Below are 62,993 nucleotides of genomic sequence, written 5' to 3'. Positions count from 1 at the left end.
GGATGAATTGTAGACTTCCGCATTTTGTTTTTTAGTTGTACATGCCAAGTGGCACTTATATACCATTTTCTTCTAGTTTTGCTAAGTTTAATTAAATATTTCCGTAAGTCACATAAATTTCCGCACTGTTAGGCTTACCTAGTTGTAGGAACTAGGTGCCATCACGACACGTTCATGGAGGGTGAACTGGGGTCGTGACAAGTTCGTATCAGAGCCCTAGGTTCATATGAGTCACGGAACACAGGCCGGTTTATTAGAGTCTCGCTGATCGGTACGGAGACGTCTGTACTTATCTACGAGAGGCTATGTAACTGTTTAGGAAAAAAATCTTCAATTCATTTGAATTCCTTGTCGTGCGATATTTTTGAACATCAAATTCTAAACTTCTGACTTCTATTCTCTCACAGATGGTGAGGACACGTGCTACTCGAGATGATCAGGGACCCGCGCCCCCTACTGCAGCCGTTAGAGGCCGAGGCCGGGGGAGAGGTCGAGGACGCGCACGTGGTGGAGCCAGAGCACCTGCGCGAGCTGCCGCCGAGGTACCACCAGCAGATCCAGCCGAAGCCCAGGCACCTAGCACACCTACTACTGCCACTACTACTCCAGCTCTCCAGGAGACTTTGGCTCAGTTCATGAGCATGTACGCCACCTTGGCTCAGGCAGGGTTGCTTCCCCTTACTGCAGCCACATCCCAGGCCGGGGGAGGAGCATAGACTCCCGCCGTCCGCACTTCTGAGCAGCGAGTGCAGGTTGAGCAGGCTCCCGAGATTATTCCCGCACCGCTTGCAGCGCTAGTTCAGCCCGAGGATGGGTCAGTTGCTTCAGAGGACGAGCAGCGGAGACTTGAGAGGTTCTAGAAGTATGATCCCCCAGTGTTCAGTGGATTAGCATCAGACGATGCCTTGGGATTTCTAGAGGAGTGTCACCGTATTCTTCGCACTATGGGCATAGTGGAGTCCAGCGGCGTTTCTTTCACTGCTTTTCAGTTTCGGGGAGCCGCCTATGATTGGTGGCGCACTTATGAGATAGACAATCCAGTCGAGGATGCTTCACTGACTTGGACCCAGTTCTCGGATATGTTCATGAGAGAGTTTGTCCCCAGAGTCTCAGGGATGCATGGCGCGCAGAGTTTGAGCATTTGCGCCAGGGTGCTATGACCGTTTCGAAGTATGCTATCCGCTACACCAGGTTGGCCAGGCATGCACGAGCCTTGGTTGCTACAGTTCGGGAGAGAGTTCGCAGGTTCATTGAGGGCCTTATCCCACCCATCAGGTCTAGCATGGCTCGAGAGTTGGAGGTGGACATTCCTTATCAGCAGGTAGTGAGCATTGCTAGGAGGATTGAGGGTATGCTCGCCAGGGAGCAGGGGAGAGGGAGGCCAAGAGGTCTCGAGAGTCGGGTCACTACTCTGGTGCCCGTACCCCATCATCAGGTCGTTATGGCAGAGGTTATGCGCGTCGCCCTGTACATTCTGCTCTTCCAGCAGCCGGCAGCGCTCCAGCCCCACCTACACCTCAGGAGCCTTTCTATGCACCCCCAGTTTCTAGCGCGCCTCCTGCGCGGGGTACTTTCAGAGGTCAGTCCGGCAGACCTGGGTCTAGCCAGTCACAGCCACCGCGTCCTCCCAGAGCTTGTTTCGAGTGTGGTGATACACGCCACATGGTTAGGGACTTCCCCAGACTTGGTAGGGGTGCATCTTCGCAGACTGCTCAGCCACAGCGTGCTCCTCAGAGTTCTCAGGCCATGGTCACAGCTCCAGCTGCTACCCCACCTGCCCAGCTGGCTAGGGGCGGAGGTCAGAGAGATAGAGGTCGCCCTCGAGAGAGGGGCCGGGCCAGATATTATGCTATTCTTGGTCGTACCGAGGTTGTTGCCTCCGACTCCGTCATTACAGGTATTATACTGGTTTGTCACAGAGAGGCATCGGTTCTATTCGATCCAGGCTCTACTTATTCTTATGTGTCTTCTTACTTTGCTCCGCATTTGGGTGTGCCTCGGGATTCTTTGAGTGCCCCCGTTTATGTTTCTACTCCCGTGGGGGATTCTCTTGTTGTGAACCGCGTTTATCGGTCATGTTTGGTTACTATTCGTGGTTTTGAGACCAGAGCGGACTTATTGTTACTCGATATGGTTGATTTTGACATTATCTTGGGCATGGACTGGTTGTCGCCCCATTTTGCTATTCTTGATTGTCACACTAAGACCGTGATGCTTGCTATGCCAGGTATTCCGAGTATTGAGTGGAGTGGTACTTTAGATCACACTCCCAGTAGAGTTATCTCTTTTCTTAAACCTGAGCGCATGGTCTAGAAGGGGTGTGCCGCATATTTGGCTTATGTGAGAGATGTCAGTGTTGACACCCCTTCTGTTGATTCAGTTCCAGTGGTACGGGATTATCCCGATGTGTTTCCAGCTGATCTTCTGGGCATGTCGCCCGATAGAGACATTGATTTTGGCATTGATCTTTTGCCGGGCACTCAGCCCATTTCCATTCCTCCGTATCGTATGGCTCCTCTTGAGTTGAAGGAGTTGAAGGATCAGTTACAGGAATTGCTTGGTAAGGGTTTTATCCGACCCAGTGTTTCACCGTGGGGTGCTCCTGTTTTGTTCGTGAAGAAGAAGGATGGTTCTATGCGTATGTGTATTGATTATCGCCAGCTGAACAAGGTTACAGTGAAGAACCGTTATCCTTTGCCTCGTATTGACGATCTGTTTGACCAGGTTCAGGGCGCACAGGTGTTTTCTAAGATTGACTTGCGCTTAGGGTACCATCAGTTGAAGATTCGGGAGCCAGATATCCCGAAGTCTGCCTTCAGGACTCGGTATGGTCATTACGAGTTCCTTGTTATGTCATTTGGGTTGACCAATGCCCCAGCAGCTTTCATGCATTTGATGCACAGTGTGTTCAGACCATATCTTGACTCGTTCGTTATTGTTTTTATTGATGATATTCTGGTGTATTCCCGGAGTCGGGAAGATCATGAGCAGCACCTGAGGACCGTGCTTCAGACCTTGAGGGAGAAGAAGTTATATGCAAAGTTCTCAAAATGTGAGTTCTGGCCGAGTTCTGTGGCATTCTTAGGCCACGTGTTTTCGAGTGAGTGTATTCGAGTGGATCCGAGGAAGATAGAGGCCGTACAGAGTTGGCCCAGGCCGTCCTAAGCTACAGAGATTCGCAGTTTCCTTGGTTTGGCGGGCTACTACCGTCGCTTCGTGGACGGATTTTCATCGATTGTGGCCCCTATGACTAGATTGACCCAGAAGGGTGCCCCTTTTCAGTGGACAGAGGAGTGTGAGGCGAGCTTTCAGAAGCTCAAGACAGCTTTGACTACAGCCCCAATCTTGATGTTGCCTACCGATTCGGGGTCTTATACTGTCTATTGTGACGCCTCGAGAGTTGGCCTTGGGCGGTGTTGATGCAGGACGGTAGGGTGATTGCCTACGCGTCCAGACAGTTCAAGATACATGAAAAGAATTACCCTGTCCACGACCTTGAGTTAGCTGCCATTGTTCATGCCTTGAAGATCTGGCGTCATTATTTGTACGGTGTGCCTTGTGAGATCTATACTGACCACCGGAGCTTGCAGCACTTACTCAAGAAAAAGGATCTAAATATGCGTCAGAGGAGGTGGTTAGAGTTGCTGAAGGATTATGATATCACTATCCTGTATCACCCGGGCAAGGCCAATGTGTTGGCGGATGCCTTGAGTCACCGGGCAGAGAGTTCGGGTAGTTTGGCATATTTACCAGCTTCAGAGAGGCCTATGGCAATGGATGTTCAGGCCTTAGCTAGCCAGTTTGTGAGATTGGATCTTTTAGAGCCCAGTTGGGTTCTAGCTGGTGTGGTCCCGGTCTTCCTTATTTGATCGTATCAGGGAGCAACAGTATAAAGACCCTCATTTGCTTGTCCTTAAGGACAAGGTTCAGCGTGGAGATGCCAGAGATGTGACCGTCAGAGATGACAGGGTATTGAGGATGCAGGGCCAGATTTGTGTGCCCAATGTTTATGGTCTTCGAGAGTTGATTTTAGCAGAGGCCCATAGTTCGTGGTATTCCATCCATCCAGGTGCCGTGAAGATGTATCAGGACTTGAGGCAGCACTATTGGTGGAGGCGGATGAAGAAAGATATAGTCGGTTATGTGTCTAGATGCCTCAACTGCCAGCAGGTGAAGTGTGAGCACCAGCGCCCGGGTGGGTTGCTTCAGCAGATAGAGATTCCGGAGTGGAAATGGGAGCGCATCACCATGGACTTTGTATCTAAACTCCCACGGACCTTGAAGAAGTTTGATGCCATTTGGGTCATTGTGGATCGACTGACCAAGTCCGCTCATTTCATTCCTCTGTGTACCACTTATTCATCGGAGCGGTTGGCGGAGATTTATATCTGGGAGATCATCTGTCTGCATGGTATTCCAGTTTCTATTATTTCGGACAGAGGTACTCAGTTTACATCGCGGTTCTGGAGAGTCGTGCAGCATGAGTTAGGTACTCGGTTGGAGTTGAGCACAACATTTCACCCCTAGATAGACAGACAGTCCGAGCGCACTATTCAGATTCTTGAGGATATGCTCCGTGCATGTGTGATTGATAAGTGTAGGAGGATGTGACGACCCGGCCGGTCGTCTTAAGAATTAACGCCCCGATCCCCTATTAACTTCTTTCCATAAGTTCATTTCTGCTATTTTGGTTTGCCGGGATGTTCGGTGTTGGGTTTCGGAGAGTTTTGGGACACTTAGTCCCTAAATGAGAGCTTAAGTGTTGAAAAGTGGTCCGTAGTTAGAACGGTACGAAGACGACCTCGGAATGGAAATCCGATGGTTCCGTTAGCTCCGTTAGATGATTTCGGGGTTGGGAGCGTGTTCGGAATGTATTTTGGAAGTCCGTAGCTCATTTAGGCTCGAAATGCCGAAGTTTGAATTTTTGAAGTCTCCGGTCCGATAGTGAGTTTTTGATCCGAGAGTCGGATTGGAATTCCGGAAGTTGCAGTAGCTCCGTCATGTCATTTGGGACGTGTGTGCAAAATTTCAGGTCATTCGGACGTGTTTTAGTTAGGTTTTTGATCGAAAGCGTGTTTTGATGGAATTTGAAGTTCTTAGGCTCAAATCATTAATTAATTCGAGTTTCCAGCGTTATTTTAGGTGGTTTAAGGATTGGTACAAGTTTGAATGATGATATGGGATATGTCCGTAGGTTTGGTTGAGGTCCCGGGGGCCTCGAGTGTGTTACGGATGCTCAACGGAGCATTTTGGAGTTTGAAAATGTTGCAGAAAATCCTTCAGCTGTGCAGGTCCCAAATCCTTCTTCGCGTTCGCGGTACCCTCCTCACGTTCGCGTAGCTTTGGTCTCCTTCCTCTTCGCGTTCGCGTCCTCCTCCATGCGTTCGCGTAGAGTAATTCTGGAGGAGGACAAGTTTTCTTCATTGCGTTCGCGATTAGTGCTCCGCGTTCGTGAAGCTTCACATATTCCTTAACCGCGTTCGCGTCAAGGCTGTCGCGTTCGCATAGCTTTATTGGACTCCGAGGGCTGGGCTTGATTTTATTCAACGCGTTCGCATGACCCCACTCGCGTTCGCGTAGTTCACTGAACCCAGGCCTTCGCGTTCGCGTCCCTTCCTTCGCGATCGCGAAGGGCATTTTTGGTCCCTTTATTTTTCCTTCTTTGCGAACGCGAGCTCCCTTCCGCGTTCGCGATGCTTGACGGACCTGAACAGTACTTAACATTCAAAAACGAGGGTTTTGCCATTTTTATCAAAATACAAGTTTGATAGCTCGGATTTGGGGGAAATTTCGAAGGTTTTTTGAAGGTAATCACTGGGTAACGATTTTCTACTCTCTTATGCTTAAAACCCACTAATCTAATCATGAATTCATCCTTAATTTCGGATTTTTGAATGAAAATTGGTAAAAACTTCATAGACCAAACTATTGGATTTTGAGTGGGTGTTTGACCTCCGATTTGGGAGATTTTTGTATGGTTAGACTCGTGAGAGTACGAGGGTTCTGAAAATGTGAAAATTATTCGATTCCGAGACGTTGGCCTGAAGGGCATTTTGGTCATTTTACCTAATTTCGCGCCTTAGCGTTGAATTAATTAGTAGAATCAGTTGCTTGCGATGTTATTTACAATGTGTAATTGAATTGAATAGATTTGGGCCATTTGGAGTCGAATACTCGTGGCAAAGGCGTGGTTTCTAGTTGATTTTGAGCCGGTTCAAGGCAAGTGGCTTGTCTAACCTTGTGTGGGGGACCTATCCCCTTAGGATATGATATTGGTAATTGAATGCCTTGTACGTAAGGTGACGAGCGCGTACTTGAGCTAATTGTTGAAGAATCCGGTTTTACTTTAAATATTTAGACTGAGTTTCTTTCTTACCTGCTTTATTCTACTTGCAATTATAGCCTGTGTTAGTTTAGAAAAGCATACTTAGCTGACCTAAATTGCCTATTTGCTTAAGTTGCCTTGATTGTACTACGTGAAGCATGTTAGGCTAGAACTACTTGTTGCCTTGTATTTTCTTGTACTCTAGTTCTGAATATCTTCTTGTTGTGGCTGCATATTTACATTGGGACTACGGATGTGGGATTCGGGTAGCTCCCCCCTTGTTTGTTTACTTTGGGACTGCGGGTTCGATTCCCGATAGATCCCCCTGCATATTTACTTTGGGACTGCGGGTTCGATTCCCGATAGATCCCCCTGCATATTTACTTTGGCACTGCGGGTTAGATTCCCGATAGATCCCCCCTGCACATTGATAGTTGGACTATGGGACGGTATCCCGGGAGATTCTTCGGATATATACATATGATGGACTACGGGACGGTATCCCGGGAGATCCACTGGACAGTTGAGAAAGGGACTACAAGACGGTATCCTGGGAGATCCTCATCGTTACCATTGGTATTGAGCTGTACATATTTTGTATTTACTCCGTTCCTTGTGTAATTGTTATTGCCTTGTTTAACCTGTCTTATCTCACTGCTGTACTCATTATTACTGTCAATTTTTCATACTGTTAATTTATTATTATATTTTATCTCAGTAGGGCCCTGACCTTCTTCGTCACTACCCAACCGAGGTTAGGCTTGGCACTTACTGAGTATCGCTGTGGTGTACTCATGCCCTTTCTGCGCATGTTTTTCATGTGCAGATCCAGGTACCTCCACTCAGGCGTACTATCCTCGAGGCGGAGAGATCTAGTGGAGACTTCGAGGTATATTTGCCACGTCCGCAGACCAGGAGTCTCTATTCTGTTCCAGCTTTAGTAGTATTCTATCTTTTCTTCAGTTGTTTAGATATTCTGGAGTTAGAGCAGCATATTACATTTCTATTAACCAGTGGTTCCCGTGAGTTTTCGGGTTTTGGGATGAAATTGTAGACTTCCGCGTTTTATTTTTGAGTTGTATATGCCAAGTGGCACTTATATACCATTTTCTTCTAGTTTTGCTAAGTTTAATTAAATATTTCCGTAAGTCATATAAATTTTCGCACTGTTAGGCTTACCTAGTTGTAGGAACTAGGTGCCATCACGACACGTTCATGGAGGGTGAACTGGGGTCGTGACATTTATATATTCCAATTTCTCAAGGTAATAATTAATTAAGATTAATTTAGTGTATACATTTTTTTTCTCTAGGAATTCGTATTTCCGATATTAGTATACTTTCCTCTTTCTCGTATTTCCTATATTCCTTATATTGTTGTTATTTGTTATTTTATGTTATTTCAGGTTATGTTGTCTATTTTATGTTATTTATTATGAGTCTATTGGGAATATACTGAGTTGTTGTTGTTGTTATTGTTGTGTGCCAAAGGTAAAATAGCCACTTATTGTAGACCAGAGGGATTAGTTAGTTACAAAAAAATAAAATTAAATAAATACCTCAAAAAATAATTGAGTTGAAATTTCCTAAATTCAATTGACCAGATCCCTGATGACAAAAAAATAAAAAAAAATAAATTGACCAGATCCCTCTCAAATCGAACCCACTCGAGAGCCCGACCCGAACTTTCAAAAATAGGGAAACTTACATAAATGTCCCAAATAAATCTCAACTTACCAACCTCTAGCCATTAGTCATAGACTTACCAAAACTAGCCAACAAAAATTGAAAAACCAAATAATAGGGTTCTTTCTCTCAAAGAATCACATGCAAAAATCACCTTCCATATTTTTAAGCGTGATTAGCAACATTAGATACAAGACGGAAAGGAAATTTCATGGACGGAGTAGCAAATAAGGTGATGAAATACAAAAATCTATACAATATTTCAAAAATCTAAACAAAAAGGAACTTTTTCAATGGGTATAGTTGAAATTCATTGAAAATATATAAATAAGTCAATATACAAAATTTGAGAAAGATTGGAGGTGATTTGGACTAATTTTGCATCAAAATTCGTAATTAAATCGAGTTCAAAAAAAGTCTTCTGCGACACATGTATCAAACATGAATCACGCATGTATCTCACACACAGGTATACATGGATATACATGTGATACACAATTGATACACAAATGATACACAGTGTGATACACATATCATTTTTTTTTATGTTCAGCTTTTATTTCGAATTTTCAATTCAAACCACCTCAAAACTTCACCAAATCATCCCAAAACTGAGATTCAAGCTCCTTAAGTTGTGCCCAATCTATTCTAATAACACCCACTCAAAACAAAGCAACAATTTGATATTTTTTGCTACAAATAGCTAATTGACTAATTTGGCTAATATTAATAATATTTATCAATTGACCAATTTTTATAGTGAACTACTTATAAATGGACATAGCTAGTAATTTCCCTAAAAAAATACACCATTAACACCTAAAACATCCAGATCAAGGTAGCTCCTCGATCCAATACTCCGCAATCTCCTCCGCTCCTCCGCCGTATACAACTCCTCTCCGCCATGGACACCGCCGGTTCACCCGACCCAAATCCACCACAACCCACCACCACCACCACCGTCGTCGACGATCCACTAAACAATCCGTACACCTCCCTAAACGCCCTCTGCCACGACCTCTCCGATCTCCAAGACCTAGCAACTCGTGGCGCGTGGAAATCAATCCTCGATAAAGTCGGCCACGCGCGGTCCCTGAACCTCCTCACTAAACCCCACGAGCACCTCACATACCTCACCTTCAACGCCTTAGCTCTCACCAAGCTCCGCCGCCCCGTTGATGCTAATCAAGAGCTCGAAACCCTCCTCGAAAATGGCCAAGAAGATTTCAACTCCCCACAATTCCATTACCATAATTACCCTTCTCACTACCCCAACATGAAGGGCAATTTCGTCCCTTTTGCCCTCCGTTGGCTCCACGCTTATCTCCCCCAGGCACTTGGCCAGCGCGTGAAGTCACTCGACCGGCTTTACACTCTCCTTGATTATATTAGATCGAGAAAGATTGACACTTTAACCAACCCCAGTAAGGAATCTTGGAAAAGGAGGGAAGTTTTGGTGTTGAACACGATAATTAGTCACCATTTGAGTCAAAAAGATTTTAAATTGTGCTTGGAATTGTTGAATATGTTGATTGAGTTATGTGGGAATGATGATCCGAACGTGTTGTCGAAATTAGGGTATGTAAAAATGCAGTATGGTGATGTGGAGGGCGCGAAAAAGGCGTTTAATTCGGTGGAGGGGATGGTAGGGAGTGAAAGTGAAGTGGGGTTGAGGAATTTGGTGAGTAGGAATAAGGCACTAATGTATATAGTGGAGAAAGATTATGTGTCTGCAGTTAGGGAGTATGAAGAGTGTATTGAGAGGGACGGAATGGATATGGTGGCTATGAATAATAAGGCTTTGTGTTTGATGTATTCTAGGGATTTATCCGATGCTATTAAGGTGTTGGAAAATGCTTTGGAGAGGGTTCCGACTGTGGCGTTGAACGAGACTCTTGTGGTGAATTTGTGTAGTATGTATGAATTGGCTTATGTTAATCATTCGGATATTAAGAGGACGCTTAACAATTGGATTGCTAGAGTTGCTCCTGATGATTTTGACTCGACTTGTACTCGAACATGAGGTATTGATTGTTCTTTGTAGATGTAATTGAAAATGAGAATTTGGATTACGTTTTGGGTAATCTCATTTCCTGTTTCTAATTTTGTGATTGTATTTTCTGATGCATTTTTTGTTGTCTTAGAATTGATAAACACTTGCCTTGGTGTTAGAAAGAGTTAACTACTTGTATTCTGTCCAAAAATGAAGAAATAATGAAGTTATTCTCAGTCACAATTTTTTGACTACGGAAGATGTTGATATGTTCAGAAAGCTGGTTTCTGCTCATGATGTTCTAGCATTAGCCAGATGATCATTCATCCCCATTAATCTAGAATGTTATCAAGATTCATCACTAAAATTAATAATGCGTGGAAGCAGTATATTGTAAATGAGACATCAAATTCTTGATATACCTTGTTTTTGGAGGACCATCTGAACCAGAGTGTTATGCTTCTGTAATTTCTAAAACTGAATGTTAGGTTTGTTCTCTGCTAATATCTGCATAGGGTATTTGTTGGCTCCAATATGGAACCCATTTAATGTCCCGGAGTATTTTGTGAAGTAAACTTTTCTGCTCTTAGAAAGAGCCTAAAGTACTAGTTTGCCGTTGCTTTTATTTGGTATAGTCGGTGAGCCAAAAGTCGCTCACGGGTTCGAGCTGTGGAAGCAGCCACTAATGCTTGCATTAGGGTAGGCTGTCTACATCATCCCTTGGGGTGCGGCCCCGGCCCTTCCCCTGGACACCAGGCTGCTCTTTAATGTCATTAGGAACGTGTTAAGTGATAAAAGTTGGACACTTAAAGAAGGAAGACGTTATACTAATTTGAATTGGTTCATGAGGAATTGACACCAAGATGCTCTATGAGATTAAGTTTAATTAATCTATCCAGACCAGCCACGAATATCCAGACCAACACCAGGATGGAATGTTGTTGTGATCTGCAAGTTGCATTGAAGCAAAGGATTTCTACATGCTATTAAGAGTAGTTCTGTAAGGGGATCAGACCATAGTCTTCTAGGATCATCTGAAAACAACTTCTTGCTAATTTGTAGGAAAAGATATGTTGCAGTTTGGTTGGATTTTGTACTTGGTGGCGAAAAACGATCTGAATTCTGCTTGATTCAACGTTTTGAATTCCAGGCCTCCTAAATAATGTGTATCCTTTGGGTGGCGATCCTTTCATTTTATCAGCTGATAATCGTTTATCTTATGTTCTGCTAATCGGTTCCTTTTTTTTTTTTGGATCATAAAGTAGCATTATATTGATATAAATTAACCATTCATTACAGAACTGAAGTTAATGTTACTTAGTGTCAGGTAAGACACAAAGGTTCCCAAAGCAAACTAAGCTATTACAAATACTATCCGAAATATCCTTGACAGAAGAGGCTCCTAAACTATCATTGGAAAGTGCAGTCGATACTGTCATAGGTGGAGCTACTAAGAACACTGGTCTGCCATTATTTCTAGTTGCTTGGGACCCTTCCTGCGCCAAAATGTGAGCCACCATGTTACCTTCGCGGTACTTATGCCGAGTATTGGGCTGCCCAACTTCTGCATTAGCAACCTGTAGTCATGAGCAAGAGACGCATGCATTAGTGAATCCTTCTCTAGTAAAGTCATGATTTCAATAGAGCCCGTCTCGCTCTCAAAAGGTAGTAGTTCTTGGTCAAGAGCAACCTGTTGTCCCAAAGCCAACTTGTACTACTAATTGATTTCGATCTTGTTAGGTAGCTTACTATTTTCTGGAATAAATTTATTCGGAAAAGCAATAACCCTCTTGTAGATTGTTAGCACTTCCCAGACCCCACTTGTGGGATTACACTGGGTTTGTTGTTATTAGATTGTTAGCGCTTAGCACTATAGCATAATGCATGTAACTTTTGTTATAGCTCTGGATAGGAAAATTACAGAGTAATCTCTTAGTTATAAGCCAGCAAAAGAGAGGAAAATAAAACACAATTGATATCCATATATAGGGTTCTTACTTTTGCATCAAACACTCTTCAACAAAGATCAGTGCTAATATGAAATCAATGGCCAGTATCAATATTGTTTCTTTATAGAAAAATGAACCAGAAGTTTGCTGATGATCATCTTTTTTTTTTGCCTCTCCCATTCTCAATCTCCTTAGTCAACGAGCCTTTGAACTCTCCTCCTCCTCCTCCTCTTCACTTCATTGTTATGATCTTTGCCTTCTTGAGATCATATTTCAAACCAAAACACATTTTTGCCTAGTAAGTTGTACTACTAAATGCAAAGAGGCCATTTTTCTTTACAACTTTGTGACTTTAAAAGTATTTTTGGTGACCAGTGGACTTAAAGTAGAGAGAGAACAAGAACAAGCTTAACTGTGTTACTTGTTGCTACGCGCTCAATCAATAATTCGGCTATGAAACTATAAAAAGAAAAAGGGCAGTTTGGCATACAAAACATCTACTTTGGCCCAATTTTTCATTTTGGCACTTTAACTCAGTTTTGTTCCATTTTGGCCGTTCCACTTTGACACAATTTTTTTTCTCCCAGGTAAAAATGCAGCGCGTGCAAATACCCAGCTGCTACCCCCACCGCCACCCCACTGCCCCCTCCCCCACCCCGCTAATCTTTTTTTAATTTTTTTTTTGTAATTTCAAATTATTATTTTTTTCGTTTTTTTTTCCCACATCCGGGGGGAAAAATTATTATTTTTTATATATTTTCAGTAATAACTACGGGTTCAACTGAACCCATAACTTTCGACGTGGAGTAAAAATTTGTATGTAAGAATTCATTAAAATTGTAAAAAAATATATATAAACCCATAACATTAAAAAATATAATGGGTTCTTTTGTTCCACTTTGACACAAAAACTTTTATCCCAGGTAAAAATGCACCGCGGACAAATACTCAGCTGCTACCCCACCCCCACTCCATTGGCCCTACCCCCCGCAATTTTTTCTTTTTGTAATTTCAAATTATTATTATTTTCGTTTTTTCTACCCCCCTCCCGTGGAAAAAATATTTTTATATATATATTTTCAGTAATAACTACGGGTTCAACTGAATTCATAACTTTCAACACGGAGTAAAAATTTGTATGTAAAAATTCATTAAAATTGTAAAAAAGTAGATATAAACCCATAACTTTAAAAATATAATGGGTTCAATGTTAAAAACATTAAAATTGAATCCATAGGAGTTAAATTCCGTATCCGCCTCTACATTGGCAGTATGAAATTTGGCTTAAAAAATGGCTCTCACGCGCCTACAAGGGTGAGGCAAATCACATATGGAATCTAGTCAGCTTTTGTGTCAAAGTGGAACAAAAGAAATGGGGTTGGAGGGCCAAAATGGAACAAAGCTGAGTCTAAAGCGCTAAAATGAAAAATTGGGCCAAGTTTAATGGGTTGTCTATGTATTTGGCCAAAATTGAATATATTAAGTTTGAATCTTGGATCTGTGTATGATAATAGCATATATAGAAGCATACATCATGTAATTAACTTTTGTTACAGCTCTAAATAGGTAGCACTCTCATGGTAATAAGGCAACAACAGAGAGGAATTAGGACATAATTAATATACACAAATAGGCTTCTTACTTTTGTATCAAATACTATCAACAAAGAGAAGTACCAAAAGGAATTCAATAAAAAAATTATTGGTTCTTGGCAGATGATGAATCCAAGGGCTGCAGATTATCATGATCAGCTCCTTCATTTATCATATCCTTTTGTTGCTTCTCCCATATCTCAATCTCCTTAGCCAATAAGCCTTTGGAATCTTCTTCTTTTTCATGATTTCCTTTCTTTGTTATGATCTTTGCTTTCTTCAGAGTATGTCTCAAATCAAAACACATCTTTGCTCAGTGGTAACTTCTTACAAGAGCCTGTTCTTCTTTATAAAGTAATTATTGGAGATGATATCAATAACTATATGTATCATTATCAAAACCATTTTCTTTCTTTTTGTTTTTTAATTCACTAGGAAACAATTTAACTATCAACTGGCTTGGAATATAACTATGCTAAATTCCTATCAAGATTCAATGGGCTGGACTTAGAAATGGGCTAATTTTTGCTGATGAGAAATGTATATTTTTTGCCACTCCCAAAAATAATAGCCGACAAAATGTATTTTTTTTTTATATATGTGTATCACATACATATATACATATTATATACATATTTTATACACTTTGGCTAGCGAATACAATTAAATTTGACTGACCAGCCAATTTTGCATTTTGCCTTAAATCATTAATTAGTGTCCCCTTGTTTGACTGTGAACTTTTGGTTCATTTATATAACTGCAAGAAACTGAACTAGAGAGAGGTTTGGTTGCCCTAATCGAATTGGTTTACTAAGTTGAACGTCAAGATGTGAAATAATAAGAGCACATTCAATCTACTGTCCAATTATTAGACAATAAACCCTTAGTACTAAAAGTACCATACAATATATATTGGAAGTTAAACTTAACATGTTTCTCACAAAACATGAAGTTTATTGTACATAAAAAAAAATAAAAAAAAAAAAAATAAAAAAAAAAGAGGATAGCAAGGTTAATTCAACATGAAATTCACAATTTGGAACCAATCAAGTCCTTCTACCCATGTGTAGCTTGAAACAAAAAACATAAAAAAAAGATGAATGATGACAAATATAAATGTATTTCGGTACGATGTATTTTTAACATGTTACAAGAATTAACACTTACCATAAAAATTTATCTGCAATTATCTTATACGTGGCTTGATTATATAGAAATTTTTTAGGAATATATTTGAGTTAAATACACTTATAGTCTAATGATATTTTTAATAACCATCGATGTAACTTAACATGTTATAACATGTTACTTATCATTTATTCTAAATTATCGATCAAACATGGTTTAATATACTTTTTTTAAGTAACTCGATTGGATAAATATATTTTTTGCCATTAGTACATAAAACTTAAAAGTTTACGTACTTTATAGTCCATCTTCTCAATGCATAAAACTTAGGGCCTTACATTATAACATGTAGTGCAAGCTAGTGACCTTGCAATTAAAAAAAGAATAATGAGCTAACAAATAACAATCATATCTTGACCACAAGCATAAATTAAACGAAGATAGTACTACAAATTAACAACTAAGTTTCTAGCTGAAAATACTTTTCTTTTTCTCCATTCTATTACAAGATCGTCTTCTCAACCCGTCAAGCTGTCTTTCCCACACCTCCTTAGTGAAAACTATCTTCCTATTTTCCTTAGATTTTCTCCACATCAATTCACTTTCAAAAGAATCCATTAAACTCATCTCAGAATCATAAATTTGACGTGAAATTGGATCAGAAAGAGTTTCATATGCTTTTCTCAGCTCAATAAATCGTCTTGTGGATTCTTCTTTATTTGAATGATGACAAATATCAGGATGGTATTGAAGAGCCATGCATCTATAAGCTTTCTTTATCTCTTCAAACCCTACATTTGTTGAACGCAGAGAAAGCACTTCATAGAAATTACTATTGGATTTCTTCGTCTGTATATTTGCCCTAATTTTCAGTTGGTTGCCACCCTTCATGTGTTTGTTCTTTCCACCTTTTTCATGAATAAATATAGGAAATATCTCCACCTTATAGTTATTCGTCTTCAATGATATCTCCATTGGTAGTTTGATACGTAGTACGCCTGGAACGACAAACAAGGACTATTAGAACAGGATTTTAGAGGTCAGATCGAGTTGATTGATAAAGTTAGTGTTTCAGGTCAATAAAGACTACAAGAATATAAGAACAGGATTTCAGAGATCAGATCGGGTTGATTGATAAAGTTCGTGTTTTAGGACAATAAAGACTACAAACTAGTACTGCTGAGTAGACCTAGTCAAGATTTTATCAAGGAGGGTTTGTGAATGTGAAAGAGTGGTGTATGAGTTTTTGTATGTGTGTTATATATAGAAGATGTTTTAAGTTTGATTAATTGGTACAGATAAGATTTGTTCAATAAGTAGATTCTACGAATGCGTACATAGGTTTTTAAGAATAATAATTAGTAGTTTTGTTTGGTAAGGGCGGTCTACTTTGATGGACAAAGTTGAATAATAATTTGGCTTGAAGTTAACGTCTTTTTTATGTTTTTGTTTTTCTTGATCTATAATTTATAATCTTTTAATTAATGTTTATTTAGGTGACCAACCTTGTATGAGTTACATATCTTCATTTGCATGGCAGTACTGTTATCTTTTGTATGTTCAAAGAACTTGGCTATCCAACATAATTTTTCAACAAAAAAAAAACATAGATTTTTTAAAGAAGAAATTGAAAGGAAAATTGAGTTTTTAAGATGTCTTTTCTCTTGTTTGGTTTGTTTAAAAACGAGGAAAGAAGAGATCAGAGGTAATTCAAAATTTCACCTTGAGTCAACGTATTCTATGTATTTGTTTATTTGTTTGTTGGACATAAGTACTCGTCCTATATATACCCCCCTCCATCTCATTTATTTTTATTTTATTTTATGACAGTGAATTAAATATGGTTTCCGGATCAATTGCTCTTATACATATTTTGGCAATTTCACTCGAGTATTTATTATTTTCCATGTGTATAAATATTTTCCATCTGTATATTCACAATAATTTAATAGATGAGAAGATACCCCTGACATTGATGTATTCATTGGGATTTGAACCTTGATGTTTTAACTTCAATACCACACGGGAGGGGAGGGGGTGAGGACCTGATGTTTCTAAGTGTTCCTTAACCTACTATTGCTGAAATAGTAAATGTGGAACGTAAAGAACACAAGTATTTTACGTGAAAAATACCTGGCTCAAAAGGTGAAAAAATCACGACCTACTTCCCAGTAGGATTTTCCCAAACTCTCCACTAAATCACTGAGCCAAAAGCTGCATTTAAAAAATACTTTTGTAAACCTAGGATTAACTCTAATCTCGTTGTGGCAAACCGCCTCTAACTGTTGCGACAACTTCAAGTTAACTCTAACTTGAATACTCTGAGCACCTATTACAATTGCCTCTAGATAAAGCTGAAAGGTACAATATGAAAACACCTATTACAATTGAACTAGAATAAAAGACAGACACTTGGAACTGGTTCTTCTATCTAGTTCATGTAGCTTCAGGTTTGCACATTTGAATCACACATGAACTGCTTGCCAAATGCCTTGCTATGTTGCTCTCAATTCACGTTTAACTTATGCATTTGTGCATACTTGTAAAATGAGAGCATCCTGCAATATATAGAGCTAGTAGATGAAGAAATAACTAGAGTTCTAATGCTACTCTTCCTCGGTGGAAGAGTTCTAGCTGATCTCAACTTTTAACTCCTTCCTTATCTTGGATAATGTTCTCTTTGAGCAAGGGGTCATTCTCCTTATCAATTATGCAACCTTTACGATCAGGAGATATCAATTATGCCAAGTTAAGTTTATCTCCTTCACGAGCATCCCACATGCTCGAATCTGCCCGTGCCTATGCATACAAGGGATGGGCTTGGTTCGTGCCTGAGCTTCCTTTGTCAATCTTCAAAACTAACCTTCACTTGGGCCAATAAATTCCCCCTTTTTGATGATGACAAACTCTGTGCTTTTCATAAGCTTAGGTATTTCAACTTAGCTCAACATCAACACAATGTTAGAAACATTTTTCCCTTTTAATCACTTATCGTCAAGGACTAGGTTCATTAGGTTGTAAACATCACCGTTCAAAGTGTAAAGCACAACCTTTTACCCCCTTTTGGCATCATCGAAAAGTTGCATAAAAATGTGCGATACCCAAATTTTAAAACTTACTCATGGCCATTGGGGCTACTTCAAATGCAATCATGGATTAATCATTATCGATCAAGCTAAGAATTTTAACCATCAAAGAAATATAAACAAACAGTTAGAGCAAGCCACCTAATGATTAGGGTGCATTAGGACACCAAAATATTTTGATTTGAATAACCAGAGATAGGGTAAGGGCTTGAAATTATTCTAAGGAGAAGGTGTTAGGCACCCTCAGAATCCACTAGTGTGGTTCCCGGCCAGACAATTATTGTGAATTGAGGTGCAATTAGCATATAGGTAGATAAGGCTCAAATAAGAGGGGATTTCAACACACAAAAGGTTTGAAAGTATGCAAAGTTTGAAAGGACCATTAGAAAGGCTAATTTTAAATAAAGAGTTAAAATGCTAAAGAAAAGAAATAAAGAATAAAGGGAGGGGGAGGGTCCTAGGTTTATTAATAATATGGATCACCCCACACAATGTCCGGTAATCACTCCTCAATGAGGGGCTACACGTGACATTATCGCGTGGTCATCATATCCATATCTACACATCCCACCACGTTAAGGTATTTAAAGCGCGGATTGATATCAATTACTTATTGCATGCTATTATCCGTCCCACTCCTATTAGTCCCGGAGGCACTTAGGACTACTAATCCTAAAAAGGGAAGGATATTAGGCTTATCTGGAGTTTCAAAGGTAAAAATTCTAAGGCGACATGCAAAAAAACACATATTGCATATTTTGGGGAAACACATAGAAACAAACAAAGGCTCATATATACCTCCTTAAACAAAGAAAGCATATAATTAGCATGGCTTGCGCGTACTGTTTAGGTCTGATTAAAAATACCAAAGACGAGGGAAGTTAATTGCTGAGGCAGCTTAGTTTATTACATAACTCAGATAAGAAGTCCGAATCAAGCCTGCCTGCTGGTTGTAGCAATTAACAAAGCGGATTTAGTTTTACAATCATTATCCTAAGGCTTGCCTAAGTGTTTAGACGGAATCTTATAGGCATGATATCTACTGATTTTAGAAGGTGATGAGATAGTAAAGCTCAAATGAATTGTTTGAAATCATAAAAATTCATGCTTGTTAACATTGTAAAGCAAGGGACTTATTATCAAAAGAGATGCAGAATTAAACAAATTGATTACAAGTTCTGCAAGTGATTGTATATATTATTACTGATCTTGTATCTAACATTGGATGAAGCGAATCAGATTCATTTAGAAACTACTATAGGCATGTTTTTCTACACGTTGCTGATTTTAGACACTTATAGACGTGGTGTCTGAATGCAGAAATTTGTTTTAAACCTCATAAACATGGTATCTAAATGCAGAACTTGAACCTTATAGACATGGTTTCTAGATGCAGAAATTGTTTTAAACCTTATAAACATGGTATCTAAATGCAGTTTGAATTATGCAGAATGACGTTAGAACAATCCTATAGGCATGATTTCTAGGTGAAGTTGAATATGCAGAATTAGAACAATCCTATAGGCATGATTTCTACATAGTTACCCCAACCCTGTTTCACTAGCCAACCCCAAGTATTCACTACAAATTATTACAAACCAGAATAACAAATACATCAGAAAAAACAAAGAAAATAATTACAACCATAGAAGGCCTGATTCTTGACTTCCTGTCTGAATTATGAGATAGACCAACTCAAAGACCATCGATCCAAAGCCTTTCTCCAATTTGAGTGTGTCGGAGTTCCCTAAGAGCCTCAATGGGACTCCGGGCAATGCTCACACCCAAATTGTATCACCAGAATAGGGGCAAATGCAGTGTGGAAAGGCCAGCCCTCAAGTGTCCAAGTTCAGAGGGAGCTCAATGGGTCCCAAGGCAAGGCTCACAAGAGGGGGGCAGAACTTAAGTCTAAGAGAGAGTGCAAGTGAAGAAACAGAGTTCTGAGAGAATAAAGGAGAGGGAAACAACCACAAACAAGTGGATAATTTCATACAAAGGGGGTTCAGGGGGTTTGGGAAATTACAAAGAGCCTATGCTTAGGCAAGGGTAAGCTTTGGGCATGCACAACAATAGAAGATGCTGGCATGCTTATAAGCCTACCAGAACACACAATAGCAGAGAAACATAGAGGTTAGGACCCAGGGATCAAGCTTGAGTCATGGGCAGTAATATGCAATACTGTCATGCCTCAAACAAACCATAAGCCTTGAACACATTGGGGTGGGGGTTTAGGATGCATAATAAATTAAGAACAGGCATAAGGAAATTATAGCATGCTAGAATAAGTACTGAACTAAACACAAGCAATATGCAGACAAGAAGGGAAAAGCATTAAGTAAACACATTGTTGTGATGCTGGAATCTTAATCAGAGCATACCAGTTCAAAGAAGCAAAATACAGTAAAAGCAGGTAACAGGACTTTGAAGGAAGGCCACGGTACAAATAATAAGAAAGAATATTTTTTGAGTGTGAGTGTGAGTTCAGAAACTAAGAGTGTTCGTGTGTGTGTTAATGAAAAGCCAGGGTATTTATAGTTTGAAAACAGGTGGAAAATAAGGCAAAAATCATAGTTCAGCAGTAATTATGGAATTATGTGTCAATTAAAATCAAATCAGTATAAGACTTCCTTTAATTAAGGAGTTAAAATTAAACGGTAATAGGCAGAAGGCATTTAAGGAAAGCAATCAAGTAGAACACCATGTATAGAATAGACAATTAGGGGTAAGTGCATAGAGGTTTAATTAAGGGAAGAATCTTTGAAATACTCGGTTAACCAAATAAGGTAAGAAAACAAAGTAAAGTTGCAGAATGTGGAGACAATCGAAAACCAGTACATAGCAAATCAAGGAGTCAAGGATTACAAAATCACTGACTTAAGGAGAGTAACATGGGTTCCCATGAATAAACCAAGTTAAAGACAAGAGAATCGAAAGTCTAAAGGAAAGTTTTCAAATCAATCCAAGAAATAGGGAATCAATAAAACAAGGAAAGAATCAATTACACGAGTGCAATCAGAATTACACAAGGAGGTGTGAAATCAGTCCAAAATTAAAGGTCATTTTAGAGGGAAATTTAGCATATAAAAGAGTGCATAAACATTAAACATGCGAGGCATGAACTCATGCCAAAGAGAAAAGTCATGCAATAGCAAGCACAGAGTCAGTAGCTAGTGAACACGGTAGTCAGATAAGTCGATTTAAGTAACTTAGTAATAGAGAAAAGGAGGGAGTATCAAATAGCATGCAAAGGGGTCAAGTGAAAAGACCTTATAGAAAAGATTAGCAGGAAGTCAAAATCACATAAAGAAACAAAAGATTTCATAATTCAGTCAAGCACAGATGAAGCAACTCGAATAGGTCTAAAGCAAATTAGGGTTTTGAAACCAATCGAATTCAGAGCATGACGAACAAGTAAATCACATAGTAGGTAATCTCAGAACTCGAATGAACCCCAAATTTTAGGGTTTTCACCATCAGTCGAGTATAGAGATGAGAGACAAGTAAATCAGACAGAATACTAACAAAATAAATTCAGAAAATCTCAAAAAGGAACTAAGACCTTTAACATGCTCATTCCAGCTGAAGAACAACACAAAGACACACGTTAAAAATCAGAGAAAGCTTCAAAATAACTTACCAAAACCATAAATCGGAAAAGAGAAGGTTCTGAAGGTAAAGTTTTGAAAGAAACCCTGAGAAAACGTTTAGGAGTTTAGAGTGAGCACAGATCTAAAACAGATCTAAAAGGATAACCTCAAAGGTTAGGGTTTCAGAAGAACCCCAGATGGTGAGAAAGGCTTGGAAAAACATCGGTCTAAGCAGGAGAAGCCAAGAGTCAGGCTTGAATAGCCATGGCTGGTCGGAGCAAGGTCAAAGATGACCGGAAACAGCCATAGAACTGAAAGCGTCCGAGGTCTGGACCAAGCTTCTTCAAGGTCTAGCCTTGGAACCATAATACTCGACCACATCGAAGTCAAAGGAGGTAGATACAGGCCTCCAATGGCTTTGGAAGCCATTGATTTGGACGATTTTAGGGTGGAAGCTGAGGGAGGCGGCTAGGGTTTGAGAGGAGCTTGAGAGAGAATTGGGAGAAGGGGGAATTCAAAGGTGGCTACAGATGAAAAATGATTAGGGCTTTGGGGTAATTGGGAATTAAAAATGGTAAGGGAAATAGGGACCGTTGATCTGGGAGATCAATAGTTGAGATTAGAGAGGGTAGGTGGGAAACGGGTCTGGGTCGGTTTGAACGGGGTTTGGGTCGGGGTAATTGGGTTTAAAAATTGGGTTCAAATTAGGGGTTCAAATAAGGCTAAAATTGAAATGAACGGGGCTAGCATTTAAAATAGCCATTTTTCCCTTGTTTATTTTATAAAAATAGTAGAATAATTTCTGAAAATAAATTAAAGGTACTAAAATAATTAATAATACGTAATTATAAAATTAAAAATACGGAAGTTAATTTTATAATTATAAACACAATTAAACCTTAAAAGAGGCTAATATTGCAATTATATGCACTTTAGTTTTAGACATACTAAATAAATTTGTAAAAAAAAATGTGCAAAAATTATGTTAGCTATATTTTAGTGCAAATATGAGAGTCCAATAAATGAATTACCAAAATGATAATTTGGGGAATAATTATTGGGTTTTTCTTGATAAAATAGGACAATAAATTGATTTAAAAATCTTTTAAAAACTAAGAAAAAATAATAAAACACTGGGACATACCTATATATGCTATTTTGAAAGTATTTTGCATATTAAAATATATAGGAAAAAATTAGGTATCAACATCCTTCACTTCAGCATTTGCCATAAACTTTCAACAATTTCGCTCCTTGCCAACCTGCCATCCATATGAAGGACCATGTCCTTCTGGCCTTGCACTTCCAATTTCTCCAACAGTAGCACCATCCCTTCCTCCTCCAAATCCCTGAGGAGTCTACCCTTCAGAATTGTCCTTTTGCCAAACTTGACCATCTTGTCCTTCTCAGAGTCTGATTTATCTTCCTCTTCTCCACTCCATTCCTCTTCCTCAGCAATTTTTACTTGTTTAGTTTCACTGCAGACCTGGTCTTTTTTTCCAGGGTGGATGGTTCAGCTGATTTTGACTCAGAAGTAGACTTCTTAGTGGAAGTCTTGGCTTTGGGAGTCTGAGCCTCCACTTCTTCAATCACATATTTATCTTGATGGACCAGGTCCATCTCATCAATGTCAACAGGCTCACCCACCTTCTTTTTCCCTTCCTTTTGCTCTCTTCTAAGGCTCTTTGCAAATCTACCTCATTCTGCTTAAGCTGACTTCTTGTGGCTCTTCCTTTTGTGGGAGGAATTTCAATAGTGTCAGAAAGGGCAGCCTTCCTTTTCTTATTAGCCCTAGCAATGCCAGGGGTCTTAGCCTTGGAAGTTCTCTTCTTCTTTGGGTTGTAGCTCTCACTCACTTTCTTCAATAGGTCTGCGAGGGTTTCTTCTACTAATGAACCAGGTTCATCTACATCTTGCCCTATTTTAACCAGCCTTTCAGTGGCATTGCCAGACCCACTTCCCCCTGTTTTCTTCACACTTTCCTCCATTTTACCAGATTCTGCTCCACAAACAGCCATTATCCCTGTATCAAGAGTGGGAGAAGAATCAACCACTCTTTTACCCATTCCTCTCTCTTCACTACGAGCACCCTCACTCTTTTTTTCTTTTTCCCTTTTATTTTTACCACCAATCCTTCTAGACTCAGAAGATTCTACATCAACCACAGATCCAACCAGAACAAACCTGCTCTCCAGATTCTCAGCTAACTCAGAAATGACTTCAGTAGTAGTATTTGGGCTAGAGGTTACTTGTTCTGTATCAGAAGACCTAGTTTCTTCCCCCCTCAGTAGCAGACTTGAAGGATTCTTCAGAGTTCTGGGGTTCTTGGGCTTGGCTAGCTTTCAATTAAGCGTCTAATTTCTTTGATAATACACTCCCAGCCACTTTCTTGCGAGCATGCATCTTAACTCTTCTTTTCTTAAGCTGAGGAGTGGTTGAAGATGAGGATCATGGTGGGGGTGTGCCGGGGTTTTCAGAAGGTTTAGTCATTTCTACGCTTGGTTCTGGAAGAAAAAGAGAGGTAGATTGAGATTCTGAGGATGAGAGATGATGGAGAGAATTTTGACGGCTTGAAAATTTTGGAGTGAAGACAGAGATGATGATGATCAATTTAAGGGGGGGGGGGGTAATTAATGGGTAACAGAAGGCTTTTCAGACTCTTAGAAGTCTAATCAAACTGAATTTCAGTTTTGAAAAGACGTTGGAGTCTTTCCCTAGTATCTAGGTGGTTTAATTTGGTTAGGATTCTTTTGAACGGAGCTGGTTCACTTATATTGGATAAGTTTAAAAGGAATTTGGACATAGGTAGGACTCTTCTCATGATTCAAATATTATTATTTCAAATTATGCAGAGTGTAGAAAACATACTGTGTTATCTTGATGAACCAGGTTCTTCACTGATAATTCTCTTGTGTAAGTCTAAAGTTGCCAAAATAGAGAAAATATCATTAGAGATTGATGAGTCATTTTAACACATGGCACAAGAGTATACTATTGAAAGTATGAGTCGGCGCAAAAATTAATCTAATTATATACATATTTTCAGATTTTCTAACCAATTTTTTTTTTCATTTTTTTCATTAATTTTTTTCGTCGTGAATTCAGAACTGGTCCTTTGGGGTGATCTTAATCATCCCTAATTCTAACCCGTTCCTTTCAAAGTGATCTCTACTTAGCGCTTTTGTGAAGATGTCAGCTATTTGTTTGTCAGTAGCACAAAATTCCGCAGTGATCAACCTTTTTTCATAGTTATCCCTCAAAAAGTGATGCCTAACATCTACGTGCTTAGTTATCTTGTGATGAACCGAGTTCTTGGTCATACTAATTGCACTACTGTTATCACAAAAATAGGGATACAACCAACATTAAATTCCAAAGTCCATTAATTGTTGTTTGATCCACAACAATTGAGCACAACACGAGGCAGCAACAACATACTCAACTTCAGCAGTAGATAAGGCCACTGAATTTTGCTTTTTGGTGGCCCAAGACACAAGATATGAGCCAAGAAAGTGTGCCATACCTGAGGCGCTCTTTCTATCCACAAGAAAACCTGCATAATCAGCATCAGCATATCCCACAAGATTGAAATTACTAACTTTTGGATACCAAATACAAAGATCAATGGCGCCTTTTAGATATCTCAAAATTCTCTTGACAGCAGTCAAGTGAGACTCCTTTGGATTTGCCTTGAATCTTGCACAAAGGCCTACACTGAAAACAATGTCAGGTCTACTAGCAATGAGATACAACAGTGAGACAATCATTCCCCTATACAACTTCTGATCGACAGATGAACCAGGTTCATCTATATCCAACTTTGTAGCTTTTGCAATAAGAGTGTCAATTTCTTTGGAATCTTCCATTTTAAACCTTTTAAGCAACTCTTTTACATACTTCTGCCGATGGATCATAATTCTATTTGTATTTTATTTAATTTGTACGCCTAAAAAGAAATTAAGCTCACCCATCATGCTCATTTCAAATTCACTCCCCATTAGTTTAGCAAATTCTTTACTTAGCTTATCAGTAGTTGCTCCAAAGATTATTTCATCAACATATATCTGAACTACCAAGAGATCTTTGCCTTTTTCTTTCAAGAATAAAGTATTGTCAATTTTACCTCTCTTGCAGTCATGCTCAAGCAAAAATTTTGATAATCTTTCATACCATGCTCTTGGAGCCTGCTTGATCCCATAAAGTTCTTTGTCAAGTTTGTACACATGATCAGGACTCTCCTTGCTTTCAAACCCCGGAGGTTGCTTGACAAACACTTCTTCCTTTAGATAGCCATTGAGGAAGGCACTCTTGACATCCATCTGGTGAAGGGTGAATTCCATGTAAGCAGCAAAGGCTATGAGGAGTCTTATTGCTTCCAACCTTGCAAATGGAGCAAAGGTTTCATCATAGTCTATGCCCTCCTTCTGGCTATATTCTTGAACCATCAATCTTGCCTTGTTCCTTGTAACAGTTCCATCTTTATCAAGTTTGTTTCTGAAGACCCATTTTGTGCCAATTACTGACCTGTCCAAGGGTCTTGGTATCATATGCCAAACTTGACTCCTTTCAAATTGGTTGAGTTCATCCTGCATTGCATTTACCCACTCTGCATCCTGCAAAGCTTCAACAACATTTTTAGGTTTAATAAGAGATAAGAAAGCATCAAAAGCACAAAGATTCTTTAATGAAGATCAGGTTTTGATTCCAGAGGTTGGATCAGTAATTATATTCTCAATGGGATGAGAACTTTGATACTTGTAAGATTTCAAAACTAGCTGGTTTCCCTTTGATGTTCCTTCAGTGTTTTGTTGCTGTGGAACAGGTTCATGGACAGGTTCCATTGAGGTTTGAGGATCATTTCCTCTTTGTTCTATTCCCCCTGTGATATTACTCTGGGTGGATGAACCTGTTCCATCGCCTATTCCTTCTTCCAGTGCAGCTTCAGTCTGGGCTGTGGTTTCATTTAAAATTTCTTACCAACCCACTTGCTTCATCATCATGTTCTTGTCTCTCAGAAAGTGTGATAGTTTCATCAAAAACCACATGAACACTTTCTTCAACACACATATTTCTTTTGCTATCGACCTTGTAAGCTTTGCTATGTGAAGAATATCCCAAGAATACCCCCTCATCACTTCTGGGATCAAACTTGCCTAGGGAGTCTTTACCATTGGTGTGCACAAAGCACTTGCATCCAAATGCCCTAAGATGGGATATATTTGGGTTTCTCCCTTTAAGTAACTCATAGGGAGTCTTCTCAACCAGAGGTCTAGTCATGCACCTATTTATGATGTAGCATGCAGTATTTAGAGCTTCTGCCCAGAAGCTATGGGGTAGTTTACTAAAAAGAAGCATAGTCCTAGCCATATCTTCAAGTGTCCTATTCTTTCTTTCAACTACTTCATTTCGTTGAGGAATCCTAGGAGCAGAAAAATTATGATCTATGCCATTCTTAATCCAAAAAGTCAGCAAACATAGCATTTTCAAATTCAGTGCCATGATCAGACCTAATTGATGCATGTTTTTTTTTTAGCAATCCACTAGGCATTGCCTAGGGCTAGTTTTATTTATATAAGGAAATCAAAAATTAAAATACATTGTCAGGTGGTCTTAAGCTATGAAAGTAATAAACTTTGAAAAAGACATAATACCTATTATCAATATTGAGTAAAAAACTCAACATTGATATCACAAGATGAATACTAACTATACTAGTCGTAAAATAAATAACTAAGCCAATGTTTTTTCCTTTACTCTTTGCTTCCTCTACTGTGATGATAATTTCTTCTTTTTCATGATGATTCCTTGCCATTGTTGCTGTCCAGCTGCTGAAACATTTCTCTCCAACGTATTTTTCCAGATTTGTCTTCTCTTCTGCCCAACATTGTCCACAAAAATGTCCATTTACTTCCTTGTTGCTCTCACTTTTACCTTCTTTCTTTATGTTTTTTGTTGATTTCCTTTGTTGAAATCCTGCATTGCTTGTCCTTCTGTGATGAGGTCTGGTGATCCTAGTCCTTTGTGCTCTATGTTTGTTCAAATTTCCTAGCCAAAATTGTCCTGTGGATTGCCACTTCCTGATGTGTGCCAATGTGAGTTGCTTGCACTCCTTTACGCGATTGATTTCTATGGTGCTGCCTGGCCTACTTATGTCATTTGCTCCCTGAGTTAATGTACTGTGAAGCTGTATTTGTTTGATCCACAATATAGTTACATTACTTAGGAATCTTGGCCAAATCCTGGTGCATTTTTGAAAGTGCACAGCCTTAAAATTGCCCCTTCCTTTCATTACTACTATAGTTATGATCACCCATGATTTACTTGCATTGGGTTGAGTACTGTGTACTAATACCACCAGTTGCAAGTTCCTCATGTGATAAGTCATAACTACAGCAGCAATATTTTCCATTCCTGTTGCTCTTTTTCCTGCTGCCTGTATTCCTTCTAATTTTAACCTGTAAGCTTCCTCAAATGTTGCTGAGTTGATGTGCTTCAATACTCTTGTTGTTTCCTTGCATGATGTTAAGACTCCTGTCATCTTTGCTTCCTCACAATTTGATGAATGAGTCTGCATTTCCTTTTCGTTCCAAAGAGCCTGTATTTGTCCAAAACATTGATGCCAAAACTAGTATTTCTCAAGGCTGGACAATGATGATTTCCAGCATCCTGCTTTCATGCTTATGCAAGTCACCTCCTCCTTCATGGGAATGAGTACTATGTACTGATACCACCCAATGAAGTCGTGGTGAGTGACTAGGCATGAATACAATAACATTTCCTGCAAAAAAGAAACCGAAGTTAGGGTAAAAAACAATCACCTTGTACTCCTCCTTAAGGATTTGTACTGAGTGATCGGATGAGTTCTTTGCCCTACGCTTGTTTTCCTTCTCCCTTCTCACATCATGATTCCTCCCATACTGCTTCCATACTACACCCACTCTCACAACAATTCCTATCCATCCTATCTCTTGATGAGTAGATTTTAATTCCCATTAATTTAATCTGCTGCTATACCTTGTTGCTCCTGCCTGGATCCCTATATCCCATATATTCCTATTCCCTCCTACAACAACTGTTGCATTCATGTGCCCATTTCTGTTAAACATTCTGGGCCCATTATGTTCTAAATTCCTTGTTTGTATGCCCTTTTCCTCATGTGACTCAGATCCCCTACCCTGCATGTTTCTTTTATCTACAAACTGCTCCTTGAATTGCCCAATTCCCTTATACATTCTGGGCTTTTCACTCCATTTATCTTCCCGCATCAGGTTAGCTGCAAAATCTGCACTACTACCTTGTCTTAATGTCCTTCCTTTGGAATGAATGCCAGACATTAATACCACCAAGAGGAAGTTCATTACTACAAATAGCAGTAGTACAAAATATTCTACCATCATCCCCCTTCTTTTGATAATCTTAAAGTGCAAAAACCTGCACAGATTTGATCTTCCCTTTGTTCCTGATGCTGAAGGATAGGTCATTATTACACAGCTTGTCCCTGCAAAAAAGAAAAAGTAGTTAGTTAAAAAGGTGATCTTCATATCCTCCTCCCTTAGGATTTGGATATGTTGATCAGATTTGCACTCCTGCCTACCCCTCCCTCCTTTCTCCTTTCTCCTCAAATCTTGGCTACTTTGATCCTTATATATGGGCATTGCAGCTTGTCTACATTCACTATCCTCCTGCCCATTGAGTCCAACTCCCAGAAATCATGGCATTCTATGTCTCCTGTATCAAGTGCATAATTGGCTAGGTGATCAGCCAACTTATTGCCCTCTCTATAGATATGAGACACCACATAGTTAGTACCTTGTATTAGCTGCTTAATTTCCTCTACTTCCTCAGCTATACACCATGGTGGCTTCCATTCTTCAGTAATAATTTTCTTCATTAGCATTGAATCTGTCTGTATGCACACCTGAGTATACTGTTGAGATCTGCAGAATTTCAGTGCTTCTACTATAGCCACTGCTTCTGCTACTGTATTTGTGGTCTCCTGAATTTCTCTCCCTACTGCAAGCACAATATTACCCTTATCATCTCTTATACAATAGCCAATTGCACTTCTCCCTGGGTTCCCCCTTGATGCACCATCAGTGTTAACTTTCAGACCTCCTGCACTTGGGAATTCCCATATCACCCTGTCAACTTTCAGCCTTGGTGTGTAGTTTTCCATCATGGTCAATAAGTCATGCCATCTGTGAGGCACATTACCTATACCTGGCTTTCTCACCTTCACTAGAACTTGTATTGTATCTGAAACTTGGTATATTACTTTACCTGTAGTTACTGCATCTCCATACATCATGCTATTCCTTCTTTTCCACAACTCCCAAACTATACATGCAGGAAGAGCTTGCATGATTGGTTTTAATCTTTGACACACATTTGCAGTCCAACACTTTATAATTGCCTGATGCATAGTTAGGCCCTGCACTCTGATTCCAGCCCCGCTAAGGAAGTAACTCCACACTGTTCTTGCTGTATCTGAGTAGAAGAATAAGTGTTGCATAGTTTCTTCTTTTGGTTCTGAGCAACACTAGCATTTTGATGCTAATAAGTACCATATTCTTCTCATAAAGTCATCTAGAGGTAGTTTCCCTTTCTAAACTTTCCACATAAAAAAAAGCAATTTTAAATGGCAATCCCTTCACCTATATCATCTTGAAAGCAGCCTTTGGTTCATCTCTTCTTCTCAAATATCCCCGAGCAGTCTTCACACTGAAATATCCTCTTGGCTCCAGCATCCAGTATGGCACATCCAACATGCTTTGAGATATAGGTGGCTTGATATTTTCCATAATATGCCCTGCAATGTCCTTTGGTAGAATCTCCAACAGTCTATGCACATTCCACTCCCCATTCTCTACCACATCAAAAACATTATGCACTGTTTCATCAACTCCAAAATTTTGTGGAACATTGAAATATAGGCCCCTAAGCCTGTCCAATTGTCAAACCAAAATAAAGATGATCCCATCTTAGGTTGCCAACCTATTTGATGCTCAATGAGATTCCTGCATTCAATCATTTTCCTCCATATGTGTGAACCCTCTCTCCATGGTACAATAATTGAGTTTAGTTTCTTGCAGTACTTCTGACTCATAAAAGAACTCCAAAGGCTTGGTTTGGTTCTATAATTCCACCACAGTTTAGAGAATAAAGCCCTAGATACATCATGAAGGGATCTGAATCCAATCAAGTTGAATACCTAGTTTATGAGTTTTTCTAACAAAAGAAGTGAACGTATCAAATGCTTCATCTTTAGATGTTAAAAATAATGTCCAAGTAAACTTAGAGTAATCATCAACAAGCACCATCACATATCTTTTGCCACCTCTGCTTAATGTGCTCATTGGACCACAGAGATCCATATGGGCCAGTTCCATACTACCAGTTTCTTGCATTTAAAAGAGGATCTTACCTGCTTCCCCCTTGCACAAGCCTCACAAACTTTGTCTTCCTTGAACTTGATGTTAGGTAGTCCTATCACCATGTCCTTGGAGACTAATTTGCTGAGTTGATTCAGACTTGCATGTCCAAGTCTCTTGTGCCAAAGGAGGGGATCATTGTCCAACACAGTCAAGCAAGTGAGTTCATTTTCTGAAAGTGTGGACAGATCTACAATATATATATATATATATATATATTGTTCACTCTTTTTCCCTGCAAAACAATCTTGTCAGTGGTAAGATTAATCACAAAACATTTAGTAGAGGTGAATGCTACCAAGTTACCTACATCACACAGTTGTTATACACTAATTAGACTGTATTTTGGGCCGTCTATCAAGTAGACATTCTCAATGGAGTGAGAGTCACTCTTACCTACCTTACCAACCCCAATGATCTCACCTTTCTTCCCATTTTCAAAGGAGACATTACCTCCTTTGAGGTCCTCAAGTGAAAGCAACTGGTTCTTGCTTCCTATCATGTGCTTTGAGCAACCACTATCCATGTACCATATTTGGCTACTCCCCTTCACTTGGACCTACAAAAGAAAATCAGGGGTTAGTCTAGGAACCCAAACTAGTTTGGGTCCTTTCTATAGGCAAAAGGATGAATCAAATTCTTTTTAGCCCAACTTGGTAGCCTATTCTTCCCTTGAACAAATTCTTTGTTCTTTTGGCTTTCCTTTTCTTTTGCATTACATTCACTTTTATAGTGACCTGTTTTACCACAGTGAGTGCAAATCTTGTTCTTAGGAAGTGTAAGGTACTTGCTTTTGGGAGCCCATTTAGGTGGCAGATTCCCAAAGCCAATTCCTCTTCTATTACTACTATGATGTTCCTGTAGCCATGATAGTGCATCGGAGGACCTGTTCCATTTACAAGTTTTGTCTAGTTCATACTTGACCTTGCCTACATCCTCTGTCAAAATTCTTACCTGCTCATCCTTCTTATACAACTCATCTTTTAGTTTACCTACATTTTCTTCTAGAGTGAGTTGTGTGCAATCAATTGTCTTCTTATTTGTTCCTAATTTCAGTTTTAGGTTTTCAGATCTAAGTTCTAGGACATTTGATTCAAATTCATGAACCTGGTTCTTTAGTGCAGTATTTTCACATACAGTCTCACTATGAGTTCTAGGTTCTTACACTTAACTTTTAAAATCACACATTCCTTAGAAAGCTGTTCCTTTTCATTGTCTATATCCTTAGATTCATCAATGAAATCTAGAAGTAATTCAGATAGATTTTCTTTAGACAAAAACTTAATATTGTCTTTGAGATGAATTATACTTACCTCAAATTCCTCATCGGATTCTCCAATTGCCATAAGTGCTTGTTCGTCTCCATCTTCATCATCTGATTCCTCATCTTTCTCCCAAGTAGCAACCATAGCCTTTGTTGATCCTTTGTTCTTCTTGGGATGAACCCGTTCCTTCTTCTTGTTCCTTCGTTCAGCTCTTTCCTTTTTCCATTCACTTTCCCATTGAGGACAGTTTTTGATGTGGTGATCAATCTTCCCACACTTGTAGCAGCCCTCATTGGTCTGTTTTTCAGGAACCCTTGGTTTGCTGTAGCTTCCACTTCTTGAGGAACCCTTTCCTCTCATTAGGTACTTCTTGAAATCCTTTGTGATCATAGCCATTTCATCCTCTTCTAGATCGGAACCTTCAGTGATTCTGAGTGTCATGCTCCTTTCCTTCTTGGGTACATCCTTCTTCATGGTTTGCCTTCTAAGTTCATAAGCAGTGAGATTTCCAATTAGCTCGTCCAACTTAAGAGCGGCAATGTTCTTTCGATTATGCAACCTTTTCGATCGGGAGATATCAATTATGCCAAGTTAAGTTTATCTCCTTCACGTGCATCCCACATGCTCGAATCTGCCCGTGTTTATGTACACAAGGGATGGACCTGATTCATGCATGAGCTTCCTTTGTCAATCGTCAAAACTAACCTTCACTTGGGCCAAGAAACCTCTTTCTCTAACTCAAATTTATACTGACATACAGGTAGGGGTGTATAAAGAAAACCGAAAAACCGCACCAAACTGATAATTCAAGTCAAACCGAGAAAAAAAACCCGACTATGGTTTGGTTTAATTTGGTTTAGTGTTGGAAAAAAAACCCGACCATAATTGGTTTGGTTTGGTTTTAACTAAAGAAAGTCAAACCGAAACCAAACCAACCCGACATTACATATATAGAAATTTTAGATATATTTAATATATAAATATACTTATTGTGATGTAATTTACAAATGTTTCTTAAACTTTTTCATAATTTTATCTTTTAAGGTATTATTTCAAGGTTGGACTTAGAACTTTTGAATGTTCTAATAAGTTTTATAGTCATTAATATTAGTAACTTAAATAATGCTAACGAAAGCCCAAACCAAAATCAAACCAATACTAAAGCTAACAAAAGGCATTCAATTCAATACTATGAACGACAATATATTGAATATCTATTTTTTGTTTGCAATAATTTAGATAAAAATGCATAACCTATTTTTATTTTTTCTTTAGCGTTTAGTCATGTAATTAATACTCCCTTATTAGTCTACTTATTTTAGCACGACTTAGTACTTTTAGATTATGTTTATTTTTATTATGGCTTTTTAATTAGCAATATCTATATTACATAATTTTATTGTCTTTATTGTTGAATATATTAGGATAATGCCATGACACATCTCATATTTTTTATTATTTTCTTGAAAATACCTTATATAGTTGTATCTTACTAGGATTAAAGAAATATTTTATGCACAAGTTATATGTTTTGTTCTACAAAGATTTTACCGGAGAAAAAACCCGAAAACACGAGAAAACCCGAGAAAAACCGAGAGTGAAAATTTCGAGTTTTATTGGTTTGGTTTGGTCTTTAAATTTAATAACCCGACACAATTGGTTTGGTTTGGTAATTGCAAAATCCAAACCAACCCGACCTATGTACACCCCTACATACATGCTCTATCTTTAGTTATGTTGTTTGGAAACAGAAATCAATCAATCAACCATTCTAACAACTCACTACAAAATCACTGCAAAAGCCGCCTTCCACCAAATCACATAACCAACACTCTAACCAATGAATAAGAAGACCTGCTTTCCCGCAGTACGCACAGTCCAAAAAATTGTGACACATTTATGGAGACATAGGTCAGTTATAGAGATACAGTAACCCAAAACCAAACTTTTTCTACCATGAATTTTGATTGCATAATTTTTATCAATCTCAATTTAGAAGAGGAAAAAGACAACCCATCAAACCATCCTAGCTTCATACCCATTACAATAATAAACAAAATCGGACTATATGAGCCCTGAAAATAATCCTTAATCATCAAACTATTGGAAAAATGTATGGGCTACAACTTATTACGCACGAAAATCCAAAAAAATTGGAACTCATCCGAACTCATAAATCTCATCGATTTAGGTAATGACTACTACCTGATCCGGTTCTCATCCCATGACCACTAACAAAGACCCATCAATAACGGACCCTGGTTTATTGGCTCACCGTATTTAGTCTCAGGAAATGGAAATCGAAATTCAATCCCACCGCAAATCACATTAATTTCTCCACAATATGGGTACACCTTCAGGAATTACCCACCGAATACTACGACCTTGAAATACTAAAAAAAAGTTGGCCAAATGATTGGGGATATTTTAAAGATTGACGAACACGATAACGGGGCGTTATGCATGCCTGTGTATTCTGGAACCCCTAGGAAAATTGCTACCAAGGAATATCATAATCGGGAAACATCTACAGAATATCCACTATGAGGACACCAATCCACAGTGCATAATATGTGGATGCCTAGGACACAACCTATATCAATGCCAGAACAAGAACCCAACATCCACAAGGACAAAGACAACTCTACATCAGACACGGACAATGAACAGTGGAAGACGGTGTCATACTCAAACAAAAGGTACACCACCACAACTCAATATTCAAAAAATTTAGAAAAAGAAACTACTGAAAAAGAAAAAAAATGAAAAAAAGAAACAAAGAAAAAGAAGAAAAAAGGGAAGGAAAAAATCAAAGAGAACTTCCTGTTGAAAAAAATAAGAAAAAAAATTATGTAAAATATATATATCAAATAGAAAAAGTGATCTGGCCCATAGTAGCTCAAATTCTAGACAACCCACCCCTATACTCACCCTAATCTTGGGGGACCAAGAAACAAGCAGTTTTTTCCACCTTTACCACCTCTGAAGTGTAACGACCCGATCAATCGTTTTGAGCTCTAGCGCATAATTCGGCCATTTGAGGCCATGAGTAGCTCCACTTCAGGTATTGTGACTTGTACGCATGGTCGGAATTGAATTTCGGGAAGTTCGGAGTTGATTTGGAAAGAAAATTCTCAGTTCGGAAGCTTTAAGTTGGAAGAATTTGGCTAAGGTTGGATTTTTAAGTAAACGACCTCGGAATCAGGATTTGAAGGTTCCAGCAGGTTCGTATGTTGATTTCAGACTTGGGCGTATGTTCGGATCCGATTTTGGATAACTCGGGAGCGTTTCGGCGCCTATTGTGGAAGTTGGCATTTTGGAAGAGTTTAATAAATTTGGAATGAAGTGCATTTCCATGTTATCGAGGTATGTTTGGGATTTCGAGTTTGAGAATAGCTCTGTATGGTGATTCTAGTATTGGGAGTGTGTCCAGAAGTGGATTTGAAGGTCCGTAGGTCATTTTGGGGTCAATTGACGAAAGTTAGAAATTTGAAGGTTTTGAGAAGTTTGACCGTGAGTGGACTTTTTGATATAGGGGTCGGATTCCGATTCCGGAAGTTGGAGTGGGTCCGTAATGTGGAATATGACTTGTGTGCAAAATTTGAGGTGAAACGGACGTCAATTGATAGGTTTTAGCATCGAATGTTGAAGTTTGAAGTTCTAAAGTTCATTAAGCTTGAATTGGGTTGCAATTCATGATTCTGATGTTGTTTGATGTGATTTGAGGGCTCGACTAAGTTCGTAATGTGTTTTGGGACGTGTTGATATAATTGGTTGACGTCCCGAGGGCCTCGGGTGGATTCCGGAAGGTTAACACATTGAATTTGGCCTTATGAAGATTGTTGAACTTGATGTCATCTGGTGTAACCACACCTGCGAGGTTTTGGCCGTAGGTGCGGAGGGCACAGAAGCGACATAGGAGTCGTAGAAGCGGAGCAGGTCGGCCAGGTGAAGGACCAAAGGTGCGGAGTTCTTGGCCGCATCTGCGCAAGCGCAGAAGCGAAGATTGGAGCGCAGAAGCGGAAGAAGGCGCAGAGGAAGAAGGGGTCTTGCACCTGCGAAGCCGCAGGTACGGTTAATGTTCCGCAGGTGCGAAAGTCGGTTGGGCAGTGAGGTTTCTTTAAAGATGGGACTTGGCCCATTTTTCTTCCATTTTTCACTTGGTGGAGGCGATTTTGGGGAGCTTCAAGTAGGGATTTTCTTCGAGCAACACAAGGTAAGTGATTCCCACTTATTATAAGTTATATACATGGTTTGTATAAGGATTTAAAACATGGAAATTAGTAGAAATAGTGGGGTTTTGGTAGAAAACCTAGAATTTGGTATTTTTGGATTTTGACCATGAATTTGGGCATGGAATTGAGAATAAATTATACATTTGAGTTCGTGGGGTTATGGGTAAAGTTTATCTTCGGATATTTTTTGAATCCGGGCACGTGGGCCCGATGGTGATTTATCGACTTTTCAAGCGGAGTTGGGAATTGTTGTAAATAGGATTATAATGAGTATTTGAGTATATATTTATGGTTTTGCACAATTATTGACTAGTTTGGAGCGTTGGGCGTCGGTTTGAGTCGCCGGAAGGGCTTGGAAGCCGGTTATGGAACTTCGGAGCAAGGTAAGTCTCCTTTCTAACCTTGTAAGAGGGAATTAACCCCATAGGTGAACTAAATTAACACATGCTATTATTTGGAGGGGCTACGTATGCACGAGGTGACGAGAGTCCGTACGTAGCTACTAATTATGCCTATGTCTGGGTAGTTCTAGGTTTACACCATGATTTGCTGATAGCGTTATTTGATATTGTTTATTACTTGTCTTGAAAGGAATTTAGATCGAGTATGCTTATAAAATGTCTTGAAAAGAATTGAAATTGAGGATTTCGGGACTTGAAAGTTTTCATTTGGATTTCATATGTTGAAAATAATTAAAGAATATTATAATAATAATTATTTGAGAAATTCTATGTGCAACCGCGTCGCAAATATATTTCCGAGAGCGGGGCAAATTTCCACTACTCTCATGGGAGCGGGCTATTCGCCTCGGCAGGTTCAATAGATGCATCTATGATTCATGCCGTTCGATCCTCGGCAGTGCACATTTTATATTTATATGTTGGTTCGTGCCGTTCGACCCTCGGCAGTACACAATTTATATTTATGTTGGATCGAACCATACGACCTCGGCATGATTTGCGCATGATTGAATTGGAATTTATAATAAATTATATTTCCTCATTGGCCTGAGATAAATTGTTAAATGGTGAGAAATAAATTTGGATATTTCTTAATTATAAAATAATTGCTTACTTACTTCAGAATATTGAGCTTACAGCCTTTATATAACTCATGTTTAAATCATATCATTGGTACTTTATTTATAGCCCATGGTAAGTGTCGGAGTCGACCCCACGTCACTACTTTTTCGAGGTTAGATGGGATACTTACTGGGTACGCATTATTTTCGTACTCATACTACACTTGCTGTACATTTTGTTGTACAGGCACATGTATGTCTAGTGGCCTAGTGGGCGCAACGACATGGTTGATACGGGGATTTAAGTGAGCTACATCTTATGTTAAGATCCGCATCAAGCAGAGTCTCCTTCGGAGTATTTAAATTTCTTTCTCTCCTGTCCAAGTTGTATTCCAGAAAAATGATGTATTTTATTTTCCTAGTTGATGATCATGCACTTGTGACACCGGGTTTTGGGATGATTATGGGTTATTCAATATTGTAATTGTTAAAATGTTATTATTTACTCTCTAATTCCATCTTTTTACAGTTAAATTGAAGGAAAATATGAATTTCAAAAATACTAGAAAGAAACCTAAATTAAGTATTTAATTGTTGGCTTTCCTAAAAGCGGTGTTCGGCGCCATCACGACCTTTAATGGATTTTGGGTCGTTACAACATGGTATTTGAGTACTAGGTTCACTTAGGTCTCACGAGTCATGACCGAGTCTAGTAGAGTCTTGCGGATCAGTACGAAGATGTCTGTGCTTATCTTCGAGAAGCTACAGGGCTGTTAGGAGCACTTCCCTTCTTGATTCCTCATCGTGCGATTTGATTCCTTTGAGGCTTATGCCTTTGTTTCTTTCCTATTCAATCTTATGCGACATGAAACGCTTGTTATAAATCGGGAATTAAGGAGTTGTAATGGTACTATAGATGTGGTGCAGGATGTTTCTCCCTACGTATTTGATTGGTCCATTGTCGTCGCCTTGCGGAAGGTCGTTCTGTCATTTCATCTTAGTATCAGTACTACGTAAGGCTTTGTGATTTGGCATTGATTGTTATGACAGTTCATGCGTTGTTATCGCACAGTATTGGTGTAATGGTAGGGTGCTTGCCTATGCGTCGAAGTAGTGAATTACTTCAAAGGAGGTTTGCTCAGTGCATGATTTAGAGATTTAGTATTTTATTTTCGGCGGAGGAAAGGAAATCGGACTATGAATGCTCAGGTTTGGGTTCATGGAGTAACGAGACTTGGTATTCTCAAGCATGGTGGAATTTTCATCTGTGATGTGATGTCGTCGCCCTTGATCAAATGTGTTAAGTTTACCGGTGTTATGGTCTTCTTCAATTCGCCTTGGGGTAGGGTAGTGTGAAATAGTGCCGGAGAAGCGGCTATTAGAGATAGCGGAGTGCAGCAATTTCTGAATCGAATGGGTATTTCTAATGTTGACGGCTCGAGGAAGATGATCTTCGAAGGGGTTAAAGTTGGTAGCGATCAATTAGTTCAAGTGCTACAGATATGGATTTTGACTTAAGGCAGCAACTAGGCAGCGAAGGATGAGGAAGGACATGTGGAAGGTGTCTTGCGGTGGATGAACATCTCAAAGGCCAAGAGTAAGAAACAAGAATTGAATAGTTGCTTAAAGGAGTGAGTTTGACCAAAGTGGGAGAGTAGCATAGAGGTTCTGTGGTAAGATGACTACATGCCTTGAGAAAAGTTTAGAGTGATTTGGGATTCATGGTGGACAGTGACTAGGTCTACCGACTTAATTTGGAATATTGGTTATTATACGGGGGAGTTTGGATACGACGGGAAGGAGTTGCTTGATAGGAAGAAGAATACAATATGACTTTGGATGGGAATGTACTGTCGCACCTTTTAGTTGGTGTCCATGAGGAGTGAACAGACTTGTACAACTGGTGAATGAGCACGGGCTCAGGAGGGGTTACTGGTTTGGTAGTAATTGTACCAAGTGCAACGACATTGGAAGATGTTGGCATGTAATTCCATAGGTGGTTTATCTCTTTTGAGCGGGCTAGCGGTCGCATGGTTGACGAAGCTGCCACGAAGAGTTCTACTGGCTATCCAGTAAGAAGTCAAATATGTAAATGTGGTTAGTGATTCAGAGTGTTCAGGAAATGCTAACAGAAGGATTTCGAGGAATTTGGCGGGTTGATTGTGCAAGACCATGTCAATGGGGGATAAGGAATCTCGGAGGATTCTAGAGTTATGCAACGGTAGCTTCAAGCTAAGTAGGAGAGCCCCACCGCCTACGATTGGATTGTATGGTTATCTACTTGTGAGGTTTCTGGTTATCGGCATATCGATGGGTTATTACGACTAAGGAAAGAGAACATCAGTGGTAATTTGAGCAAAGGATTTGAGGAATGTGTGCTATAATTGGCCTAATCGATTCATGTTCAGGTTTTGGGAAGACTCGGGATTTATGCTTCGTGTAGAGGTCAGTTACAAGGAAGGTGATTCGGCCAGGTGCTTCTATGAGAGGGTGTTCATGTGCTAGCGGAGCCTTGGAGTTTGATTACATTCGGGACCAAGTCGGAGTGGGTGACTCTCCACAACGGTCCTAGTGGAGTCAAAAATTGAAGTGTGGTGCCTAAGGATTTCGAGTCCGTAGTATGGTTGAGTATCGAGCTTTTGCGGGGGATTATGAAAAGGGGCTTGAAGTGTTCTGTGTTATCTTTGGTCTGCGGTATAGCATGAGAGGAATGGGAGCAAATGACTTCGGATTCATAGAGAAATTGTCAGAATGGGTGTACCAGTTGAAGACATGGATATGAGATGGTTCGAGGGTTTTGGAGACAATGTGGTCTCGTGAAATGGGGTCACTCAGGATGAGTTCGGATTGAGTTCGTTATGTGTTGAATGAAGTTATCATTATTCCTAAGGCAAGTCTAAGGTAAATTAGAAGAAGTCAGATAGGTTAGCAATGGTTGAATTGGCATGATGGCGGCAACGATCAGTTCCTTCAGCGTGTTAAACCATGCATGTGATTTGTGGCGGTACGTACGAGGCTTGATGGTCGTCGTAATTGATTTTACTTGGAGGCATTCTTGTAGTATGGCTTATTATGTGTAGATGGATCCCAGGAAAGTTATGGTGGTTTAGACCACTACTTGAGGTTAGTATTTTCTGCGGTTATGAGAATCCAGTCACGTGTTGCTATAGTTCTCTTCAAATGAGCTAAGAAAAAAAAGGTTTCTACATGATGAAGTGTTTACCCTATTAGCGGTTCAGGAGTTAAGATGAAATTCTTGTACTCTTGCGCATTGGCATGATTAAGTGCAATGGGTAACATGTGATTTGGAAGTTGAGGATCAAGGCTGCGGTTTGGTGTTGACAAGAATATCGCCAGCTCGGACAAGCAGGGAGAAAGGATTCAAATGGTTGGAGTAAGCTAGTATTGTCTTTAGCATTACCTGAGATTGGTGTCCTGTGTAAGAGGCTTTGCGTACTAGTTGCGGATTCTTGATTTGCCTTATAGCATCATTGTGGCCGGTGGTATGGATGTGTAGACTTATTACCTGTTGTGGAAGGTCATGGGAGGTCGCGCCCCCTTTTTCTCGCGAAATCAGGTTTATGACATTTGGAGGGACAACTCATTCCTTTTGGGAACTAGGTTGGCAATTGAAGAGTCGCCACCTAATGATTAGGGTGCATTAGGACACCAAAAGAGTTTGATTTGAATAACCAGAGATAGGGTAAGGGCTTGAAATTATTCTAAGGGGAAGGTGTTAGACACCTCTCAGAATCCACTAGTGTGGTTCCCGGCCAGATAATTATTGTGAATTGAGGTGCAATTAGCATATAGGCAGATAAGGCTCAAATAAGAGGGGACTTCAACACATAAAGGTTTGAAAGTATGCAAAGTTTGGAAGGACCATTAGAAAGGCTAATTTATAAATAAAGAGTTAAAATGCTAAAGAAAAGAAATAAAGAATAAAGGGAGGGGGGTCCTAGGCTTAATAATAATATGGATCACCCCACACAATGTCCGGTAATCACTCCTCAATGAGGGGCTACACGTGACATTATCGCCTGGTCATCATATCCATATCTACCCATCCCACCTCGTTAAGGTATTTAAAGCGCGGATTGGTATCGGTTACCTATTGCATGCTATTACCCGTCCCACTCCTATCAGTCCCGGAGGCACTTAGGACTACTAATCCTAGAAAAGGAAGAATATTAGGCTTATTTGGAGTTTCAAAGGTAAAATTCTAAGGCGACAGACAAAAACACATACTGCATATTTTGGGAGACATATAAACATATAAGGCTCAATTATACCTCCTTGAACAGAAAAAGCACATAATAGCATGTCTTGCACGTACTGCTTAGGTCTGGTTAGAATTAAATATGAGGGAGTTTAAAAGTTGAGGCAGACTGGTTTATTACATAATTCAGATAAGAAGCCCGAATAAGGACTGCCTGCTGGTTGTAATAATTAACAGAAGCGGATTCGGTTTTCAATTATTACTCTAAGACTTGCCTAAGTGTTTAGACGGAATCTTATAGGCATGATATCTATTGATTTTAGAAGGTGATGAGATAGTAAAGCTCAAATGAATTGTTTGAAATCATAAAAATGCATGCTTGTTAACATTGTAAAGCGAGGGACTTATTATCAAAAGAGATGCAGAATTAAACAAATTGATTACAAGTTCTGCAGAAGATAGTATATATTATTACTGATCTTATATCTAACAGTGGATGAAGCAAATCAGATTCATTTAGAAATTCCTATAGGCATATTTTCTACACGTTGCTGATTTTAGACACTTATAGATGTGGTGTCTGAATGCAGAAATTTGTTTTAAACCTCATAAACATGGTATCTAAATGCAGAACTTGAACCTTATAGACATGGTTTCTAGATGCAGAAATTGTTTTAAACCTTATAAACATGGTTTCTAGATGCAGAAATTGTTTTAAACCTTATAAACATGGTATCTAAATGTAGAACTTGTTTTAAACCTTATAAACATGGTATCTAAATGCAGTTTGAATTATGCAGAATGACGTTAGAACAATACTATAGGCTTGATTTCTAGGTGAAGTTGAATATGCAGAATTAGAACAGTCCTATAGGCATGATTTCTACCCTTTGCATGCATAGTTACCCCAACCCTGTTTCACTAGCCAACCCCAAATATACATTACAAATTATTACAAACCAGAATAACAAATACATTAGAAAATACAAAGAAAATAATTACAACCATAGAAGGCCTGATTCTTGACTTCCTGTCTGAATTATGAGATAGATCAACTCAAAGACCATCGATCCAAAGACTTTCTCCAATTTGAGTGTGTCAGAGTTCCCTAAGAGCCTCAGTGGGACTCCGGGCAGTGCTCACCCCAAATTGTATCACCATAATAGGGGCAAGTGCAGTGTGGAAAGACCAGTCCTCAAGTGTCCAAGTTCAGAGGGAGCTCAATGGGTCCCAAGGCAAGGCTCACAAGAGGGGCCAGAACTTATGTCTAAGAGAGAGTGCAAGTGAAGAAACAGAGCTTTGAGAGCTAAGGAAATAAAGAAGAGGGAAAGGGGTGCTGGGAAAAAGTTAGAGAGTGAAGGATTTCACACAAAGGGGTTCAGGGATTGGGGGTTGCAAAGAGCCTATGCACTTAGGCATTAATTAATTCTAGTCATGCACAGCAATAGGGAGTGCTGTTATGCTTACAAAATCAACCAGAACACACAAAATATAATGGTAACATAGAGGTTATGATCCCAGGGGAATCAAGTTTGAGTCATAGACAGCAATACTTAACACTGTCATGCCTCAAACAAACCATTAGTATCACACACATTGGGGTAGGGGTTTAGGATGCATAATAGATTAAGAACAGGTAGAAGGGAATTACAACATGCTTAGAATAAAGATTGAATCAAACACAAGCAGTAGGCAAACAAGAAAACAAAAGTATTAAGTAAACATATTGCTGTGATGCTGAAATCTTAATCAAGACATACCAGTGCAAAGAAGCAAAAATGCAGTAAAAGCAGGAAGCCGGACATTGAAGACAGGCCACAGTACAAGTAGCAAGAGAGAATATTTTTGAGTATGAGTGTGAGTTCAGAAATTAAGAGTGTTCGTGTGTTTGTGTTAATGAAATAGCAGGGTATTTATAGTTTGAAAACAGGTAGAAAATAAGGCAAGAAAATAATTATGGAACTATGTACCAATTAAAATCAAATCAGTATAAGACTTCCTTTAATTAAGGAGTTAAATTCAAATGGTAATGGGCAGAAATAATTTAAGGAAAGAAATCAAGTAGAATACCATGTATAGAATAGCCCATTAGGGGTAAGTACATAGGGGTTTAATTAAGGGAAGAATCTTTGAAATACTCGGTTAACCAAATAAGGTAAGAAAACAAAGTAAAGTTGCAGAATGTGGAGACAATCGAAAACCAGTACATAGCAAATCAAAGAGTCAAGGATTTCAAAATCACTGACTTAAGGAGAGTAACATGGGTTCCCATGAACAAACCAAGTTAAAGACAAGAGAATCGAAAGTCTAAAGGAAAGTTTTCAAATCAATCCAAGAAACGGGGAATCAATAAAACAAGGAAAGAATCAATTACACGAGTGCAATCAGAATTACACAAGGAGGTGTGAAATCAGTCCAAAATTGAAGGTCATTTTAGAGGGAAATTTAGCATATAAAAGAGTGCATAAACACTAAGAATGCGAGGCTGAACTCATGCCAAAGAGAAACATCATGCAATAGCAAGCACAGAGTCAGTAGCTAGTGAACACGGTAGTCACATAAGTCGATTTCAGTAACTTAGTAATAGAGAAAAGGAGGGAGTATCAAATAGCATGCAAAGGGGTCAAGTGAAAAGACCTTACAGAAAAGTTTAGCAGGAAGTCAAAATCACAGATTTCGAAATTCAGTCGAGCACTGATGAAACAACTCGAATAGGTCTAAAGCAAATTAGGGTTTTGAAACCAATCGAATTCAGAGCATGACGAACAAGTAAATACATAGCAGGTAATCTCAGAACTCGAATGAACCCCAAATTTTAGGGTTTTCAACATCAGTCGAGTATAGAGATGAAAGACAAGTAAATCAAACAGAATACTAACAAAATAAATTCAGAAAATCTCAAAAAGGAACTAAGACCTTTAACATGCACATTCCAGCAGAAGAACAACATAAAGACACACGTTAAAAATCAGAGAAAGCTTCGAAATAACTTAACAAAACCCTAAATCGGAAAAGAGAAAGGTTCTGAAGGTAAAGTTTTGAAAGAAACCTTAAAAAAACATTCAGAAGCTTAGAGTAAACACAGATCTAAAACAGATCTAAAAGAATCGGAAGAACCTCAAAGGTTAGGTTTCAAAAGAAACCCAGATGGTGAGAAAGGCTTGGAAAAACATCGGTCTAAGCAGGAGAAGTCAAGAATCAGGCTTGAATAGCCATGGCTGGCCGGAGCAAAGTCGGAGATGACCGGAAACAGCCATAGAACTGAAAACGAACAAAGTCTGGGCCAAGCTTCTTCAAGTCTGGCCTTGAAACTATGATAATCGAGCATGTAGGAGTCATAGGAGGTAGATACAGGCCTTCAATGGCTTTGGAAATCATGGGTTTATGAGATTTTCAGGTGGTAGTTGAGGGCGGCGGCTAGGGTTTGAGAGGGGATTGAGAGTGAATTGAGAGAGAAGGGGGGTTTGAAGGCGGCTGCAGATGAGAAATGACTAAGGTTTGGGGGTAATTGGGAATTAAAAAAAAGGAAAGGTTTAATGGCGGTCGTTGATCATTTTGATCAACGGCCTGGATTGAATGGGAATCCGGGCGGGTTGTTTAAAAAGGGTCGTGGGTGGGGTAGGCCTAGGATTTGGGCTAGGTGATTGGGTTTTAAAAAATGGGGTTCAAAATCAGGCTCAAATAAGGCTAAAATTGAAATAAACGGGGCTAACATTTAAATAGCTATTTTATCTTTGTTTGTTTTACAAAAAATAGTAGAATAATTTCTGAAAATAAATTAAAGGTACTAAAATGATTAATAATACGTAATTATCAAATTAAAAAATACTGGAGTCAATTTTATTTCTTGAGCCGAGGGTCTTTTGGAAACAGCCTCTCTACTCCTTCGGGATAGGGGTAAGGTCTGCGTACACACTACCCTCCCCAGACCCCACTACTGGAATTTCACTGGGTCGTTGTTATTGTTGTTGTTGTGGAGTCAATTTTATAATTATAAACACAATTAAACCTTAAAAGAGGCTAATATTGCAATTATATGCAATTTAGCTTTTAAAATACTAAATAAATTTGTAAAAATGTGCAAAAATTATGTTATCTACATTTCAGTATAAATATGAGAGTCCAACAAATAAATCACCAAAATGATAATTTTGGGAGTAATTATTGGGCTTTTCTGGATAAAATGGGGCAATAAATTGATTTAAAAAATATTTTTAAAATTAAGGAAAAATAATAAAATATGTGGACATACCTATATATGCTATTTTGAAAGTATTTTGCATATTAAAATATATAGGGAAAAATTGGGTATCAACAGGGAGCACATCCCACGGAAAGATTGTACAAGTGTGACATATAGTCACTTGATTGATTGAAGATTGAAACCAAGTATGGAGATTGTGGTACTATCGTTAATGTGAGAATTTATGCCTGAAGGGCGCTCGGTTCATTTGGTTGTGGACTGTGGAAGTTTGTTCCGGATTTAACGGTTGTTCTTGTGTGTCATGGGAAAAAGGGTTATTGTGGATCCTTGAAAGGTTATTGGCCCAGTGCGGTGCGATCAGAATTGACTTGAGGCCCCGTGGATGGATCTAAAATATGAATGTGGGTTCTATATCAGGCCGGATGTGTTCACTTCAGCATAGCGCTCCTTATGAAGAAGTGTTTGGAAGTTGGATGCAATTTCGTCATCGGCTAATTCATGTAATACTATATTGTGCCTTGTGGGTTGTGAAACAGCTTGATTAATTGCATATGTTTTGAGGTTCCGCATAGCGATGGTGTTATGTGAGCAGGATGGCTCTCGAGATGCAGATCATATATTGCACCTTAGTCGTGCTTGGGTTTTGTAGCGTATGGCGGTATCTGTCTCCCCAGGAATTGCATTATGCACTTCGCGTGCTTGTGGCCGATACTCGGGTATTTCATAGTTATGAGCATTTTAGCTCGATAAAGTACTTCCTTATAGGTTATCATGTTTGGATCGAGTGGCACGCCGCCACAGGTATTTTGTTTGGATCGAGTGGCACGCCACCACGGGTATGATGGTTGGATCGAGTTGCACGCGGCAATGGTATTATGTGTGGATCGGGTTGCACGCCGCAACAATGTGATGTTAAGTAACAGTTTCCTGTATCTATTATTGTGTGTTTTGCTTCTCATTTTCTGAGGAAGGTTCATAACACCTTTTTGGTTGTTTCAATTAGTTACGTGGGTTGAGTAGTTCTTTCCAGAGTTCGTTTCTTTATGTATCAGATTCGAGTTTGTAGCTTGTTGACATATTGAGGCATTATATGAGATTTTTGGTAGTGTATGAGGTGGCTTATTGCCTGGGCAGATTATACTGGGTGATACGAGATAATCGGACCTGGGATTAGCGCGAGCGGGTTTATATGAAGTATATTAAAGAGCAATTATCATTGCGTGGTTCAGAATGAGGTAATGGTTCTTGTCAGGAGAATAAACTCAATGATTTGTTGACTCGGCAGTTGGTTATGAGTTTCTACACATCTCTTCCGTCGTGGTAGTATTGCAAAAGTTGGAAAAAGACTTATATGTGTCATGAGGCGTGTTGTAAGCGTCGAATTCGTGGAATTTCAGATATTGTTATCAGAGGATGTTATTATGGTCATGTGAATTCTGCGGTGCATGGTGTGGATTCAGCAAAGGTATGCAGTCATGTATTGGTACATCGTTTAGTGATTGATACAGTGTTCGGCTGATGGGAACATGCCTGGCATAAAATTTCGGATGTTGGAATTTGGCTCTGCAGCTAATTTGACAAAACGAAAGGGGGATCTTCAGATTTTCTCGAACAAATGTGCTCAGCTGAATTGTGGTAGCACGAGTAGGTGCACGAGGTGTTAAACAGCGATTTCAGACAACTCCAGAGCAGTTCTTAGCACGTTCGAGGACGAACGAATGTTTAAGTGGGAGAAAATGTAACAACCCGACCAGTCATTTTGAGCTCTAGCACGTAGTTCGGCCATTTGAGGCCATGAGAAGCTCCACTTCTGGTATTATGACTTGTACGCGTGGTCGGAATTGAATTTCTGGAAGTTCGGAGTTGATTTGGAAAGAAAATTCTCAGTTCGAAAGCTTTAAGTTGGAAGAATTTGGCTAAAGTTAGATTTTTGAGTAAACGACCTCGGAATCAGGATTGAAGGTTTAAGCAGGTTCGTATGATAATTTTGGAATTGGGCTTATGTTCGGATCGGGTTTTGGATGACTCGGGAGCGTTTCGGCACTTATTGTGGAAGTTGGCATTTTGGAAGAATTTAATAAATTTGGATTGAAGTGCATTTCTATGTTATCAAGGTCTGTTTGGGATTTCAAGTCTGAGAATAGCTCCGTATGGTGATTCTGGTAATGGGAGCGTGTCCGAAAGTGGATTTGGAGGTCCGTAGGTCATTTTGGGGTCAATTGGTGAAAGTTAGAAATTTGAAGGTTTTGAGAAGTTTGATCGGGAGTGAACTTTTTGATATCGGGGTCGGATTCCGATTACGGAAGATGGAGTGGGTCCATAACATCAAATGTGACTTGTGTGCAAAATTTGAGGTCAAACGGACGTGATTTGATAGGTTTCAGCATCGAATGTTGAAGTTTGAAGTTCTAAAGTTCATTAAGCTTGAATTGGGTTGCGATTCATGATTTCGATGTTGTTTGATGTGATTTGAAGGCTCGACTAAGTTCGTAATGTATTTTGGGACGTGTTGGTATAATTAGTTGAGGTCCCGAGGGCCTCGGGTGGATTCCGGCTGGTTAACGAATTGAATTTGGCCTTATGAAGATTGTTGAACCTGCTATCATCTGGTGTAACCGCACTTGCGAGGTTTTGGCCACAGGTGCGGAGAGCGCAGAAGTGACATAGGAGTCGTAGAAGCGGAGCAGGTCGGCCAGGTGAAGGACCGCAGGTGCGGAGTTTTTGGCCGCATCTGCGCAAGCGCAGAAACGAAGATTGGAGCGCAGAAGCGGAAGGGGTCTCGCACCTGCGAAACCACAGGTGCGGCTACTGTTCTGCAGGTGCGAAAGTCGCCTGGGCACTGAGGTTTCCTTAAAGACGGACTTGGCCCATTTTTCTTCCATTTTTCACTTGGTGGAGGCGATTTTGGGAAGCTTCAAGGAGGGATTTCTTCAAGCAACACAAGGTAAGTGATCCTCACTTATTATAAGTTAAATACATGATTTGTATAAGGATTTAAAATATGGAAATTAGTAGAAATTGTGGGGTTTTGGTTGAAAACCTAGAATTTGGTATTTTTGGATTTTGACCACGAATGTGGGCATGGAAGTGAGAATAAATTATATTTTGAGTTCGTGGGGTATGGGTAAAGTTTATCTTCGAAATTTTTGGAATCCGGGCACGTGGGCTCGAGGGTGATTTTATCTACTTTTCAAGAGGAATTGGAAATTGTTGTAAATAGGATTATAATGAGTATTTGAGTATATATTTATGGGTTTGCACAATTATTGTCTAGTTTGGAGCGTTGGGCGTCAGTTTGAGTCGTCGGAAGGGCTTGGGAGCCGGTTATGGAACTTCGGAGTAAGGTAAGTCTCCTTTCTAACCTTGTAAGAGGAAATTAACCTTATAGGTGAACTGAATTAACAAATGCTTCTATTTGTGTGGGCTACGTACGCACGAGGTGACGAGAGTCCGTACGTAGCTACTAATTATGCCTATGTCCGGGTAGTTCTAGGTTTACACCATGATTTGCNCTAGTACGGCCGCACACTTGTTTGTGCACGTCCGCACCTAACCCGCGTAGGGGTATTTTGTCCAGACATTTCAGCTTAGTATAAATAGCTTTCTTTCCTAGTTTTTAGGTTAAGCAGATAGTATTTTGTACTGAGCTGCGCTCGTGACTTCCGTTTCCTTAGCTATTTTGGGCAATTTTATCTTCATTTCAACATTGAATCATCAAGTTTAATTTAGTAATTAATTAATATGAGTTTTTCTTCATCTATTTCGTTGTTGTTTTTCTCTATTAACATGAGTAGCTAGACCCATCAGCTAGGGTTGTGGCTCAACCCTAGTGTGGGTAATTGATGGGTCTTGTATTTTAGAGCTTGATTGACTATGGGTGTTTGATATTTGGGCTAATTTCATGTTTAATTGCTAATTAGTGGTTGCAAACACTAGTTTATGCTTTGTTGATTTTGGCTCTTCTTGAGAAAGAGAGCCTAAGTCTCTAGAATTAGTCCAACAAGGAACTGGGGCGTACTCAAGAGATATGATAGCCCCAATTAAAGGGTTAAACCGAGAGAGATCGTAATACCTGACTTGATCCTCAATTGCTTGTGCATATTCGCATACCCAATTGGTCTTGAGAAAGACAACTCGGGCAAAATTACTCGAACTACCGAGAGGTATAGAGTGAGTAGAATCGAGCAATGGTTATATCATACTCCCCAAATGTGTCAATCTAGCTTTAGACTCAAGATTCCGTTAATTGACCACCTAGGCGAAAGTCACTACCCTAGTGCCCTTTAATCATTTGAACAACTTGCAATAGTTTAATCCTAGCTTATAGTAGTTAAATTGAGCATTGTAGTTTATAGAATTAGAGTTATAATTAAAACCCAAAAATTTGTAGAAGTGCAATTTGGAGCAAACACACAACTCCACTTTAGATAGACACCCCACTCCAATATCTAGCTCTCTGTGGAATTCGATCCCGACCCTAAATCGGGTAAAAGCTGCTTCAACCTCTCTCGCTACTTAATAGTAGTGCAGGGTTGACCGCAATCAACTTTTTGGCGTCGCTGCCGGGGAGCTAACGGTTTTGGCTATCTATCTAAATAGATTTGTGTTTTGTTCTTCTTTCCTTCTTTGTTACTAATTTGTGCGTGTCAATACTTCAGGTACAAAAATGGCATTAAATACTAATGACCCTCTTGGAAACGTGATTGCGGGGAGGAGGTTGATGACAATGGAGATGAAGAGGTGCCTCTTGCACCTCAAGGACAATGTAGAGGCCGCCAGGCCAATGCAAATGAGAATATTCCAGACCCTACTCCGTCACCTCCAAGAGTGGCTCCTAAAGTTCTTCCCAACCAAGGCTATGCAAGTGCAATTGTTCCGCCCCGGATCCGGGCGGGCAATTTTCTAATAACCAACGTGATGCTGACATTGCTGGAGCAGCGTGGGTACTTCACGGGCGCTGCCACCCAAAATGCTTACAAACATCTCAAGGGGTTCGTGGATACCTGTTGGGAGAGCAAGCAAACCAATGTGTCCGAGGATACACTTCGATTGAGGCTTTTCCCATTCTCACTTAGAGGGAAAGCATTGGATTGGCTTGAGCGACTTCCCAACCATTCCATCACAACTTGGGATGAGTTGGCGGATAAGTTCATTGCCAAATTTTTCTCACCGGGGCACATGGCAGCACTACGGGATGAGATCTTAGCCTTCAAGCAGGAGCCCACCGAACCATTGCACGAGATTTGGGAGCGATATAGAACTATGGTGAAGGAATGCCCCAACAATGATATGACCGAGGCTATGATACAACAGACCTTCTATCGGGGCATCAATACAACAAATCAGTGCATAGTGAATCAACTGGATGGGGGAAATTTCATGAAGCTGCCTTATGATGAAGCTTGTACTATTCTTGACGAGATAGCTGACACATCCTCCGCTTGGCAAAGTAGAGCCAATGTGCCACAGGGTGACCCCACGGTCACTCATTTGCACAAAGAACTACATGACCATGGACAGGCTATAGCAGAATTTACAACAACAATGAACCAATTAGCAAAGTCACAGTTGCAACAAGTTCAAAATCCTCGCCATGTAAATGCCATGTAGGGTGTTAACATGCTTGTGAACAATAGAAGACAGAGAGGTCAGCAGAACCAAGGGAGTTCGGATCAATTTGACAATGATTGTGGTGGATTTCAAGATGATTGTTATGATGGGCAGAATGAAGACGTGCAATATGTTTATAATTGTCAAGGCCAAAGAGGCAATTCTTCTAACCAACAGCAACAGTGGAGATCCCCGGGCAATTGGGGTAACCAACACCAAGGCAACAATCATTGGAATAATCATCAACAAGGGAACAACAATTGGGGAAATCAAAATAACAATCGGAGCAATCAGGAAATTGGGGCAACAACAACAATTGGGGTGGAAACAACAACCAGGGTGGATGGAACAATAACCAGGGAAATCAGGGGCAAGTCTTTCAAAGGCCCCCAATGTATCAACAACCGAGCAATCCACCGCCTTTTCCATCCCAGGCTCCTAGTTCTTCCAACAATGAAATGGGTAGAATTGAATGATGTTTGAACAGATGATGAAAAAGAATGCTGACTCCGATGCGCAATTGGCTTCTCACAACACTTCAATTAGGAATTTGGAGGTTCAGCTAGGCCAAATCTCCCAGTCCTGAATATTCGCCCTAAGGGGGCTCTATGAGTGATACGGTGGTTAACCCGAAGGGTGGGAACAATCATGTTATGGCAGTAACTATACGGAGTGGACGAGGTGGTGATGTGAATGCCTCCAAACAAAAGCAAATTTTGAGTGATGAAGTTGAGTTGCAAGAAGATGAAGTTCCTTTTGTGGTTGAGAATGTGGTTGATGAGAATGTGAATGAAGATGTGAGGATTGATATTCAAGATGCCGAGGTGGAAATACAAATGATGTGAACCTGTCTAGGGAACACGTCATAGACATGCCGGAGCCGGTTGTGCCAAAAGACAAGGCACCCTTGCCTAGGCCACCTCCACCTTATCCTCAGAGGCTAGCAAAGCAGAAAAATGAGAATCAGTTCAAAAAGTTCATTGACATGATGAAGAGCTTATCCATTAATGTGCCTTTAGTGGAGGCTTTGGAGCAAATGCCTGGCTATGCTAAATTCATGAAAGATTTGGTGACGAAGAAAAGATCCATGGACTGTGAAACTATCAAGATGACCCACCAAGTTAGTGCTATAGTACATTCAATGGCCCCAAAATTGGAGGATCCCGGTGCTTTCACCATTCCTTGCACTATTGGAAGTGCAGACTTTGGTAAAGCTCTATGTGATTTGGGGGCGAGTATCAACTTGATGCCCTACTCAGTTTTCAAGACTTTGGGGATTGGACAGCCGAGGCTGACTTCCATGAGGTTGCAAATGGCAGATAGATCGATGAAGAGGCCTTTGGGTATTATAGATGATGTGCTTGTCCGAGTGGACAAATTTATCTTGCCAGCTGACTTTGTGATCTTAGATTTTGAGGTAGATTATGAAGTCCCGATCATATTGGGGAGACCTTTCCTTGCTACGGGAAAGGCCTTAGTTGATGTGGAAGCAGGGGAACTCACTTTCTGGGTGGGTGATGAAAATGTGGTCTTTCATGTGTGCAAGTCAATGAAGCAGCCCAATGGTACAGAAGTGTGCTCATTTGTGGATCTTGTCACGGCTTTGATAATTGATGATACTAGTGCGATGATCAATGTGGAGGACCCTCTGGAGGCCGTATTGTTGAATCTTGATGTCAATGATGATGAGGGCCGAGTGGAGTGCGTGAATGCTTTACATGGAATGGGCTCTTATTCTTATGAGCCTAGGAAACTCTCTTTGGATCTTGAAAATAGAAAGACTCCTCCAACAAAGCCTTCAATTGAGGAGCCTCCGGTGTTGGAGTTGAAGCCATTGCCTCCACACCTCAGGTATGAATTCTTAGGCCCTAATTCAACTTTTCCAGTTATCCTTTCCTCTTGTCTTACTAACATGCAGGTAGATGCCACATTGGCGGTGCTCAAACGGAAGAAGGCAATTGGATGGACTTTAGCTGATATTCGGGGAATAAGCCCCGCATTCGGTATGCACAAGATTATTCTTGATGATGATGCAAAACCCTCCTTGGAACATCAAAGGAGGTTGAACGAGGCAATGCAAGAAGTTGTGAAAAAGGAGGTGATCAAGTGGTTAGATGCCGGGGTTGTGTACCCTATCTCTGACAGCTCGTGGACTTCGCCGGTGCAGTGTGTGCCAAAGAAGGGTGGTATGACCGTGGTGACCAATGCTAATAATGAACTAATTCCAACCCGGACAGTTACCGGATGGAGGGTATGCATGGACTACCGCAAGCTGAACAAGGTAACCCGCAAGGATCACTTCCCATTGCCTTTACTTGACCAGATGCTTGATCGTCTTGCTGGGCGTGCCTTCTATTGTTTCTTGGATGGATATTCTGGGTACAACCAAATCTTGATTGCTCCGGAGGATCAGGAGAAGACCACATTTACTTGTCCATATGGCACCTTTGCTTTCTCTCGGATGCCTTTTGGGTTGTGTAATGCACCGGCAACATTCCAACGGTATATGATGGCCATTTTCAACGATATGGTGGAAGATATTTTGGAGGTGTTCATGTACGACTTTAGTGTTGTGGGTGATTCATTTGATGAATGTTTGAGAAATCTGGATAGAGTGTTGGCCCGTTGTGAAGACACCAATCTTGTGCTCAATTGGGAAAAATGCCACTTCATGGTTGAAGAGGGCATAGTGTTGGGTCACAAAATTTCAAAGCATGGTATAGAGGTTCACAAGGCCAAAATAGAGGTGATTTCAAGGCTTCCTCCCCCCACTTCTGTCAAGGGGGCTAGAAGTTTTCTTGGGCACGCGGGGTTCTACCGAAGATTTATCAAGGACTTTTCGAAGGTAGTGAATCCTTTGCTCAAGCTACTAGAAAAGGATTCCAAGTTTGTGTTCGATGAGGGATGTATGCAAGCATTTGAACTTCTCATGCATAAGTTGACCGCCACCCCTATCATTACCGCACCCAATTGGAGCTTGCCTTTCGAGCTCATGTGCGATGCAAGTGATGTTGCGGTTGGGGCAGTTTTAGGTCAAAGAGTGAAAAAAATGTTTCATCCGGTGTACTACACGAGCAAGACTATGAATGAGGCTCAAAGGAACTACACGGTAACTGAGAAAGAGTTGTTGGCTATTGTGTTCGCAATGGAAAAATTTCGGCCATATCTCATGGGAGCCAAGGTTATAGTGCACACCGATCATGCAGCTCTTAGATATTTGATGACAAAGAAAGACTCCAAAGTTAGGCTGATGCGATGGGTCTTGTTACTTCAAGAGTTTGATTTAGAAATTATGGACCGGAAAGGTAGTGAAAACCAAGTGGCGGACCACTTGTCCCGCTTGGAGGAGGAAGGGAGGCCTTGTGATAGCTTCGAAGATCAATGATGCATTTCCCGATGAGCAGCTACTCTCTATGTCAATGAGTGATATGCCATGGTTTGCGGATGTTGCTAATTACCTTGTGACTGGTATAATCCCGTGTGAGCTCTCTTCTAACCAAAGGAAGAAGCTCAAACGGAATAGTTTGGATTTCTATTGGGATGAGCCGTACTTATTCAAGATTTGCACCGACGGAGTGATCCGGAGGTGTGTCCCTGAGGAGGAGCAGTTGAGTATCTTAGAGGCTTGTCATTCCTCTCCCTGTGGTGACCATCATGGCGGGGCGAGGACAGCTTCGAAGGTTCTGAGTTCTGGGTTTTATTGGCCAACTTTGTATAAAGATGTAAGTGATCTTGTGAAGAGGTGTGACGAATGTCAAAGAGCAGGTGGTATTTCGAAGAAAGATGAGATGCCCCTCAACACCATTCTAGAAGTGGATATTTTTGATGTGTGGGGTATTGATTTCATGGGCCCATTTGTAAGCTCGTGCGGGAACACCTACATTCTAGTGGCAGTTGACTATGTTTTAAAATGGGTCGAGGCCGTGGCTTTGCCCAACAATAAAGCCAGGAGTGTGGTTGCATTTCTCAAAAAGAGCATTTTCACAAGGTTTGGCACTCCTCGTGCAATCATAAGTGATGGGGGGTCGCATTTTTGCAATAGAGCTTTTGACACCTTGCTTGCAAAGTATGGTGTCAACCACAAAGTTTCTACTCCTTATCATCCTCAGGCGAGTGGCCAAGTGGAAGTCTCAAACAGGCAAATCAAGAGTATTCTGTCTAAAACGGTCAATGCAAATAGGACCGATTGGTCTAAGAAGTTGGATGATGCTCTATGGGCTTACAGGACTGCTTACAAGACTCTGATTGGTATGTCTCTGTACCTGTTGGTGTTTGGGAAAGCTTGCCATCTACCGGTTGAGTTAAAGCACAAGGCTATGTGGGCTTTGAGGAAATTGAATCTTGAATGGGATGTGGCAGCAAATCTTTGTGTGGAGCAGCTTAATGAACTTGATGAATTCTGATTCCATGCCTACTCCAGTTCATCCTTGTACAAGGACAAGATGAAGTACCTTCATGATAAATATGCTCGTGCCAAGGAGTTCAAAATGGGTGATTTGGTTCTCTTGTTTAACTCTCGGTTACGTTTGTTTCCGGGAAAGCTGAAATCAAAATGGAGTGGACCTTTTGAAGTGGTGTTTATGACTCCGTTTGGTGCACTTGATTTGAAGAACAAAAATGGGGAGGTATTCAGAGTCAATGGGCATAGGGTCAAGCACTACCTGGGAAAAATTGATGACAGCCACGTGGTGGCACTTCTTCATCTAAAGTGATTTGGTGGTAACCTGCGTCGTGCCGTGACGTTAAATAAGGTGCTTCTTGGGAGGCAACCCATGTGTTTTTCTTTTCATCTTTCTTTGATTTTCATTGTAGTATAGAATTTATTTTTGGACTGACTGGTTGTGAGATGCTACAGGATTATGTTGATGCAGTGCAGGACAAAGTGGAAAAGAATTGATCAAGTCTCTGAAGTTTGATGTGCGGACCGCACTACATTTTGGGCGGCCACAAAGAACTTAGTGCGGGGGCACAAAATCAATGTGGACCGCACTGATGGTGGATGTTAAAAATCAACTCTCTGAAGTTTGCCACCGCGGCCGCATTACATTTCGGTAAGCCATTGTGGCCGCATTACATTTTCTGCAGTCCGCAGTGGTTGCCTTCTCAAACTTGCATGTACCTGAAGCAATGCGGACCGCAATGCATTCGGTCAATGCAAATAGGATCGATTGGTCTAAGAAGTTGGATGATGCTCTATGGGCTTACAGGACTGCTTACAAGACTCCGACTGGTATGTCTCCGTATCGGTTGGTGTTTGGGAAATCTTGCCATCTACCGGTTGAGTTAAAGCACAAAGCCATGTGGGCTTTGAGGAAATTGAATCTTGAATGGGATGTGGCAGCAAATCTTTGTGTGGAGCAGCTTAATGAACTTGATGAATTCTGATTCCATGCCTACTCCAGTTCATCCTTGTTCAAGGACAAGATGAAGTACCTTCATGATAAATATGCTCATGGCAAGGAGTTCAAAGTGGGTGATTTGGTTCTCTTGTTCAACTCTCGGTTACGTTTGTTTCCGGGAAAGCAGAAATCAAAATGGAGTGGACCTTTTGAAGTAGTGTTTGTGACTCTGTTTGGTGCACTTGATTTGAAGAACAAAAATGGGGAGGTATTCAGAGTCAATGGGCACAGGGTCAAGCACTACCTGAGAAAAATTGATGACAACCATGTGGTGGCACTTCTTCATCTAAAGTGATTTGGTGGTAACCTGCGTCGTGCCGCGACGTTAAATAAGGCGCTTCTTGGGAGGCAACCCATGTGTTTTTCCTTTCCTTTCTTTGATTTTCATTGTAGTATAGGATTTATTTTTGGACTGACTGGTTGTGAGATGCTACAGGATTATGTTGATGCAGTGCAGGACAAAGTGGAAAAGAATTGATCAAGTCTCTGAAGTTTGATGTGCGGACCGCACTACATTTTGTGCGGCCGCAAAGAACTTAGTGCGGGGGCACAAAATCAGTGTGGACCGCACTGATGGTGGATGTTAAAAATCAACTCACTGAAGTTTGACACCGCAGTCGTATTATATTTTGTGCGGGCCACGGTGGGCCATTGCGGCCGCATAACATTTTGTGCGGTCCGCAATGGTTGCCTTCTCAAACTTGCATGTCCCTGAAGCAATGCGGACCGCAATGCATTTTGTGCGGTCCGCGGTGGGTAAGTCTGTTGGGGCCCAGGACCTCTTTCTATAAATAGGACATGAGGCTCTCCTTTTGAACTTTACGAACCCTTTACTCTCAGAGCATTAAAAATCACTATTCATCTCTCTCCCCACTGCACGTAACTGACTACTAAGGATTAATCATCATCTCAGCATCTTACTTCTGGTACTTTAATCTCTTTTCAATTGTTTAAATTTATTATTTTCATTCAATTTTTGCTTTCTTAGTTCTTTTTCTTCCCTTCCCGCTTTTCCTTCGATTTTGTAGCTTAGGGCAGTTAAAATACGGTGTTAATTAGGATTAGCTAGTTAAATGACTGAACCAACACTTAGGGACTCTTTACTAGGTGTAAAATTGGACAAAAATTGATCAACACTTGAACCCTAGGTTGGTATTGCTGTTGGGCGTTCAGTGCGGACCGCATTGCATTCTGTGCGGTCCGCGATGCCCCTATGCGGTCCGCAATGGTATTTTGTACGGACCGCAGTGATAAAGTTCTGAAACTTGAACACTGAGGACCGCCGCCGCATTGCATTTTGTGCGGTCCGCGGTGCCTTAATGAGGACCGCATTGGCATTTTGTGCGGTCCGCGGTGCACAGATTCAGAGAGTAGGTAGTCTGAACCCCACCTCTGTGCGGACCGCAATGGATTTTGTGCGGTCCGCAGTGGCCCCTTTGCGGCCGCACTACATTTTGTGCGGTCCGCATTCTGCAATTTTTTACTGTCTACAACTCTTTTTCCTGCAACTCTGAATTACATTAATTATATTGATACTAACAAAACATGACTGAATGTTGCTTGCAGACAATGGTGAGATCAAGAGGCAAAGGTGATAAACAACCGGGACGAGGAGAGTCCTCCCGGGGGAGGGGACATGGAAAGATAAAGCTGATCCCCCAAGTTCGGGAAGCAATAAAAGCAACAAGGAAGGCTATCTAGGCCGCTGATAGAGCTGCTTCCCACTCATCGGGAAGTGAGTATCCGCCTTTCAGGGAGTTGTCTGATTCTGACTCTGTCCCAGAGTTTATAGATGACTTCCTAGACAGGTTCAGGCTGACAGATGAGCCTACTCCTCAAGGCTCCCCCACTGCCCGAGCACCAGTCCGTGTATCTTCTGAGTCATCTGAGGGCTTAGCCGCTGGCAGCGCCAAAGAATATTCCATATCTCCTACAGCTTCACTATCCGGAGAGAGCCCCGTAGCAGAAGTAGGGGATGAAGTAGAAGGGGGTGAGCCTCAGGTGAGAGGAGTTGAGAGAACTAGAAACCCGGAGGCATGGCAAGACCGTTTTGTGAGTGAGGTGGCCTACCATAAGTTCCGAGAATGGTAGCCTGAGAGGAAATTAATTCTTCAGCGAAGTTTTGTTGATAGAGACCTGCCTCACAACCCTAATGTGAGAAGACAGTTCAGAGAGAGAGTGGGCTGGGAGTATTTCATAAGCAACTGTCAGGATGCAAACGAGCACCTGGTCAAGGAGTTCTACACCAATGTTGCCCACATCAAAAAGGGCACCAAAGTGACCAAGGTGCGGAACTTAAAAGTGCTATTTGATGGAAAAGCAATAAATGACTACTTGGGTTTCAATGAGGAGGACAAATCATTATATTTGGAGAAGATGGCAATGGGTGAGGAAGTTCGTCCTTGGTTGGCGGAGTACTTGGCAATCCCAGGTACCACCCCCGACTGGTTGACTGCGGGAGTAAAGATCTTGCGAAGAACTTTGAACTTTGAAGCTAAAGGGTGGGAGACATTTGTGTGCAGCAGGCTAGACCCCACCACCCACGACAACTGACTCCCTCTTCACCGGGCTGTATTGGTAGCATCGATCATGGCGGGGTACCCGATTAACGTCGGGAATGTGATGTCTCGGGTTATTACACGGGTGGTGAATGAAGGTGACAGAAACTATCCCTTCCCCAACTTCTTGACCATGTACCTGAAGGACTTAGATGTAGAGAAGCGGAAATTTGATGTGAAAGTGAACGCAAAAGCACCGTTCTCATGGTACAGCTTGCAGGGTGATGACAACCTTAAAGGCAAGCACTACAAGGGAAAAGCCACTACTTCAACTGGCCAGTCTGAAGAGCCAGTAGTAGTAGTCACTCCTACTTAGCCTCCTTCTACCTCAGCAGACATGCCCCCAGGTCCATCCAGTTCTACAATTCCCGACATACCTTCCACCTCTGCCTACCCATTGACTGCCCACCGTCTGAGCCAAACCCTCATTAGCATCAACAACTGGATGCAGACAGCTTCTTCTAAGTTGTCTGTACTTACTACTACGGTGGCATCCCAGTCAGCACCTCCTCCTCCACAGGTCCCACAGTCTATTGAGGACACTCTCAAGGAGCTTCTGGACAACTAGAAGAAGCTCCTAGAGAACCAGAAATTGATCACAGAGGCCATTAATTCTCATGGGAAGGCACTTAAGGAGCTTGCAAAGGAGTCAAGGAAAATGAGGAAGACTCGAGCTTCAAAGGAGTCGGTGAAGAAGCTCAGGGTGGAGGTTGACAGGCTGAAGGCGGATCAGCTGCCTTTGGATTTGCTATTGCATGACCCAGCACCAACAGCCAGCCCCAGCCACAGTCAGAGTTAGGGAGGCCTCCCAAGAGGAGGAGGGTGATTCCCCGTGCAGATGACACAGTCATACAGTTGGAGGACCCGCAGGGAGATTCCTCCAGCCAGCCACAGGAGTCAGCCCAGGACTCGGTCCAGGTCCAGGCACAGGTCCCGGCAGAGCCACAGGCCATATGGAGCCAGTCACAAGTTCCCGAGCAGACAGAGGACCCAGGGACTCAGACTCAGGATCCCATCCAGACGGAGGACCCATAGGGAGTTTCTTTTTCCTCATTTCTCTTTTTGTGCTTATTTTGGTTAGTTGGCACTGAGGACAATGCCAGCTTTCATTTGAGGGGGTAGCCCTACTTGGATTTGGATGATTGTACATATGATGATATTTTATGCTTTATCGTTTTTTTCTTATCTTTGGTATATATATAACTTTAGCATTTCGTTGCACTTTTCGTACTTTTTACTTTGGGTTTGTATATAAAGTTACCTTCTTACGTATATATTCATTCCCCCTATTGTATATTCGTCTAAATCCCCTCTTGTACATATTCATTTTACTTTCCGCATTTTTTATTTCTTAGCTTCTTATTTTACGTTCGTAGCTTTTTGTTTTGAGTTTTTGCAATAAGCCTTTGGTTTTCTTAATGCCACGGTTCTTTCCAAAAGTGGAACTTGTGTGAACCGGGTGACTCTTCCCGATGATGGATGATCATGACAACCTTCTTAAGGGTTTGAGTCTGTTTTTCTTTTTGCTTTTTAGTAGTTAGCTGGTAAGGGTGCCTCAAGTAAATCTTCACTTGGGCCTAACACATTTGTCCTTGATCCCATGGTCAAAAACAAATCGTTGTATGTAGGATGGTGAAAGTTGTGACCTTGAGACTCTTGTATTGGCCGATAATCATCAAGTGGTTTTTCGTAACCATTGTGTGCTCAAATCGTATCTAAGGTTGTCATGGGCCCCCAACTCCGTATCTTTAGCATTCCCAAAGCTTGTGTGGTGAGAATTTGAATTGTAAGTCCAAGTTCCGAGCCATTGGTCTAGAATTTGCCCTGAATGATTGTCTAGGCGAAATCCTAAGTGGAATTTGACTTGAGACGTGATTATAGGCTCTCCTTGATCCAAATGGTATCTTGAACACTTCCATAGCCTACCAATAATAAAATTCCTAGTCAGCCCTTTTGAGCCTTAGACCTTTTTCTTTCAAGAACCACGCTACAAGCCTTTACCCGTTCTGAATATACCCTCTCTTGGCACCCAATCTTTCCTTAGCACATGGCAAAAGTATAAGTTGGGGGGATAGACGAGGATTGAAACAAAGTGGTAAAAAGGTACAAAATGAAGAAAAGGATAGGCAATGAAAAGAGAAAGAAAATCAAAAAGACAAAAAGAATGTTCAATGTAGAAAAGAATGAAGGGATTCAATAAAAGCAAAGAATGAAAGGTGTGGAAAGTTTAGAAAGGTGAAAAGATTTGAAATGTACAAGAAAGAGTGACAGTGTGTCTCTCTAACCCCTTGGAAAGAAGTGAAATGACTTAAAAAGTCAAGTGAATATGTGCCAAAATGAAGCAAAAGAAGTGCTAAAGGGAAGATGGAACCTACTTAGACCAAACATTTCCTACCCTACACCAAAAGCCCTCACTATTTTTCCACAAAAGCCCTATATGATCTTGAGTTGAATGAAGCTTACATTAGTGGTGACTCACATAAGGGGCAAGCATATGGTACCTAGTGCCGGGCTTTTGACTTTTCTTTGAGAGAGATGGGTGTATTTCCATTAACCTTGTTCTGAGTGTTACTATCCTAAAGGTGAGGTTTGCTTAGGGAGAGTCGAGGATGTGTGAGTTTGGGTTCCACAATAACCGAAGTAATAGAAAGAGTTCCTTTGATGTGTTGAGTCAACTCTTGTTGCTCTTGTGTCGCACTAGATCCATGGTGTTTAAAAGAGTGGATGTTGTTAATGATTCATTTGAGTTGAGGGCAATTGTTAGTCCCAATTGATGCTAGTTGAGGTCACTTTAGGTCAACCGAATTTTCTTGGATTTTCTCTTAAGGGGTGGGTCTTATTTTGTTTGCTTGAGGACAAGAAAAAGCTTAAGTTTGAGGGAGTTGATAACTAGGGATTATGATGCATTTTACACTCCTTCTTGCTTAAGTTTTGATTAGAAATGTGTACAAAATAGTCCCAAAGGCTCACAAGTTGTGCTTGATTGCAGGTTTGATAATCAAGGTGACAAGGTGTCAAAAACCAGCTCAAAAAGGAGTGAAACTTGCACAATACCAAGACAAGAACAAGCTCAGTCAAACAGGGCCAGTGCGGCCGCACACCATTCTGTGCGGTCCGCAAAGATGAAGTTCAGAGACTATGTTTTTCAGGCCATCAGGCAATGCGGCCGCAAAGAGTTTTCTACGGTCCGCATTGGGTTCATTGCGGCCGCACTCGATTTCATGCGGTCCGCAGAGCCAAGGTTTAGAGAGATGACAATTGGAGGATTATGGCCAATGCGGTCCGCGTTCCATTTTGTGCGGACCGCAACAGGAGCCACCGCGACCGCGGTGCATTTTGTGCGGTCCTCGGTGGCCATGATCAGAGAGCAAGAATTCCAGCTAAAAGCCTTAGTGCGGCCGCACTCGATTTTGTGCGGTCCGCACTAGCCCCGCAGGGGTATTTTTGTCCAAAATTTTTGGCCTAGTATAAATAGTTTCTTTTCCTATTTTTAGGTCATCAGTTAGATTCTAGAACAGAGCTGCGCTCGTGAATAGGCTTTTCTTGCCATTTGGAGTAATTTTACAATAGTTTTACCATTGAATCTTCAAGTTTTAATTAGTAATTTAATTTTATGGGTTTATCTTCATCTATTTCTTTATTTTTCTCTATTAACATGAGTAGCTAGACCCATCAGCTAGGGTTGTGGCTCAACCCTAGTGTGGGT

General features: G+C 40.6%; 2 protein-coding genes across 4 annotated transcripts; one reads left to right on the top strand and one right to left on the bottom strand.

The window, feature by feature from the left end:
- LOC109232233 (trafficking protein particle complex subunit 12) lies at positions 8,805–12,557 on the top strand. Of its 3 annotated transcripts, none has more exons than XM_019397924.1 (2): positions 8,805–10,034; positions 12,540–12,557. In XM_019397924.1, the coding sequence occupies exon 1, from the start codon at positions 8,915–8,917 to the stop codon at positions 10,031–10,033; it is 1,119 nt and encodes a 372-aa protein (XP_019253469.1). In that variant the 5' UTR covers positions 8,805–8,914; the 3' UTR covers position 10,034; positions 12,540–12,557. The 3 variants fall into 3 exon arrangements, with proteins under 3 accessions (XP_019253469.1, XP_019253467.1, XP_019253468.1); XM_019397922.1 differs by lacking the exon at positions 12,540–12,557 and adding an exon at positions 11,325–11,904; XM_019397923.1 differs by lacking the exon at positions 12,540–12,557 and adding an exon at positions 11,303–11,904.
- Positions 14,927–15,896, bottom strand: LOC109232783 (chaperone protein dnaJ 20, chloroplastic-like). Its single transcript, XM_019398513.1, has one exon. The coding sequence runs from the start codon at positions 15,645–15,647 to the stop codon at positions 15,141–15,143; it is 507 nt and encodes a 168-aa protein (XP_019254058.1). The 5' UTR covers positions 15,648–15,896; the 3' UTR covers positions 14,927–15,140.

The sequence above is a fragment of the Nicotiana attenuata genome, chromosome 9 (genome assembly GCF_001879085.1).
Source record: "Nicotiana attenuata strain UT chromosome 9, NIATTr2, whole genome shotgun sequence".
NCBI lineage: Eukaryota > Viridiplantae > Streptophyta > Magnoliopsida > Solanales > Solanaceae > Nicotiana > Nicotiana attenuata.
The sequence above is the reverse complement of the archived record's forward strand: the minus strand, read 5'-3'. Positions and strand labels throughout refer to the sequence as shown.

Bases quoted from the DNA above. Each gene is read 5' to 3' on its own strand.
- LOC109232233 (XM_019397924.1), top strand. From the start codon at position 8,915: ATGGACACCGCCGGTTCACCCGACCCAAATCCACCACAACCCACCACC.
- LOC109232783 (XM_019398513.1), bottom strand. From the start codon at position 15,647: ATGGAGATATCATTGAAGACGAATAACTATAAGGTGGAGATATTTCCT.